The sequence below is a fragment of the Mytilus californianus genome, unplaced genomic scaffold (assembly GCF_021869535.1).
Source record: "Mytilus californianus isolate M0D057914Y unplaced genomic scaffold, xbMytCali1.0.p SCAF_5, whole genome shotgun sequence".
Classification (NCBI taxonomy): domain Eukaryota; kingdom Metazoa; phylum Mollusca; class Bivalvia; order Mytilida; family Mytilidae; genus Mytilus; species Mytilus californianus.
Window position 1 is genome coordinate 69,793,648 of NW_026262701.1, and position 60,948 is coordinate 69,854,595.

Sequence of the window (60,948 nt, forward strand, 5' to 3'; positions counted from 1 at the left end):
TCTGGAATCATGATATTTATTTTGAACTTTTTTTTACATAAAATCAGACCAAAATATTTAGGTTTTGACAATCCGTCTTCATTGTAATTCATTCGGTAACACCTTTAAAGAATTGTAAAATACAAAAATAATTAATATATTGTGGTATATTTTGAATGAAGCTAGATACATAATTTATTTTCATCCCAGAAAACATCATGGTGTCTCTTTTGTAAAATTATGATATCAACTTTGCAGACAGATTTTAGCTGAAAAATCCTGTAAAAGTTACAAAACATTTTCTTTTAAATTAGAACTCCTTTCAAAAGTCAAAAAATCAAATTTTGTTCAGGGAGTTAGACCCTTGGCTAGTTTGAATAAAACATTTGACAAAATCGTTTAAATGCATGATGTAAATCTTCATTACTTGCAGATATATGTTGCATTATACTGACTTACAGAGCAACACAAACTTGTCGATTTTTATCGTTTATATTTCCCTTAATTAAAAAAAAAAGTAGCATTTTTTTTGTGGCTTCTCTTTTATGAACATCTCGGGTTTTTTTCTTCTTTCCTTATGTATCAAGATAATTTTAGGACAATATTTTCATAAAACAGCAATTAAAACTAAAGAAGGTTGATTGAATACACTTAATACGTAAATGTTTCCAGTTGTCCATTAAATGTCTGAAAATGATAAAGGTCAAAGCTCTTGGTGCTTAATTTTAACGCTTGTTTGAGGCACCCTCAACAATTATTGGACAAAAATGGGCGTTGCAAGATTTGGTACAACGTTTTGGAATTTTTGGATTTTTACATTTCTTCAACCTTGTAACTGATTTTGGCCTTCAAACCGTTTTGATCTGAGTGCCATTGGTAAGTTTGGTGTAGACATAACACGTCTCTGGCGTTATAAATTATACGTTTGGTATTTTTCATGATTTTTTGTGTGTGTCTGCGTTGAAGTCATGAATAACATTCCATTAACCCGAAAATGTAAATTCTAATAAAAGCAAAATAGTTTGGAACAGGAATGGGCATGATTACTGACAAATATAATCGATTAATAATCGATCACTTGAAGAATTGTTTTGTAATCGATTATGAATCGAATCGATTACTCTGAATTTTGTATGTAATCGATTGCAATGCATTACTTTATCAAAAATTATTACATTACGTTTCGATAACTGTCAATTACATGCTCCAAAATTATAAAAAAAATAATAAAGAAAGTTATACACACTTATGGTGCTCAACTTATTTATAGTAGTAATTTAGAACTTTCCAAAACAGCATTTAAAGCAATGTTTCAAATGTTATGTTGACAGTTGTTTTTTAGATGCAAGTTCTTCACCAGGATCGGAAATATCCCTGGTTTGGAAGACTTTCTGTTGAAATAATGTAAAGTAAATGATTTCAAATACAAATAAAAGAGAGAAAACAGTCGGAACTGCAAGTACTCCAAAAAGGGGTGCGATTCATGATAACTGGTCCTTACCTCTCATGAGGCACAAACATTGCCAAAAGAAACTGAAGATAACACGAAGCCAATGAAAAACATGTATAAATATAAACTGCAATACACTATGAATATTCATAATTACCTAACTCACTAGGTATAACTGCAGTACAGTTCATTCCGGCAGTGGTGCGTTCTGACGCAACAATGCAATCTGATGTGGTCAACACATAATATCAAAAATATATTTTATGCATGTAATTTTTTTTTATTCACAAAAATGAATCGAACAAATTGTATGTATGTTGTCATCAATGTTAGTTATGAAGTTAAAATTTCAACTCGAGCTGGAATTGCTGTTTTAAAAGCTCACGTATTTTGACAAAGCACAAAACTTCCATTTAAATGATTTAAACATGTATATAAAAATTTCAAATAGCAACGGCAATACTTATTGCAATAGTTTAGTTATATAGCTCAACTGTTTCGGTTCTTATACATCCTTGGCTTTCAATATTTCGGCTTTGAGCTTTCCTGATGAAGGTATATCCAGAAAAGCGGTTCGGACGCATGGAATTTATAACGTGTTGTTTTCATTTTTTTTTTTTGTAATGTGGAAGGTTTAATAATACTGATTATATATATTGCGAATGCAAATTTACAGATCAAACATTGTTGGGCTGATGTTTAGACGAGTTGTATATACAGAATGTACACAGCCATGTATCACCATCACTGCTGGTGATCCGATGGATCAATCTGTTGTAGAGTTGTCACTGGTTCAGACGTACTTATATATATATATGGTTTCTTTTTTCGTTTGCTTTGAATAAAAGAGTATATTTGCTACTTCCGGTTTGGTTAACACACTGTCATTTTCCGTTGTCGTATAATTTGATAGTTAATGCATATTTCAAAAATATATTATTTGTTGCTGTTGAATTACTGAAAAATATCTACTTGAGGTTTACACTGGTTCACTTTCTATTGACATTTTCAAGGTCATTTGCCTCTTAACCTATTAGTAAAAGTCCCCATAAATTTATCAAATACCAGTATTATTCTATAACCAATAAATCATAAATTTATATATAAAAAGGACAAAATTCGTATATAAATAAAGGCAACAGTAGTATACCACAATTAGATATTCATAAATCGATTGAGAAAAAAACAAATCCGGGTTACAAACTAAAACTGAGGGAAACTCATCAAATATAAGAGGAGAACAACGACACAACAGAAACACAACACTAAAATGCAACACACACTAAAACGAACTATAATATAACAATAGCCATTTTCCTGACTTGGTACAGGACATTTTAAGAAAAAATGGTGGGTTGAACCTGGTTTTGTGGCTAGCCAAAATTCCCGCTTTTATGGCAATGTTAAATATAACATTAAAATGACAAGATTACATGACAGGACTACAATACAAATGAATGGGAGAATATACAGGACAGAGACACACACAAATAATAGCTATCAAAAGGTACCAGGCTTATAATTTAATACGCGAGACGCGCGTTTCGTCTACATAAGACCCATCAGTGACGCTCAGATAAAAAAAGTTCGAAAACCAAAACAAGTACAAAGTTGAAGAGCATTGAGGACCAAAAGTTCCAAAAATTTGTGCCAAATACGGCTAAGGTTATATGCCTGGGATAAGAAAATCCTTAGTATTTAGAATAATTCATACTTTTGCAAACAGTAAATTTATAAAAATGACTATATAATAGATATACATGTTAACACCGAAGTGGTGACAAACTACAGAATAAAAACGAATACGAAAAACAACCTGAATCAGCAAATAAAAAAGGGGCACAGCCGAACAACGTATTATATGTTAGCCGAAGAGATCGACGCACAATGTGACGTCACATATAAATTTCTATAAATTTTCAAAAAATAGGATAGAGTTCAAGATTAGATTTGTAATACTGATTTACCATGTATTAATAACAATGAAAATTACAATACTTATTAATATACAATTGTGGTAGTAATTAGATAATTAATTGTATTATCAAGCTATGTCGGTATTTCTTCTAAGTCAAACTGTAAACCAAATACATCGTATAAATTTAGTTGACCCAAACTAAAATTTTATGAATGAACTGGGTGAATAATTATTTTTACCGTAACACACGAATAGAACAGAAAAAAATAAGATTTACAACTACAAACGATAAGACATTTGACAAAATCCGATGAGAATAACAAATATAACATCAAAACTAAATACATGGATTTTGGATAGAAAAATACCGTGACACGTCTTATAGCAATGCGAATTCACACTCAGCAAAACAGTCACAATCGGGAATAAGTCACGTTCGGTACTTAAAAGATCAGACGACGTAATGGCAGACCAAAATCTAACACGTGGTAAAAATGTCCTTTGTTAGTTTGGACAAAGACACAGCGTATGAATCAACAAATTCGTGATGGTGTCAATAAAATTTACGGAGTGTCATTTTCAATTTGTCCTCCTCATAACTTTGTTGGAGCAGTTTCTGCATTAGTAGCACACTCCTGTATATGAGGTCCGTATAGTGTGAACATGCACGAGCATAACGTATCAGCTGAGATATGTAAACACCATACGAAGGGGCAGCGGGTATGTTACTGCTGAGATATGGGAAATTGATAATTGGGAAGTTGAAATCGTCCCCTTTATCATAGATTTTCGTGTGAAGTCGTCCATCTGTGTCAATATTGAGGAAAAGATCAAGGTATGAAGCAGTCCTTCTAGTATCAGTAGTATTCTTAATTTCAAGTTCATTGGGATATATGAGATGTAAGTATTGGCTGAAATATGGGTTATTCAATGAAAGGACATCATCAATATATCTGAAAGTAAAATTAAAGAATTTTGCAAGGTGCTTTTTCTTTTTGTCTTTTAGAAGGTTCTGAATGAATTCTGCTTCATACGAGTACAAAAAAAAAATCGGCCAGTAGGGGTGCACAATTAGTACCCATTGGAATACCGACTGTCTGTTGAAATATCAATCCTCCAAACTCAACAAATATATTGTCGATCAAAAAGTCCAGTATTTTGATAATATCATCTTCAGTATATTTTCTGTTAGATTCAGTTTGGTTCTTCACAAAATATGAATTATTGTAACCCAAAACAAGAAATTTGTATCTATGATTCCCATTTTTATAGAAAAAGCTCTGTTCAATGATATGGTGAAGTCGATTTTTCAACTGAACATGGGGAGTAGTAGTGTAAAGCATAGAAAAATCAAAAGTCTTTATGTTGCTGCAAAATCGACAGATTGTGATCGAAGATTAAGCAGTAGATCTTTCGAATTTTTGAGAATCCACATCTGGTTAACACCACTGGTAGAATATATCTCATCACAATATTTTTGAGGCTCATCTTTAACTGTAGAAAGAATAGTAGTCAGTACTTTAGAAAGATGTTTAGTCAAACATTTTGATGACCCAGCTATGTATCGTTCTTTATATGGAGTTTTGTGAAGTTTTGGTATCCAGTATAATGACGGTGAATTTTCTTCGTTTTCTTTGATGTTGATACCAAAAGAAAGAAGGACATATTTGTGATTTTGTAAAATTTCATCCTTGGTAAATGATGTTAAAGAATATGTAGGATTACCAGTTGTTCTATTTATTCCAAGCTCTGTTGTGAGACATTGCAAATAATGGTTTTACATATGAAGACAATATTATTGGAGGCTTTATCTGCTGGAACAACGACATATTTGTCATGCAAAGAGGATAAAGCATCCACAACCTCCGGATTCTTGAAAGGGTTAGTAACTCTTGTGCTCATAGTACATCGTAGTTTCTGAATGCGCTTCTGAATGCATGATCGAATAGCTTTGATTCATTCAGACAAAGTGTCCAGTTCTGGTTCGTCTGGTTCGCGCTTTACCCATTTTCTTGCATAGTCCTCAACTGCATCCATCAGTAACCTGAAGTTCACATTCATTTAAACTGAATGAATCATATATTTTACAGGATGTCTCAAACCTTTGACCTCAATCTTCCGCCTATGGGATAAGTATTTCATGTCAAAAGACTGTAGGTCTCTATTACTTAAGAGTGAAATAACTCTTATAATGGAACCAGGGTCATTTGAGTCCAAATTGAACAGGTCATCCGTTAAAACTAACGAAGAATTTGTTTATGTTTTATGCAGTTCGACTATGTCGTAACGTAACCATAATATGTGAGTTGGGAGAGGAAAATTTTATATTACAGGATAACATTTGTGTCCTTTTGGTTTATAAGCTCTTCATTGTTTTATTAAGCTTTGGACTTTTCAAACATTTTGGCCTTGAGCTTCACCGAAGAGACAATTATTGTCGAAGTGCGCTTCTGTTGCAGAAAAATTGGTAGTGTTAATTTGTTTACTACCACTGGGGTGATACCTTTGCTGGTGGACTGTTTGTTGACAGCCCAGTAGTCAGTACTTCGGTACTGGCATTAAAATGCGGATTTTGTGTTATTAAAATTTGCTGTTACAAAATTTTGGAAATTATTATAAATTAAGGAATATATCTCCATCATGCAAAGATATGATTTCTTGCCCGACTTCGGGTATACTTTTATGTCCTTTTTGTTTTATAAATGTTCAAATATTTTGGCCTCGAGCATCACTGAAGAGACATTTATTGTCGAAATGCGCATATGGTGCAGAAAAAAATCAGTACCATTAATTGGTACCGTTTATGTTAATAACTATTTGACAGGCTAGATTTGAGATTATGAAGTTTTAACTATTGAGGAAATATATCGATAGTGAAGGAAAACCCCAGAAAATGTTAAAATAGTTGTTTTTAACCAAAAACCAAACTAGCACTTTTCAAAGGTCTAGTCCGTCCAACCGTCCGTTTAACACTCTCTACGTGGTTTTTCTGACCATCTTCTATTTAAATTTTCAAATTTAAACATTTTTATTTTGCTAAACAGAATGTTATTACACATATTGAATTGGTACGATCTTACAATTCTTTAAACCAAAAAAAAAAAATAAATGTCAAAATGTTGAGCTTTGTCATTTTTGTTCATTTATGGATGAGGGTACATAGTTTTTATATCAAAAAAAAATTTTGGCATTTTTGATTACTTTTACGACCTCTGTGTCGATGCCATTGCTGGTAGACATCTCTTTACTAAGGGTATCACCAACACAGAAGTTCAACATTTATGTGTTGACATGAACTGTTATTGATACGGTCATATTTTATACAAGTGGGAATTATTCGAAATTCCAAAGGGTTTTCCACCCCCAGGCATATATTGTCTTAGCCAGATTCGGCACATATGTTTTTTGGAATTGTTGTTTTAAAATACTTAATTATGAACCTGGTATCTTTAATGAGTTTTGACAACAGATATGTTCCAATTGACGTTACCACAATTCCGTCCTCTTTTTCTCGAATGTGACCAAGCGAATTAGACTTATCCCCGATTTTGTACTAACATAAACAACACGATGGGTGCCACATGTGGAGCAGGATCTGCTTACCTTTCTGGAGCGCCTGAAATCTTCCCCGGCTTGTGGTGGGATTCGTGTTGCTCAGTCTTTGGTTTTCTATGTTGTGTTTTGTGTACTGTTGTCTGTCTTTAGGTCGTTTTTCGTATTTTACTTACGATGGCGTTGTCGATTTGTTTTCGAATTATGATTTTAATATCCCTTTAGTATCTTTCGCTTCTCTTTTTTCCTTTCACAGTTATTTTTATCATGCAGAATTTGAATACATATACTAAGGTTTATGCAGATTATCAGATTCTTTTTTTGTTTATTATACTTACCGAAAATGACATATTTCAAGCTAGTATTATGCAGATTGTTTGTACATATACTATGGTTAGGGAGCTACCATTTGATTTTTATGAGGGAAGCTAGGGTGAAACATTTTGTCCTGAATTGTTTTAGCTGTAATCTCTGTCCTTCCTTTTTATTTTTCACTCTATTCGGTCCTCTCTTTTTTTTTATTAGTGTATCCTGACTTTTTTTACATAAATTGTCATCCTGCTTTTTTTATTTTGCCAAGTTCCTCATCCTGCCTTTTTTATTTTGCCAAGATCCTCATCCTGCCTTTTTTTTTTACTCAAAACTCCTGTCCTGCCTTTATTTTAAATTTCAATTTTTTGTTTACCTCCTATTAACTTTGCACAACTTGAGAAATGCAGTTTGAAAGGAACAACACAATACATTGTTATTGAATATTCATAACAATTGCGTGCGTATCAAATTATTCATTCAGTTGTACTTTAACTTAGCTGTTTATTTCATCTATGGATAGCTGCACTGTATTCACTCCTAACTCCCAGGGGATATCGTTTGATAAATGGCATATACCAATTGAACAACAATCATGCTTAACAATTTAGATCCCAAACCAATGCTAGTTATATAGATTGTTTGGGAACATTTGGTTGGTTGATGTAGTCTAACGTTTGATTTTCTCAGGTTTTATGGACCTATCCCATTTTGAATTTACATTGGAGTTTGGTATTTTTGTTAATACTTTTTTACAGTTAACGAATCCATTTGCTGCAGTGCTATAAAAGGGGGCATTAGCTGTCAAACTCATGTTCACCGATTTGACTCAAATTCTCGCATTTCATTTATTGCATACTAAAACGAATATCAAAATTACAAAAAAGTTTAGAATAAATAATTAACAATGCATACATTCGATAATATGTATCAGCATTTCGTGTGTATTTTAGTCTAGACGCCATCTAATTCATCATCGAGATGACCTCCAAAGACTGCCGACGGTCATATAACCCGATATAAGCATAAAAATAAATAGATAGCGAGCACTTGTAATTGGGTTTTTTCTTGGTTTGTTTGATTTCATGTTATTGTTTCAAAAATATGTAAATCATCGTTTTTACCTGTATAATTAGGATTTTTTGTGGATCGAATCAGTCAACGAAATGGTTAACTCTAGTTTCACTTTCAATGTTGACATTCTTTTTCTTTTAATAGCTGAACCCGCCTAGTACATACGTAACCCATCTTCTGCTAAGAGGTTAAATTGAAGGTCACATGATTACCAATTCAATTGGTGTTAAAGTATTCACGTGCAAGTAAATAATACATCAGCAATGTTTTTTAAGTTTGACAAATGGGCCTAACTGACTGCTTATAACGAAATATGATTTCAAAATTCCTTTTTTAATAATACTTGAAACAAAAATAATCGTATTTTAATTCTTTGTCTAAATCATAGCTAATTCCCTTTAACAATGATTATTTTGAAGCAATATTTGATAATAATAAGAAGTGTATTTGAACGTATAGAAGATACTTTCATTTTGATTCTATAATAAACTTTGTAATTTGAATAACATATTCATTCTGCCTATGGTATAGAAATAAATGTCACCCTTAATTGCAAAATTATATTCTTTTTTATTGGTGGTTTAATGAACTAAGACTTAATGATGTTTTATATCTTTAGATATTAAACGTCTTTTCTTATTGAGGAAGTTTCATCTTTAACACTTCATTACGGTATACGTCAGTTTATATATAAATGAACCCGTAGACATAAATAGTGACATTTGTACACATTCATGTTTAAAACGTAATTAATCAAACGTGATTAAGGTTGGAGATGTTTGATACTAATTACATATAAAACTAGAATGCGTCTTGCAGTCAAATTAAGATCCAGTCTTGTATGGATTATGAATAGATAATTATGAATGAAGCAACACATCACAACAGCATGAACGAATAGTTTCTGATCAGACTTTGCGCATCCTGTTGCTTTCTATTTTAAGTGTGATTGTCATTGACTAAACTATTCCTTTATCACACAACCTCAAGGGATCCTTTGAACTTTTATGACGTCATTTGAACTTAAAGCCTCTAACTGACGATTTGTTTTTTACTTGCATTGTCGGGCGAAAATTTCTGTAATATTATGCTATTCTGTAGTTTTAAAAGTTGTGTACTAGCTGAAAATGTTTCTTTCTTGCATATTTTTGAAACCAATCAAACAAGAAGTCATCCCAAGTTTAAATTTTCAATTGTTCTTTTTTCCGTTTTTCATTGTTTATAAAAATAAGCCAGCTATTTTTTTGGACAATCATTCTGCATTGTGAAGAAAAAAATTAAAAGTAATATCTCAATTTCATTGGAAGATATTATCCAGATACAAGCAGTCACTGAAATGTGAATTATTGAATGACAGGACATCTTCAATATTTCTGAAATTTGAATTAATGAACTTAGCAAGTTTTTTTTTCTTTTTGTCTTTGATACTGATTTGTATGAATTCTGATTCGTATAAATACAAAAAAATATCACCCAGTAGGAGTGCACAAAAAGTACCCATTGGAATACAAACTGTCTGCTGAAATATCAATCCACCAAACTCAACAAATATGTTGTTGATTTAAAAAAAAAGGATTTCAGTGTATTTGTTTTTGGAATCACTGCAGTTCTTCACCATGTAAATTTTTTCGTGACCTAAAACTAGAAATTTGTATCTACGATAGCAATTTTTGTAGAAAAAGCTCTGTTTGTATTCAATATTTTAATTGAGCATGGGGAAAAGACATATACAGCGTAGGCAAATTAAAAGTTTTGATATTACTGCAGAATTGTAAACACTATGATTGAAGATTTTGCAGTATATCTTAAGAATATTTAAGAACCCATATCTGAACGCCCCCGTTGGTTGAACATACCCGTTTGAAAACCTAAACCCCAACTGGTTTTCGGACAAATGTCCACTAAATTTTGGCATTTTACTTTTGGACAGATCGTGCTAAGTAGTGAACTGTTTAAAACATTTATATGCATTTATAAAATGATAAAGAAAATCTTTTATTATCTGAACTGTCAATAGAATGAATCTTATATCAACAATTTTATTTAGTCATGTTATAATTCAATATATTATCGGCTTCAAAACACCTTTGACGCCATGATCATAGGTATCAATTTATTAACACTCATCAATGGGCTATATCAATAACGCCATGCTATAAAACGTTACTAAAAAAAGGGTTCCATATTTTAATCATAGTACAAATCGATAGTTCCAATCTATCTACTAGTATATAAACAAGTGATCTGAAATATTTTGCGATTAACTCTTGGAAATATGTATTTTTCATCAGCTTGTAATTGACCATCACCTGCTTCACGGTTCTTATCAGCGAAATGTGCAACTTAAAATCATCAGTCGTTTTTCAAATATTCATTCATATATCACATTTTGCGGATAACTTAGTTTTACCACTTACTCAAATTTTCAACGAAGAAACAAAAGAAAAAAGTGAGTAAAACTATGAAAAGGTAAATATGTATATGAAAAAAAAAGAGAGGCGAAAGATACCAAAGTGACATTCAAACCCATTAGTCGAAAATAAACTGAAAACGTCATGGCTAAAAAATAAAAAGGCCAACAGACAAACAAAGTACAAAAAAACACAACATAGAAAACTTAAGACTGAGCATCATGAACCCCACCAAAAACTTGGGGTGATCTTAGGTGCTCCGGAAGGGTATACAGATTCTGTTCCACATGTGGCACCCGTCGAGTTGCTCATGTAAGTACTTACCCGGTGATAAGTCTTATTCGGTAGGTCAAATTCTGGACAAACGGAACTGGATTGTAGTTACGACAATTGGAACAAATGCTTCGTCATCTGAGAAACAGATATTCCATAACGGTCAACCAACTTATGATGGCGTCCGTAAAATTTACGAAGGGATGATTTCAGCTTCACCACTTGGAACTCTTGGTTTAATAGTTTACTTGTGAGCAGCAACCCTCTATCAAGGAAATCATGATAGGAAATACAAGTCCTGGAATATCGTATCAACTGGGAGATACACACTCCATATGTAGGCGCTGCTGGAATGATGATACATAGAAATGAAAAGTTCAAAATTGGGAAGCTGAAATCATCTCTTTTGTCTTAAACAAGTGTATTTCAAACATTAGTCGGCTTATTATTAACTACATTTATTACAAAAAGAATATTTACTGGCGCATGGCGGGCGGAAGCGTTTAATTTGAAAAATTAATTTGTTATAGGGGTTGACACGAAACACAATTAGGCCTGTATCGCTGAACTGATGTTTTTGTTGCAAAATTCTTAACTTTACACCTTTGCTTTGTGTGGGACACCTGAGAATATTTCCGGAACGTTCAATTTATATAATCCGGAAATTTAGCTCCGTAAGATTTTAAGGAGTTCTCTATTTATTTTCTCAAGAAATTGGGTCATTGTATCTGGACATTTTATCATTTCTTTTGGATATTTTGCATAAAAATTATAAAAGCCCCATCAATAAACCTTTTAAGAATAGACTGGATAAGCACTGGGAATACAAAGAAATCTATTATTCTGACTATCGAGCTGAATTAACCGGAAACAGCAACAGAAATAATAGAGATCAAAATATAATATATAAGTCTGGTGAAGAGGAACCGTGAAGATCCTGTCCCGGAAAACAACATTAAGTAACATTAAGTAAGTAAAGAAAAGGTAAGAATAACTTTGTATGCAAATATATCTAGCTGTCAGTGAAATTGGGTTTTAGTGGACCAGTGGAATGAGTGCGAGACAACTCAGCCTAGAGACAACTCGGACCGTCTACAAAAAAAGACAACTCGGACCGTCTATGAAGACAACTAGGACCGCCAATAAGTCAACTCGGACAGTCTATAATGCCAAATCAGACAACATACAAAAATTCGAGTTTTGACTATATAAATGATTATAAATGATTTAATGAAAAAGACTTATTCTGAAAAGAAGTCATACTATCTCTATTAAAGTTTGAAAGCTGTATGAGTAAATAACGTTTGCAATATTTTGGTGGATTCTTTTTTTTTCTTGGCTTGATATATGTTAAAAAATTTTATTCTCTATTATTTTAAAGTACTGTGTTAATAGTCCAAGCATACTCCAATTTAAAAATAAAAATATAACTATAATATATACATCATGTACATGTACACTAAGTAAAATTACATACTAAGGAAACGTTATCGTGAGAAAGAGGGGTTGGGATCTCAACATACAAATTTGGGTACAGTCGTCCGGCTGGGGTTTCAAAAACAACCCCAGGCCATTCGTATATTGAATTACGTGAAAATCCTAACCCATTCATATATTTAATAGGAAAATCACAACCCATTTATATATGTAAGCCTCAAATCTATGTCCAGCCTCAAATCTATGTCCTTTCCGCAAATCTATGTCCTTTTTAAATTTTGCGTCATAGACGTTCCAAATTTATGTCCTTTATTGTCTCAAATCTATGTCTTTTATTGTCTCAAATCTATGTCCTGTATTGTTTCAAATCTATGTCCTTTATTGACTAAAATCTATTGCCATTTTTGTCTCAAATCTATGTCCTTTATCGAAATGGGGTGATGTAAGACATAGCAAGACGTCATCAAGTATAATGAAACATTGAACAAAACGTTTGTAAATCGGTATGTGTTTATAGCTTACGATACAGAATAGCTTTAATTCATTGTTGAAGGCCTTACATGTAAATTTAGTTGCTGTTATACAGATGTCATTTTGTCTCAGTTTGTTTATTAACTGATATTTCGTATTTGTTATCAAGACGTAAAGAGTAAAGTGAAGTAACGATTATTACTACAGAAACAATTAAACACGGGATCAAGAAAAGCAAACAATTTGAAAATGTTGTAGTTTTACAATAAGATGTAAATCATACAATAAATACAGACGAATGTAAATTTTTTAAGCACACACATCATGCACATGGAGAACACATCCCAACTTAACACTGAATTATGGGAAATGACTGTATAAAAACAAAAATCCTATAAGGCCATACTTATTGGCAAAACAAACTGGAAAAAGATTTAAGAAAAGGACACAGATTTGAGGCCGTATCTTTTTTAACGGACATAGATTTGCGAATCACATCACGATTGAAAACAAATTTGAAAATAGGACACAGATTTGAGGCCGTATCTTTTTTAACGGACATAGATTATCGAATAACGTCACGATGGGACACAGATTTGAGAAACGGACACAGATTTGAGGCCGTACACAGATCTGAGGTTTACATATATATTTTCAAGCTATTGTGACATCTTATTTAGACGTTAACCACATGGAATCATTTATATGATTAGATGAAAAGATAAAAACTCAGATTTTACAGACATCTTAACATGAACATTTATGATCCATTGATATGTTCATTCATACCCATTGATATATTACCTCCGACCTCCGTGAATTCGCATGCCATTGATACATTTGACATTCCAAAAGTGTGACCTATACCAGCGGCGTGTCTGTGTATACCTTTATATAGGAAGAGACCCCTTGTAAATAGAACAAAATATGATTACTTTATGAAGTGAAGAGATATTGTATACTGATGAGACAACAATCCATTGAAAGACATAAGGACAAAGATAGAAAAAATGCAGGTCATCTTAGGGCCTTAAAAAAATGAACAAAACCTAACTATAAATGACTCCTAATCACAAAATATGAAAGAAATAAACAGACTGCGACTCTTTTCACAAAATTGATCGTTAGTTATACTGAAATAAGAATGACTTACGAGTATTTTTACTCTTAAGATTTTTTGTGAAAAGAGCCGCTGGTTTATATTGAAGACCTAAAAAAAAAACAATTATGACAGACGGCAACCACATGAATATATGCTCCTGGCTTGAGAAAGGTATATATACACAATATACAACCCGCCAGGGGTTGCCTTAAAGGTAGAAAATATGTTAACGGATATCTGGGATTTTTATGAAATGCTGCATCTCTTTTAGGGCATACACGTGAAAATATAAACGAATACTGAGAACATTTATATGCAGCATTTGTACCCCACCCCCCAAAAAAAAAACCCGGAAAAATCGTAATAAAAGTAAAATAACTGCCAATTTTGTGCCAAAATAAGAATTCTATGGTAGCGCCCCTCCTCACATCAATTTCTGGATTCGTGCCTGGTGCAAACGCAGGTTAATATAAAATAAATCAATAATTTGACACATCGAAGATTCTCTAGTTCATTGCTATTGACTTACAACTGGTAACGGCATTTTTTGAGGGAGTTATAAGGGCTAGGGGAATTGTAAGGGCTAACTTTGTAACTTATTCGTGAGTAGATGTCCAAAAGTTTCTGTCACATACATTTTTTTCTGTTGTTTCACAATACGTCATTTCTCTGTATCTTTGCACAAATAATCAACTCTAAAATGTTAATCAATAGTTTTCATGTCCATTTCATGACATACTACCAGTATTTCCCAGTTTTGTGACAGCTTTCTTGTTGAAAGCTGGTATTCGATATTAAATAGCTTTGTAAACATAACAACTTTACTGCCGTTGCCGACCTAATTGCTTTAGAAATGTGTCGTCGTAATTGAAATGTTGTATTGAGCTTTTGCTTCCACCTGCTATTTAGGATTTTGAAGTTAATTACCAGGATGTTTTCTCCAAATATTAAATTAATTCTTCTGTAAACGTCTGATTTTATTTACAAATAAGTCATCACGATAAACATTGCTTTTACTAGTCTATTATGATGCAGTCATTGAAGAGCTATAGACTTGTTTATTGTGTCCGTGTTTGTAGTTAAAATATTACCTAGGAAGAGTTGAGATTGTTTTTTCTTTGATTTTCCTTGCATTTTCACATTTTTATTTGCACTTAATGGCTTTTCTTCAATCACGTTCGGTCTATAAAATTGAGAATGGAAATCGGGAATATGTGAAAGAGACAACAACCCGACCAAAGAGCAGACAACAGCCGAAGGCCACCAATCGGTCTTCAACGCAGCGAGAAAATCCCGCACCCGGAGGTAGTCCTCAGCTGGCCCCTAAATAAAATTGTGTACTAGTTCAGTGTAAATGGACGTCACACTAAACTCCAAAACATATAAATGAACTAAAATTAAAAAACATACAAGATTAACGAAGGCCAGAGGCAGATACTTGTATCCTTTCAATAAATTTATCCTTAAAGGTTATCCATAAATTACCACTGTAATAAGATCTTCAAATATTGTTTTATCGGTACTAACATTGACTTTAAATCAATAAATTAAAACATAACTAAATATATATTGCCATGCAATTATTAACACTTATAGTTCTACATCCTGTCCGTACTAATACTTTAGCATTGCACAAGGTTATGTATTCCTAGACTGTGTAATAAGACTTCTGTAAATCAAATGGATGTGCAATGATGAATATTTTGTCTTGGATACATGACTTTTTAGTAGTAGTTATTGGCTTTTAAATAGCGAGTACTCTCAGATTGTTACTGTGTGTCTTTAGTGTTTTTGTGATCTAATGAGTCAAGCTATTTTCAACTGATGTTTAAAGTTTGTACTTAAGTTATGAAGTTAAAACAATGTCCCAGGTAAAGGAGTAGTTTGTGTAAAATTGAGAATGGAAATGGAAATGTGTCAAAGAGACAAAAACCCGACCAAAGAGCAGACAAAAGCACAAGGCCACCAAAGGGTCTTCAACACAGCGAGAAAATCCCGCTACCGGAGGCGGGCTTCAGCTGGTCCCTAAACAAAAATGTGTACTAATTCAGTGAAAATGGACGTCACACTAAACTCCGAAACATATGAATGAACTAAAATTTAAAAAAAAAAATACAAGACTAACAAAGGCCAGAGGATCCTGACTTGGGACAGGCGCAAAAATGCGGTGGAGTTAAACATATTTTGTGAGATCTCAACCCTCCCCTTTACCTCTAGTCAATGTAGAATAAACAAACACACAGCAATACGCACAGTAAAACTCAGTTTAAAAAAAGTCCGAGTCCGATGTCAGAATAGGTAAAAGAAGAAACTAAGCAAAAGGAAAATGATACAAAAATGAACAAAGGACTACTAGCAAGTACTGACATGCCAGCTCCTGACCTCAATTAAACTGATTGAAAGATTACGTCTTCAATATGAAAATCAAGCACAATCACTCCCGTTAGGGGTTTAGTATCATACCATCATAAAATATATGAGAAGAACATAACCAGTTTCATGCCAACAACTGGTTTTAGAATAAATGTGTTTATTTCCGATGCAACGACCCTATCAGTGAATCAATATTAATTCCAAAATATGCCATCTTTAATGACCTGACAACAGTATTCTTAACTATATCCCTTTTGAATAAGTCTATTTAGAGGTTTGGTTAGCTTTTGCGTGTCTGCTCTTGTTTAACCCCCTCACATTCTGTATGCCTGTCCAAAGAAAGTAACATGTAATTCAGTGGTTGTTTCTGTATATCATATTTGTTTTTCAATTGTTATTTTGTGCATAAATCAGGCCGTTTGTTTTCTAGTTTGAATAGATTTAACATTTTCTCATGTCGGAGACTTTTATATTTGCTTTGTGGTCATTGTTGAAGATCGTAAGGTGACATATAGTTGCTAACACTTACGTTTAGTCTCTGGTGGATAGTAGTGGCATTGCGAATCAGACCACGTCTCTTTATTTATATAAATAAACTGCTTTAATAAAAGAATACTTCTCTTATGTGCAACTCTGCCTTTTCTCTTTTGGTATGTTTATTGAAACTTTATTACAACATATCCCAATTATTGGCTCCTGTCATACAAAAACAATTATCTTTATTTGCCCAGTAGTTGTCTTAATATTAATGTATTTTTCTCTAATTTAGAATGGGCCTAACAGGGAAATTATGACATTATTTGTAAGATTTCTTTGCCTGTTGTATTCTATAAAATATTGACCTCACCCCGCACATGTGTTCTAATCTTGATCTTGAAGTGATCTTGAAGTGAATAGAGGGATTTTAGAAAGAGTATTGATAACAGCACTGTTTTTTCAGATTTGGATTTTGTTAGTTAATTTGATAGTTCATTAAGAAAAACGCAGCCACAAACCACTGCTAAATACAGGAGTATAATTTACAAAATTACACACAATACACCATAGTTCTTAATTTAAATTACCACCGTTTCTACCTTTTGGATAAAAAGATTTTTAAGACAACACATTTTTATTACTAAATTTTCGCACACCGTACAACTTTTGTGTGTTTGGATATTAGATAAAGAACGAAGGCATACAATTTCCATAGATATTCTACATTCGCATAGAAAATGATAAACATCTCAGGCCTCTTTAACAAATCGGACAATTACGATAATTCCTTGGCATATTTCTCTACCTGACCTTTCGATGGGAATCTGAAGGTCATTTTCACTAACTAACATACATTTCCCAAGTTTAAATTTGAAAAGTAAAGGTTTCAAGCAGAATTCTGTTTAAAAATGTGAATACAATTTCATCCTGGAAGGGTTGTTCGTGTAAAAAAATAATGACTATTTTATCAAAGTGGTCTATTTTGCATAATTTTTGTAAGATAATTAGCAACTTTGATATATTTTTATTATTGATATTAGTTCTCTTATTAATAGATATTTTAATTAATTTCACATCTCTAAAGAAAACATCTAGCAGCGAACTATATGTTTTATAGAAAGATACCAATATGGCTATAAACCACTCGTGTAAAGAAAAACTTACTTTACAAATTTAGAAATTATCAAGAAATCAAAGTTTTGACTCCATCAGGCAAAGTTGATCTTGATGGATTTGGTAATTATTTTTAGGTCCTTTTTGGTCATATAGCTCTTCAAGTATTTCTGTTCTTTTACATCATTGGCTTTCAAATATTTGGTTTTGAGCGTTCCGGTGAAGGATCCAGAAAAGCGCTTTGGACGCATGAAATTTATAAAGTGTTGTTTTCCGTTTTTAATTCAATCACTTGAGATCAAAGAATTTTTAAAAGCTAAGTGACGTTATATTGATGTAAAATCTTTAAAAAATGCGATCTTTGGTCTTTAGAATAAAATAAAATAAATCATAATCCTTATGTATTAAAACTGTAGTTAAAAGTAATTTTTGTGTGTATGGAAAAGTCGACCTTTTGTTGCCTTTTCTCATTAAAGTGTCTCAGTGCTATTCCCTTATTGATTGATCTTGATTTTTTATCAGAAAATTAAACCAGATTAAAACATAACATTCATATATATATATGAATGTTATGTTTAAATCTGGTTTAATTTTAATCGTTAATGTAAAAATTGTTGACACTGACGAAGGTTTTTTGTTAAGCCGAAATATTTGTCAACACGATTTTATAACATCATCTTCGTATATTACCATCTGATATTAGTACCGTTTTGCAAATCTTTAGACTTATATAAATATAATGTAGCCTAGGTGGTCAAGTGGTCTAAGGCGCTGTTGCCACGCTGTTGCCACGATGTCACAGAAGCAAGGGTTTGAATCCCGCTGAGGGAAGAACAAAAATTTGCTATTAAACGCAAATTTGAAGATCCAACATTATTGGGTTAAATTTGAGACGAGTTATGTATATATATATTGTCTAAAAATAGCAACAATCAACATTCAAACTATCTAGGCGGGAATTTTTCAGTTTGAAGATAAACTGATGCAGTTACTAAATTAAATTATATAAATGCCTAAGAATGTAACTTTAACAGGCTAATGAGTGATCTAAAAATAGTTGTTTTGCATCTCTCTCATTCAGTCCATCAGGTTCAAGAGCTACGTACTCTTGAACCTGAAAGACTGAATGAGAGAGATGAAAAACAGTTTTATCAAAAATATATATATTAAGGACATGTACGATAAGCGGCAAAAATTTCTTCACAGCATCCGATTTTTACCTAGATGGCTGCACGCACCTGATGAAGCTAATTTGTTTAGCAAAATATTGCGTGAATATATAAAATATAACAACTATTTTCATAACACTCATTAGCGTGTTTAAGTTACATTCTTAGGCATTTATATATATATATATATAAATACATCAAAGAATTGAACCGTTAATACAATGTTAATCTCAGTTGATGAAGTGGTTTAAATTATATGGAGATTGCCACGCTTATTGTTGCAAATGAAACTTAAAAAAATGCGACCTTTGGTCTTAAAATTCGCAATAAATTGTCGAGGGTGCGGTTTTCTTTTATTGATATCAAATTTCTATCAGGAAAATAAACCTATTCATATATATATATATATATTTATATACATTAATATTCATATATGTATATTGATGTATACACAGCAGTAGAATATCGCATAAAACGCCACGTGGATTTGTTTATCTTTTTGTCTTTTTTTGCATTTTACCAAGGGGTAGTCGAATTTTCTCGATTTATGAGTTTTTAATGTCCCCTTTGTATCAACCGACTCTTTGTTAATTGTAGGTTCTCCTACGTATTTTTTATTAGTCCACTGCTTGAGAAAATAAAAGGGGGAGGGTTTACTACTCAAAGCATATGTTAAACCTCGCCAAATGTTTATGTTCTTGTCAGATACGTCATCAGTCATATTTTATTTTTCTTCAGAGAACAAGTCTTTGATTGCAGATGACAATTTCTGTTTGATTTCTTCACCATTTTCAAGACTCTGTATGATTAGAGTTTAAGATATTGTATTAACAGTTGTATATTATTGAAAACCATAAAAATCTGTTTTTTCGGTTTGTTGTGTTGTTGTCTCATTGATACTCAATTATAACGATAGATCGTATTAAGAAACCGGTATATGACATAATAAGATCAATTTCGGCTTCAAACAACTGTTTTATTACCCCGCTACAATAGTCGAGGTGAATTATGTTTTATGGTCTGTCAGCCCGTCTGGTAGTGCTTTCATCGATTAGTCTGTTAGTTGGTTCGTACGTTAGTGAGTCCCATGTCAGATTTAAGATTTTAGTTGTGGTAGTTTACATGGAAGGTAGGGTCACATTAACTTTAAACTTATTACACATGTTCATTATGCTATGAACTTTTGAATTATATGCCAAATTTCATCCCGGTTACACCGATCAATGAATATAGAAATGTGCTGTGCGTTGTTTTATGTAGTTTATAAAGGAAACTAAAACTATATTAATTGTGATGTGAAATTTCAAAATTATATGACAAATTACGATTTTGACCCTAATTTCACAGTTCACTGAACAAAGACATAGGATAGAGCGAGCCGGGCATGATGTTCTATGTTTTATAACTTATGGTTTCACAGTATTCTGGTTTCACAGTATAATGGTTTCACAGTATTTGAAAACGTATAACATGTTTGTTTTAGTCCCAATAAATTGTTTTTTAATCAATTGTTATTATCAAAGTTACTTGTTATTTTTTGCAGGTGATCCGGTTTGTAAAATGATTATGTTTATCCCGCTCCTGACCATATCATCGTCAATTTCCACCATGGTGGCCATTGCTATAGACAGATTTAGGGAGATAATTAAAAACCGGAAACTGCTACCAAAACATGCAATATACATCATAACGCTGCTATGGATTTGGAGCGTAACTGTAAGTTCTCCCCAACTGTACGAGTATAGCGTTTACCAGAAGTATGAAGATAAGTACAATATTACATCATGCGGATCACATGACATCATTGAACATTTTGAAACGGTGTATGCTGCCATTGTTATTGTACTGTCATATGCCGTTCCTTTGATTCTCATTACGATTAGCTATGTCAAAATAATGATATTTGTTTGGAAGGCTGGTAAAACTGTGGCTGGAAAGGAAAGTCAAGTTCTGAAGAAGAGAATGAAAATTGTTAGACTTCTCATCACAATAACAGTTGTGTTTGCTTTGTTCTGGTCACCATATTTTGTCCTGTTTGGCATAGAGGTATGGATACTTAATAAATAGATCAATTTTTGTTTTTATTTGAAATAGATTGAAAAAGAAAACATTTGAAACTGGATTGGGTTGAATCTTTTCGAACTACTCCGCAAGTTTTATGTTAAGTTTCCTATGCAATAAATGTTATTCTGCAATGACAGAACAACCGAAAGATAAATTGGCACAACTTGAAATTCCAATGAGACTTTATATATGTATATATTTCTGCACAGTTACACATCATACACTGTGAGCCCTCTAACTTTATTGCTTATTTACCAATTTTGAAGATAGTAGATTTTTGAGTCGATCTTTAGTGGAACAAAATTATAAGAATGATTCAAAATAAGAAAAGTAAACACGGTATTGACACAAACTATTGAAATTTTAAAGAGGACGAAACATATCAAAGGGATATTCAAGATCGTAAGTCGAAAACAAAATGACAATGCCATGGCAAAAAACCGAAAAACGACGAAAAGACAAACAACCATTCACGTAACACAAAATAGAAAAACTAAAAACTGAGCAACCCCACAACAACTGGGGTGATCTCACGTGCTTCCATTCAACCATTACTTTTTTTTTAATTGAATCCGTCGAAATATTCCTAAATAATTAAGGGTATAACAATTTATTACGTTTTCCTTATTTTGTCCTTAATTGCTGCATAACACATTTATAAGTGAAAAAATCGTAGTTTTATAAAACAATGAAGAATTAAGGGATTAATTCTAAAAAATGATAAAATTTTGCCAAATCAATGTAAGAAACAAAAACTGAGGGAATCACATCGATTCAAAAGGAGCGAGACCGGATATAGAATGGAATCATATTCATTTGAAATTTCAGTGCAGAATACACAATTCATATAATGGATCAAATGTATATCTTCTAACATTATAAATAAATTTATCGATAATCATTACCTTCTACCTATTTAAGACGTAAGAAAGTAGCTGGTTTCAAACCTTCCATCTGTTTTAGAACAATATCACGAAAAGTAAACATTTGAATTTTCTTAATTTAAAACAAAATAATTTCATTTTATCCATTTAGTAATTAATTTCTACTAAATGTTTAAAAGCCGGAAGGAATGATTATTTGGTTTGTTAAAAGAACCGGTAAATGTATGGGCTACTTTCGTGATAAAATTATTTTGTAAAGAAAAAAATCGAATAAAGTAAAAGGAAATGGAAATGTGTCTTTAAACTTTTTATAGGATATCTGCAATCTAAAAAATGAGTACAGGATAAGTACAAACTATCGTTCAAGGCTGTCATTCGGTAAATTGAGAAAAATGATCGTGAAAGAATAAGTAACGGGGGTCAAGTATTTCATATTAAATGAATTATAATGACAAATATTGGAAAGGTAAAAAATGATTTAACGTTATGATCAGTATCCGAGAAAAATCAAGGTTTGAAAGTACACTGTTTTTACAAAACTACAAAAGGCAGATTGCTCATCGAAATTAAAAAGAAATTAAAAATGGAAACAAACATGTTTTTTTTTCATATTTTGAATGAATAAACGACTTTTCTCTTTAAAAAACCGTTCTATATCTCTGTTTAAAATGCTTGTTACAATAATTTTGTTTTAGTTTAATCAGAAACTTTGCAAAAATGGGAACATTTGTAAAAATTTGATATTTCGGATCGTGAAAGATCGGGTACCGCTATTTGATGATCGTGAAAAGGATCGTGAAAGATCAGTTACCGCTTATTCTTGCAAAAATCCTCGAAAATGATCAATTCATTCTTTAAACACATAATGCTTTATATTTGTAATTGTATAGCAAACAATTGGATTTGCATAACTTTACCTTTGTTTGTAAGTAGGGCCAATCAATGCCATTGGGTCTGATTATTTGAAAAAACCACACCGACTAGTTGCCCTATAACAATATGATATAAAAATAAGATGTGATATGATTCTCAATGAGACAACTCTCCACCAGGGACCATTTGACATAGACGTTAACAACTATAGGTCACCGTACGGCCTTGAACAATGAGCAAAACCTATACCGCAGAGTCAGCTATAAAAGGTCCTGAAATGACAAATGTAAAACAATTCAAACGAGAAAACTATCGCCCTGATTAATGTATAAAACAATGAACGAAAAAAAAACATTATCTTATACAGCAAAAAAACTACAACCTCTGAATTACAGGCTCCTAACTTTGAAAGGTACATTCAGAATGTGGCTGGTGTAAACTAGTTTGCTGGCGCCAAACCCTCCCCCTTACCTGGGACAGTAGTGTCACAGTACACCATAACAATAAACTATAAAAATTAGTAGAAAAGGGCTTAACTCATCAGATCGATATAAAGCAGAAAAAAACATTTAACAAAAACACAGACCGGACGTGGCAAGGTATTTATACATCCCCACAACATAAAAGACACTAAGTACAGATCTGAGAGTACTCGCAGTTACTAACAACTAGTTCAAAGCCAATAACAGCTAATAAAAAATTCATGCATCTAAGACTAAAGCCCCCTGTCCGTCCTGCATAAGTTTTATGTCGTATGAAAAGCTAAGATTGTCTCATTTGGTTTCCATTAATTTTTATACACATTCATATCTATAAAACATATATATCCTTGTTGATTTTTGTAAAAATTGGAAAAATTATTGTCTGAAAAAACACAGGAAAAAAAGTCATAATCCTGTAAAATATAAATACAAGGGTTTTCAAAATGAAAACAACACTTTAAAAACCTTATGTGTCCGAATCGCATCTAGGGACCCACTTTCATAAGGAACGCAAAAAGACAAAAACATGAAAGCTGGATGCACATATACCGAAACACGCCAAGAGTCATCGACCAAATAAAACTTTCAAATAAACTTTTTTGAGAAAAAGGACGAGACGCTCTTTCACACACACTGACTTATCAATTTTTTTGCTCAGACACTGATGACGTTTTACAAATTCTGAGTAGCAGCTGCAAGCTCCTGAATATAGTACGAGTTGAGAAATGTATGTTCTATACGCGGACGAAGCTGGTAAATTGCTGCTAAAGTGAGGAAAATGTATAACGTCAAAGTTTAAATAATCTCGTTTGTTATAGACTCTGGTATTGACCACTGTAGTCAATTTCGGGGTATATGTCTAAAATGAGGCTCAGAAAGCTGTATATGTGGTGTCTGTAATTTTAGTTCAAGACTACTAATAGGACCCAATCAGAAAAGTTTGTATTGCTAATGGAAGGAACATCTTCAAAATATCTGTATCATAATTAAATGGTATAGCTTCTTTGATATAACCCTTACAAAAAAAAAAGAAGTACACATTAAGATATTTCCAGGGGGAAGACCACATTACCCCTCTCGCTTCACTCATTCGTGGATGATTTTAGCATTATAAATACAAAGATATTTACTTTTCGACAATTTACCCTTCTGGAGGTCTTTTTATCTTGAATCACTAGTTAGCATTGCCTCTTAAATAAAAACAGGTCTAAATATGGGTCTATATGTATATATATATTTATATATCAGCTATAGTTAGAGGAGGGGGTAAAGCGTCTGCGCAATGCTAGGCGGTGTTGTCGTAGAAGTATGAAGTGAAAAGTATAGGTTCCAGCGCCGGTCGGGGAGGAAGTAAAGAATCAGATCTACTCTAACATTGTTAGGTTGATTTTCTAGGCACTTTATATATATATATATATATGCTTATCGCCAAAAAAATGAAAGCATTAATTTATATTCTTAGTGAGTAATTACACGCTTCAACCAATTACAAGTATATCACTTGGTAAAAGAAATGTTAATTTGTGATCAATAAGTCTGGTCACGCCTTGTCTTTCACGGTCAAAATAATGCGTTGCCTGATCTTTCACGATACATTTTGATTAAAAACCGACAGAATGATACTGGTTCAAAAATGATATGGACTTTTTCAAAGAATAACATACATTTTTTACTGGACTATCTGACACACTAAATATTAAGTTTCAAATATATCATGCTATATTGGAATGTGACCATTATAGATACAAATCGTGATTTTTTCTTAATGTTTCTCACAGGATTGTGTGTCGCCTTTTGTGTTTTCTAAAAAAGTACTGCATTTTTTCCTTAACGTAGTGCACAGTTTTATTAGGGAAGTTGAATCATTTTTACAGACATATTTCTTTTTTCAGTTTATTTTTTACCTTTTGAAAATACAGCAGGTTTTTCACAGATTTCAAGTAGAATTACTCTTAATTGCATTAACGATCCGATACCAGATCTTTCACGATCGGATCGCAATGCTTGCAACCGCAAGTTATTCTTTCACGATTATTTTTCTCGATATACCGAATGACACCCGTGTCACTGTTTTCTTTTTAGGCTGAAGAGTTTGGATTCTGTTTAAATACAAGATTTAAAGTCTTGTACCCATAAATGATCATCAGATCTTTATAGACGGCAATTTTCATACAGTAGTTTCCAAAAAGTCACTACCGAAAGCAGTCATTGACGTACCTTATATCATGATTTGATAGGAGATAATCCACTACCTAGGAGGAAGTTCTGTTTCAAAGAAAGGTCACCATTGAACTAAATAGATAATATTGATATGACAAATATCTTCAGAAAATTGTAATAGAGTTAAAGTAGTTCAATCCACCATTTTCTACTGTAGTCAGGAATATGACAGTTGTTATCCATTCGTTTGATGTGTTTGTTTTTTTGATTTTGCCATTTGATTGGGGACTTTCCTTTTTGAATTTTCCTCGGAGTTCAGTATTTTTGTGATTTTACTTTTTATAGTAGAATATACTTGTATATAAAGTGTTCCTTAATGATTAGGAAAATATCCTTCTTTTGCAAACGGAATTCTATATGAACTTGTACATCTACTTCTGAACTCTCAACCGCAATAAGCCTGCATTTCATGTATACATTTCTTCTGAAAATACAGGAAACACAGCGACAGCTAATGGGTTTGACCATAGATGTATAAACCCATATATAAAGCTCGTCAAAAGTTCCCTACTGTTCTCTATTGTTAGATAAAAAGAACCATGACCAAATTGACTGTCTTTGATGTTTCATGTGTGTTGTCCTCAATCAAGTAACTCTAGCTACATCTCTTATCTGTTGATCTGTATTTAGATATCATAGATTTTCTTATTTGTCTTCACGAGTTATGTCCCTTCTGTTGTGAGAGTATGTCTATTTTTAGCGCAATGGACAGACAAATAAAATGGTGATTTGATTTGATTTGATTTTTTGGTGTTTTCACGCCACTTTTAAGCACCGCTTTTGGGCTAAATAAAATGGTGAAAAAAATGAATGAAATCGGTCAGAAATTGCGCATTTTACAAGGGAAATATTGAACTAAATTCAAAAATGTTTTTTTAAGGCTTGTATCTTTATATTTTATAAAAACTATGTTCCTATTAGTTCCTGAAAATGGGAATAGCACGTTGTTGAACTTCTAAAATACACCTTCTCTTTGATATGCTTCATTAAGGTGTCGAACTATGTCGAATTTGGGAAAAAATTATTAAGAAAGTACATACTTCTCTTTATTTCAATCAGTTTTTCTATATTTTTAAGAGAAATTGTCTTTTTAAATCATTTTTATATTTTTACGAATACGTTAGTTACTAAACCATAGATGTATATGTATTTTATACATCTATGGCTAAATTATAAAATTTTATTCATGATGTTTATTAAATTAGTTTAAGTAAAGAGTTTTAGTGTATTACCAAAACATTCCATGTAAAGCATGGTAAATAAATATTATGGAGCATATATTCAACTTTTTCCATGTTTTCTATTAATTATATTTTCAATAGACTTGTTTATAATAGTTAACATACATTGTTTAAATAAAGTTAAATTGTGATTAAAGATATAAAATCTAAAAATGTAAATATGTAAATATGATGTAAACATTAGTCCTGGCTAAAAAAAAAAAGATATCCGCATTTATTAATTTCTTTTCGAGAATAATTTGTAATATTGTTTTACCTACAAGAACATTATTTTTTCATAACCAAGTCATTCTAAAATATATATTTTGATTTTATTTCTTTCTGATTTTTAGCATGTTTAACTGCTAAGTAGCTTTTGATTGCCAATTTTCTATTGTCTAGATTGTCAATCGGCATCTCAATGACCAACTGGTTCAATTGTGAAAGCCGTTACAAAGCACATAGAACCTTTGAAGTCAGTGTTGAGCTTCATTTATGGGTTTATACATCTATGGTTTGACAAAGAAATGTAACAAGTCAGCTTTCAATTGCTTGAAGATAAACATAGTTACGATACGTACATAATTTTGTTATTTGTCGATACTTATTTGTCAAAGTTATACCAGAAAGATATTCATACAGAGAATATCAAATGGCTTTATCAATATCACATCCGTATCAACCCGAGACACACATATAATCATAAGAGCTCTGCTCGAGGGATTATATTAGTTGAGTGTAACGTTGATACGTTGTGTGATATTGAAAAATCCATATCATATACACTTTATTATATACCTCAAGTAGATATTTTTTTATTTGACATGACGTTATACAGATTTGGGGTTTGATAAAGCCTTTGCAACAGTAACTGATATCGATGATGTGATGTCATACAGATTAAAGGTGTGATAAAGCCTTTCAACGGTGACTGATATCGATATCATCACGGATGGCTGATACGGCACGATTGCCGTTTGCCGTATTACACATACAATTTATCTGTATTTACTACTAAATTATAATAAATTGAATTATTTAACTGAATGATGAGAAGAAATTTTGCAGGTTGGAGATTATACCGAAAACTTCACAAAAAAATTAATGTGAGACACTTATTAACCTCGCCCACTAGCAATCTACATGATTTGCAAAGGGGAACCAATATATAATTTTTATGAAACAACAATATGGGAGTAGCACAATCGCCTTATAGGTACATATTCTCAGAAAGGTTCAATAAAGTCTGAAACGAGGTTGGCGTGGAGTTGGTTGCGGATACCAAATCGTAGTCCGAGATAGAGCAATGATTTGGACGGAAATAATAATGAACGGACGGGCAAATAGACAAATGACCCCCCGCCCCCCATCACTGTATCCCTGCTGATTCAGAAAACGGGATTTTTGTTTCTTGTTTAGCTTTAATGTTAAAGAAGTAAAATAAAACACACAAACACCGCCTTACGGCGACCTATAGTTGCTAATATATACGTCTCTAGTGTGTAGTTGTCTAATTGTCAATCATACAAATATATAGACAAGCAATTCTGAAAAACAAAGTCTCAGAAAATACAAATATAAACTAGAAATTGTAATAGATTAGAATGAATGTTGATTATATGCCGGACAGATGACATTTATCGGGAAAAAAAGATAATCTAACAGATGATGACAATACTCAGTGGCATAACAAAAAACGACGCACAATGAAGAAGCATAACTTAGGATATATCAGTCATAAGTAGACTGGTAACACATCTGTTTTGGATAATGGAACATTTTAAACATTGAGTTATTGTTTTTTGTAAATTAAGGTCTTTCCTGGTAAACTTACACAATAAAATGTAACACGTGCTATGGTCCATTACTATTTCATTAATATACGTATGTTGATAAGTAAATTTTTTTCATTTTAGTATAAGTTGTGCTACATAAGCCTTTATTTGGTACTTGGATTTAATTTAAGCATATAAAAGAGTCAGTGTCATTGATTTAATAATCCAATTAATTGTAATGCAAAATGACCTTCTGATGCACAACATATATTGTCATTTCTTTATTTAGAAATTGTTTTATTAATCTAACTGAATCTTAACATTGTAAGGTAGGCCTTTTATAGCTGACTATGTGGTATGGGTTTTTCTCGCTGTTTAAGGCCGCACGGTGACCTATGATTGTTAACTTCTATGTCAGTTGGTCTTTGTTGGAGAGTTATCTCATTGGCAATTATACCACATCTTCTCATTTTTATAGATGAAGCAATTTCAGCAACATAACACTGTCATTTTATTTTACAGGAAATATTGGGTTTGGATGATACACTTCATACTGCATCTGGTACACACGTGACCAAGAATGTCTTTGTCGTACTGAGTACAGTGTCAAATCCAGTCATTTATTTTGCATCCGATGTTAAGTTTCGGAAAGATCTACTAGGATTATTGACGGGAAAACCATGTGGACAAATACACGCGAAGCGAGTATATCCAGAGATGACCATAGATACAAGAAGCAAGACAAGTACCGCAAATAAAAATCTGGAATTAATTCAAACGGATAATGTTTGAAATCATTAAAAAATCATTTTGTGACTAAACCGATCACAATCATCCTTTTCTTGATACCGTTTCGTTCAGTTTGTGCTTGTAAGATAAGCTACAAAAAGAAACTAAAAGTAATGAAGATTTTTTATGTTATACCCGCAATATGAACAAAAGGGGATCATTTGTTTATAAAAACATTTATGCTCAATATTGTGAATTGTTTTATTGGTGGTAAGAATTATATACAGTCAGGAACCTGATGTTCAGTGGTTGTCGTTTGTTGATGTGGTTCATAAGTGTTTCTCGTTTCTCGTTTTTTATATAGATTAGACCGTTGGTTTTCTTGTTTGAATGGTTTTACACTAGTCATTTTTGGGGCCCTTTATAGCTTGCTGTTCGGTGTGAGCCAAGGCTCCATGTGGAAGTCCGTACTTTGACCTATATAATGGTTTACTTTTACAAATTGTGACTTGGATGGAGAGTTGTCTCATTGGCACTCATACCACATCTTCTTATATCTATTATAAGAATACTTCATTGGTCAAGTAAAATCACAACTGATTGCTTTCTTTCAGTTAGGACCAATTCTGTTTATATTTATTTTTGTTGTGGATTATATTGATCTTTACAATATTTTTCCTTTTTCAAGTTTCAAGAATTGTTTTGATATAACATGATACTTTTAGATGACAGTTATATGGGATATTTTGAAAAATCTAAGGTCATACTGTAAATTAAATGTACAGGTGTTTCTTTGCCATTTTTTTTAGGGGGGGGGGGAGGCGTTTTTTTTTTGTGTTTCATATTAAGCTCTCCAATGAACGAGGGTCAGTGTCAGCTATGTATATTGCCATCACTTTTAGTGTCCGTTTGATGATTTTTTTTTAAACCTTTTCCTTTGAAACCACATGGCCAATCTGGATCAAACATTTCCATAATCATATTTACGGTATTTAGTTAAAAAAGAGATATATTGTGTTTGTCCACCAGGCAAAAGTGTCGCTCATGTGGCTTTGGATAGAAAATAGGTGTCAAATCATTTTTTTTTCTTTAGCGATTAAAAAAGTCCCCTAAAACTATTTATTTTGTTATCTCGAAATCATCATTCAATTTGTTACATCACTTATGATTAAAAAAAAAGCGCTCAGGACGCATGCAATTTATAAAGTGTTGTTTTCATTTTGTATGCCTTTACTGACTATTGTACCCGATTATTGCATTTTTTGGATACATGCATTATCTTGAAAACTATATTTACTAACGAGATACTGTAAACAGATAAAATGACAAGCAAGATATATAAATGACTCGTCATGATGGAATTCGTCAATCTAATCTCCATATGAATTATTCATTTCAAATGACACTTTTAACCAATTTGTTTACGCTTTTTGGTAAAAATAAAAAAAATAATGGACGCCAAGGAAAATTCGAAACGGAAAATCCCATATCAAATGGAAAAATCAAAAGCTCAAACACCTCAAACGAATGGAAAACAACTGTCATATTCCTGACTTGATACATGCATTTCCTTATGACTGTGGCAAATGGTGGATTAAACCTGGTTTTATAGCTAGCTAAACCTCTCACTTGTATGACAGTCGCATAGATTTGCATTATATTGACAACAATGTGTGAGCAAAACAAACAGACATAATAGGTAAAAATGTCAAAAATTGGGGAACAGCAGTCAATTTAGTGTTATAATCTTAATCACTATAAAACAAACAATTATACATGTATTGGTAAATCTACCGATTGTGTCCCATTCCCGATTGTGACATTTTGACTGATTGTGGATTTGCATGGAGGATGAAGTGAGCAGAAGACGCTTGCCGAGTCGACGCATTCGGTTTAGCACCTTTTGTAGTTCATGCAATTCTAAAGCTTTTGTTTTTTTTCCCTTTATTTCTTATTTTCTTAATGAATTTATGACTCTAGAACATCTTTACACTACAGTTGGCTATTTGGCAATGATCACGAAAAAATAGCGACAAATTATGCCATGCAAAAATGATGAGCACAATATATAAGATTTAAGAGTACGCAAGCATGACCGAAAATATCGAATGTTAATTCAACCGTCCTCTTGTACTAAAAAATGAATTTCATTCTACAATGGCCGTCTTGATCTGAGCACAATTCTACTTATCCTGTCTTAAAAAGGCATATGCTTTGATAAGTCTAGTGTCTGGTATTACTATAAATTTTCACTTCTTCGAACTATGAACATCAAAATTATTTATTTTGTAAAAATATTTCCTTTCTCCTTTTAAACTGTATAGCTAACAACAAAATTATTTTCATTTACCTGTGAAAAATATTATTGTAAATGGCGGATTTTTGTTTAAGGTTATTGTTGTTTTTCTGAAATTGTTTAACATTTCACAGCGGTATAATACTGTTACTTTAATTATTCATCCCTTATTTTATTGATTTTGTATTTACATTGTATCAAAGATCAAATTTATTCGTTCAGTGTATGTTCACTTGTGTTAATATGTCTTTTGATTGAGTTAAGCCATTTCAATTGATATTTTATAGTGTGTCTTTCTATGTTGTGATGTTACACTATTGTTTCAGATAAGGGTGAAGGTTTGGTACCATTAAAACGTTTAAACCCGCTGCAATTGTTTGCACCTTTCCTAAGTCAGGAATCTGATGTTCAGTAGTTGTCGTTTGTTGATGTGGTTCATAAATGTTTCTCGTTTCTCGTTTTTTATATAGATTAGACCGTTGGTTTTCCCGTTTCAATGGTTTTACACTAGTAATTTTTGGGGCCCTGTACAGCTTGCTGTGCGGTGTGAGCCAAGGCTCCGTGTTGATGACCGTACTTTGGAACTATAATGGTTTACTTTTATAAATAATGACTTGGATGGAGAGTTGTCTCATTGGCACTCCATCCAAGTCAAAATTTATAAAAGTAAACCATTATAGGTCACAGTACGATCTTCAACACGGAGCCTTGGCTCACACCGAACAGTAAGCTATAAAGGGCCCCAAAAAATTACTAGTGTAAAACCATTCAAACGGGAAAACCAACGGTCTAATCTATATAAAAAACGAGAAACGAGAAACACTTATGAACCACATCAACAAACGACAACTACTGAACATCAGATTCCTGACTTAGGACAGGTGCAAACAAATGCAGCGGGTTTAAACGTTTTAATGGTACCAAACCTTCACCTTTCTGAAACAATAGTGTAACATCACAACATAGAAAGACACACTATAAAATATCAACTGAAATAGCTTAACTCAATCAAAGGACATATTAACACCATTGAACATACACTGAACAAATAAATTTGACCTATGACACAATGTAAATACAAAATAAATATCTATATAATTATATTATCATTTAAGCTTCTTTTCAGATTTTATTCTTGCGCTCAACAAAATTCAGACAGATAATTTATAATAATCCACACTTACAATTAAGTTGTAAAAAGATCTTTTAATATTGTTTTTTTATCGGTACTTCATTGATTGTGTTATTTATGACCTAATATATAACTTCATATGTGTTCTTATAATGTAATGAACACTGACAATCCTGTATCCAGTATCTTGTCGATACTTATTACGGCATTGCATACTGTTATGTTTTTCAGACCGTTAATAAGAACTTTACACTAAATCTGTCTGGAGTACAAAATTATAGCCTAGCTGGTATCTTTAATGAGTTTTATTTTACAACCACTGGGTCGATGTCACTGCTGGTATAGGTTTCCTTCCTGAGGTTAACGCAAGCCCAGTAGTTCGCAACTCTGTGTTGACATGAATTATCATTGATAATGGTTACATTAATAAATTAACCGTTTACAAAACGTTTTCGAAATACTAAGCATGTTCTACCACAGGAATAGAATATCTTAGCTGTATTTGACAAAACCTTTCGGAATTTTTGAACCGCAATGCTCTTCAACTTCGTAATGTATTTGGCCTTTTAACTATTTTATTCGAGCGTCACTGGTGAGTCCTTTGTAGACGAAACGAGCGTCTGGCGTACACAATTATACCTTGGTATCTTTCACGAGTTTTGTTTTACTTGATCCTCTTTTTTTTTGCAAGTTAAATTTCAAAATAATTAAACAAATAAATGAGGAAGTATAATAAGAGCATTTTTAACCCCTTAAATGCAAAAAGATTGAATTTCAAGACTGAAAATTATGTTAATTTCATTGATAAAAGAACAAGTAAATATAGTCTGGACACATGTAGAAAGGTAACTTGTGATGGCACTATGACGTTATAAACGAGTTGAAATATTTCGCCAAAATAGACAATTTTATACATAGGTTTTAGACAAAATAGAAATGAGGAAAGACTTTTCCAAAAAAAATGTGTTACACACATTGACAGGTTTATGAAACACATCTTGTAGCAGAATATCTCTTTGGGAAATCTCTTTGCTCATACATTGTGTATTTGATTATTTAATGACATGATCTCAAAATAAGGCTTCTTCGACTATTTTTGCAGTTTTGCACTAAATCCAAAAGATGTGAAACCTAACTGCAAATATGTAAGACAAAATTCAAACTGTGAATACTGATATCAATTAGAATAATGTTTTATGAACATTAAAATGACGGTTATTTTGTAGATATATAATTTTAGATTTTTTATTTTAAGGGGCGAAAAAAAGATAGTCTGATCACGTTGTATTTGTGTTAAATATACCTTTTAATTTGGACATAGGCATCACAAAAAAAGAGTTGTTTATTAAACTGTCTACTTTGGTTTATTTTTCTTCCTCTTCTGATTTTTTAGTTAGCAAACCACATTTAATTACATAACTGTCAAAGAGACCATTTCTAAACGCACTTCTTTAGCTCGGGTTAAATTTTGCTACCTGAGGGGAGGGGTCAAAAGATGACCATATATCCTTAATCCAGTGAACTCTTTGTGTTTTAGGTAGAAAAACGTCTTCAACACCATTCCAACCTAATATTATCAATGTCATGTTTAGGCTTTGTGAGCAAAATGATTTCCTTAAAGCCGCCAATATTTTTTGAAGGATTTTCAATAGACTTTCAAAACTGAAAATAACAGTCAAATAGAATAAAGAATTGAAACGAGGAATGTGTCAAAGAGACAACAACCCGATCAAAGAGCAGAAAACAACACAAGGCCACCAGCTGGCCCCTAAACAACAATGTATACTAGTTCAGCGAAATGGACGCCACACTAAACTCCGAAACATACAAATGAACCAAATTAAAAAAAACACACACAAGACTAACGAAGGCTAGAATTTCCTGACTTGGGCAAAATGCGGCGGGGTTAAACATAATTTGTGAGATGTCAACCCTTCCCCTATACCTCTAACCAATGTAGAATAAACAAACACATAGCAATACGAAATCTATTTTAATCAGCATGCGATAGAGTAGCCCACAATGTTCAAAGGGAGACAATTATGTTGCGTTGTGAAAATGTAACTTTTCAAATAAATTTGATTAATATCTTTATTTACCTATAGATATTCTACATATTCAAAAAACAAAGAGCCTGAAACAAAAATGAATAAAAACGTTATTTCTGTATAAGGAACAGAGAAAACAAGAGTGTTTAATATTAGAATATGAAATGTATTACACATTTGTAGTAAAACTTTGAATGAACTAGATTCAGATGTCAAATTTGTTACGGAAATGTTCCGCAAATTACTGTACCTACTTTTTATCATTTCTCAAATTGTAAGACATTCCTCACAATACTAAGACTAATCCATAAATGAAAGGATAACTGAAATCACTATAAAGGAATTTCTTTATTAAAACCAACCAAGAAGTCATTTGAGCATTGACCATTTTACAATATTCTAAGTTTGTAACAATATGATTATCCCTTTCTTCGTGATAAAGTACGAGCGTTATACTCAGCCTTATAGTTAGAATATAGCAAAGTGATCTCGACCAATGAAATTGAAGGATTTGATGTTTCACATTCGTAAAGAATGAATGTATTGGTCGATTAATGATGCTTTACGCCGTATCTGCACAAAAGACTATATCGCATCGCAGGTGGGAGTAAATAATGTTCTTAGTAAGGCATTATCATTTAGGTTAAGACTATATATTATATGTACTTACAATTCAAAACAACGAATTTCTATAAATGTGTTACAACTGCTCCGATGCGCAATAATCAGCTTGGAATAATGATGGAAACTGACTAAGAATTAAATTTGAAACGAAAAAAAAAATCTAAATAAGGTTGACGTATACTGGTGCAGTAAAATTAGGAGCATTGATGTTATTATGTGAATATGTATATATAACTTTAAAACTACAATAAAAATAAACGATATCAAAGAAATGCAAAAAAGAGACTTTTTAAACTTAATTATAGTCTATTTCATTAGCTTGTACTCTTACCAAAACTCGCATTACTGGATCCGCATTTGGTAAGAATGGTAATTACTAATACCGATATTCTGATACAGTTAAACTGGAAGTTAAACTAACTTTTTAACCTCACATTAAATGCTTTTTATTTGAACATTTGAATTTTAGTTAATTGCGTACTATTTGATGGAAATATATATAGCTGCATGACATAAAATATTAATTTAGTTGTAACTTAGATTTTGAACTTGCTAACGCTCGTTCTAAATCATGAAAAAAGGGATTATCCATCCCATATATATATATATGTATAAGTGAGCTCAAATAATCATCAGAATGATGTGTAAATCAAAATATTGTCCTATGACACATTGTTCCCCAGGACAGAATTTCATGATTATTTATGTCGGACATTTCGCATATACATGCGTTTTAGTTCGTGAAGTCACCACTTCTCACCAATGCTCCAGAGAACTGGTTGTACCGCTCCGTTGCCCATAACTTCATTCCGGCAGTTCCCTGTACCCATACTTCGTCTCTTTTTACGAGCTTGAGGTAAACTGTCTGAGATGCTACTTCGTGCCTACTATCACCTGCTGTGTAAAGCCTGACTACCTGCTTGCCATTATGATAAAGGTTTGCGTGAATAGCGTTGTTATGGTGTCCCATTAAGCTGAACGAGATGCAATAAATACCGGTTATTGGAGCATGGAATATACCGGTAGTAGAACTGTATGCTTTACCAACATTTGTCACAATATTGTCATACTTTATTGGGTTATTTGTCAATGCATTTCCATTCGATGATATTGCCGTAAAAGCCACAAATTCATCTGGATTTATGTCTGCAAAAGTAAAATCTAGATTTAGTCAACAAGACTAAAGAGTAATCATCAAAGGTACAATGATTATATTTTTGAACGCAAGACGCATGATTCGTCTACACAACAGTTAAAAAAAACAAGTAGTTGTTACACCAGATTTATTTGTAAAGATATATATCTACTTCTTGCATTTTTCTAGAGACAAGGATTTACTATTAGCAAAAGAAATAATTACAAACCAATGTAAAATAAAATCGTTACATGGATGCTTTTTTTAAAACTATTTTTGGTAGTCACAAATACATCTGGTCTTCATCCTGGGCGATGTAGATCTTGATATATAATAGAGTCAATTGTAAATTAAATTGTTTAAACCGTTGGCTAAAATCTAGATGTCTGTTGTGGTTTTGATTTGTTGTTGAGTTGTTGTTCCATTACCCCTACACCTTCTTTTATTCCTATTTATTAAATCTCTGTTCAATAGAAATTCTTATATGATTTGCATATTTAGTAATTATTTACAAATACTTGAATGTGATTAGTCCGTTAAAATATTTTTCCTTGGTTTACACTTCGATCGATAGACAATTTTGCCAAAACTACTATCATAGCTGTTGAAAGTAATATGATGATGTCACTGTTATATATGAGGGTAGGAATGCCCTTTATCGTCAAGCGTCAAACGTCCGTTTTTCGCTACCGTTAGCGTCAAATGAGCTTTATTTTTTTTATCGTCATTCGTCAAATCTCATTTTGTAGCTACCGTTAGCGTCAAATAGAGTAAAATGTTTATCGTTAACGTTATTTTCACAAATATTTTATCGTCATTTGTCATGTGGGGTACCCCATTTGTACCCTCATATATTCATGCGCGATACACATGAATTGAATCCTGGGGATCTAAGAATACAATATTTACATATATACAAACAATACAAGCTTAAAAAAGCTTGAAGAAAAATAACAAACGCTTGCGGATGAGAATTATTTTGCTGACTCACAAACTTTTCATAAAAGTCCTCTTCGGTTCAGTTCAGGGGTTAATCGGTCCCAGTTTACGTATCAATAACATGTAGAAAAACATGATTTGTCCTATTGAAATGTGCGACAAATCATTTATAGTTCAAAATAAGTTTGAACTATTATTTTTTCAAATTGCAATTGTGTGGAATATGGTTCAGGTTAAAGAAAACTTACCCATGTTGCAGTTCAAATAAATTTCATACTTCTCATGATTTTTCTAATTACACTTGGACAGTGACACGTATAGTATGTTCTCTTGACGACCTGATACCTTTGCTAATGTTCAAACATACCAGCATGAGACAACAACAAAAAGTACGATACCAAATGACAATTAAAAAATCATAAATAGAAGAAATGTCACAGCTAAAGAGAAAAACGTTGAAAATGCAAACACCAGTATACAAAACAATACATATGAAACTTAAGACTGAGCAGTACGAAACCAAACAAAAAAACTGGTGGTGATTTCAGGTGCGGTTTTGGAAGTGGAAATACCGAGTTGTATACATGTTTAGTAATATTTTATGATTAACATCTATGAAAATAGATTTGTAAATAACTTCAATATTAAAAATTCATAATTTTATTTACTGATTATTTTGAGTTTAATAGCAATGGCAATTTTTTAGCCTTATCGTGTTTACCATATACGTTAATTTTTCAAAGTAAACAAATATCAACCGTTATGTTTAGAAAGATCAACTGTTTGTTGTCAAATATTTGCAGATTATTTGATCGTTTCCACAAAGACTTAAATTATGCTTATACTTCGATAAATGACAATTCACTGTTTTATAATTTAAAAAAATGACTTAGACTATGTACATGTAACTTGCCATCTGCATAAAAACACTCAAATTACAATGAAAATAACACTTTATAAATTTGGGATATCCAAAGCAGGTTTTGTGGGTTTTCTTCATCAAAAAGCGCTCAAGCCCCAAAATTTGAAAGGCAAAGATGTATAAATACTTCAATATGTGAGGAACTAGAGGACCAAAAAAATAACCAAATTAAAACTAAGATCAACTTTGCTTTTGGGACAATTGCTATTACCAAGGACGTATATTAAACAAGGATTCGTGTCTCTCGGTATCTCGTTAAAATATCGCAAATCGTGAGATTTGGATTTACTCACTACTACAATTATGCGCGCTTCAAATAAATATTTCCGGCTAGTTACGATAATGTAAACAACTAGAACTCCTACAGTCTCGATCTCATGACAGAAATTCTCTGTTTTGTTTTTAACTTTTGTTAATTATCTTCGATGTTCAAAAACAAAAGAAACAAATATAAAAAAATATTTTCTATCAAATATGTCTTACAGGGCCGTTAAAATCGTATAAATTTCAACGTTTTAACATTTTTATTATTGAATAGTAAATGTCTTCTAGAAACAATGATTGATTTGATTAACCCTTATTTAGTTGAGCATTTAACTTTGCATTCCTAATTCCTGTGATGATTTATAATTAATTATAATAAAGAATAAAGTAGTCCTGATTGTATGTTGTTCATTTAATGAGCTTGTGCGGTATCCTTTCTACTTTTTAACCGATTGTAAGTTGTTTATTTAATGAGCTTGTGTGGTTTCCTTTGTACTATTCAATTTAGAAAAGCTATGACCCAAACTACACTAAACGAGTCATTGTCTACTTTCAAAATGACCAAAGCTGATTTGAGAAAATTAATCTTGAGAAATATACACGAGTATGTAATAAAAAGAACGAGTTGCAATATCTGCTATTTACTTTTCGATTTGAACTCTATTAACATGTCAGATTTCTTATCTTGGGACACTGATCTTGATCTAGAACTATTGCTAGGGGAATATACAGAATATGACCCAAGTGATAGTGACAGTAGTATAGATTTCGCTGTGCCTAGTCCTAAAAAGAAAAAAACTGCCAACCCAACGGCAAAGGCGTCAGACATTTTGTATCAATGTCCAGTTAAGTGACAAGCCACTGAAAACCATCTCAGGCTTTAGAGGGCATACCTCAAAACAGCATGGTCAACAAATTCGGGCCAGTGACTTTCGTGTTACAAAAGGTGTTTCAGCAACACAATCATCAACATCTACTAGTTGTGAATCTTCACAGGTGTCAAAAGATACTTTTAGTAAAACTTTTTATACAGCACTGCCAACATCACTATGCAATATTGCAAATGACCCATTTGTTGTTAATCCACACGAGATTAAAGATTTATGTCATCAACTAGAAAACAATACCTCTGCTAAGGAATGTTTACATCAGGTTATTTACACCATTTTTGAAGAGTCAAACTCTAAACTGACACAAAGCAATGATAGAGAAAACATTTTTCGAAAACTTCATAAGGTTCGTTCGGATGTGTCCTTAAGACAGAAGTTTTTAGACCATTTTCCAACATGTTCAGAGAATGTACTTTCAATATTTTTGCAATTGATTTTTGAAGACATTATTGGTGAAATTATGGCACAGATGACCAAGGTGCAAAAAGACAACTCCGAAAAAGAGCAATCACACCTTAGTAGTAATGATCAGTCTATTCTCTTCTATATAGCAGGATATATTGTGTATTCGCTGCGTAAAAGATTTTCTAGGTATAGTGCGCATAAACTTGGTGTAATTTCAAACTTTACCATGACATCAGACAGTCAAAATTTTGTTACCCAATATAGCAAATGGTACAATATACAAGATCGTGGTGGTCTCCAAAAGCCATGTGACACTTTGTTTCTGCTAGTACGTGAGATGGAACTTATTGTACGCAAGTCTACTAGCTCAGTCTTAAGTGCAAATTCACTCTTAACTGAACCCTTGATGGAAAATATTATGGAAGGTTTCATGATCAAATACTATTGTAACATTCTAATGGCAAATGAAGAGGGTTCAATTGTTTCAGCTGTAACAGAAGACATTATCCGTTTATTTCTAAGGATACATGGTTTTGCTGTTACCCGACTTGAGCGTAATAAGACAAGCATATCATCCAAGTCTACCAAAAAGTCATCCTCAAGTTTGAGACAGGCCTTGAAAGACATAACCAAAAACTAATTAGCAGTAGTTAAAAATAAACTGTAAACAACTGTAGACTGAAGTGCTTTTACATGTATCAGGGAATTTTCTGGATTTTTATTTAAAGTCGTCTCCCCTGATCATTATATTTCAGTGTATTGATGTTCTTGTTATTTAAAGAATCTTCTCAAAGTACATTTCAGTGCTGCTATAAACTGTGTATCCTTGAATTGTTGATTTTGTGCTCATATCTACCTGATTATTTATATTAAAAGAATTAAAGTATTTATGTGTTTTTTTTTTATATACAGCTAAGACCATGACTATCAATTGTTGAATTGAGCTATAAGGTATTTCATCATTGGTAAACAATATACTTGTGTATTCGGTATAGAATGAGTATAGATAATGCTTTAGTTGTTGTTGTTGAGAACAGTTGGTCAAATTTGATTTTGTTAATTGTTTGGCAAGTTTGGTCTTTTACAGTAACCTATATACAGTATTGGTTTTGCTCATTGTTGACAGCTATACAGTAACCTTCGAATTCAGTTGTGAACATTTACATCATTTAGTCCGGTAAATAAAGAGTTGTATTCTTGGCAATTACATCACATCTCCTGTTTTTACTTGTAGCAGGTTTAAGACTGTTTTGTGAAAAATATGATTTATATTGTTCATATTCATCCTCCAGAGTCCTGCATGTACATGTACATGTGTCAGAAATATATACTAGAAACTTGTCATTGTTGTCACATAAAAGGCAGAAGTTGAAACTCAAAATAAAGCAATTTAGATTTAAATCTATTTATCTCAAACACGCAACATATATTACATATACTAGTATACACAACACAAATTACACACACAAAATCAGTAAATCAAGACATATTTAATAGATATATGTCCAAAGTATATGTACAAATAAAATCATATTATTATTATCCTCGCTAGTACTAATTACATTTTTTGTGTGAACATTTTTTCATTTTGATTAGCTGCTAAAAATAATCCTAAAAATAGCTGTTAAACGACTAAATAAACATTTCCATTTTAATATGAATCAATTTGTTTTTTACAACCAATTTTACTATAAAAAAATTATTTCTATGAAAAACATGTTTTATAAAAATTGTGTCCAGAAGTAGAACTTTATACAATATGTACACTATTTAAGATAAGATAAGATTTATTTTATTAAAGTGTGTAACTTTGAATTGTCCATTGTATCTATATATATATATATATATATACACAAGTCTAAATTGAAAACTACGTTCAAACCTATGATTGCTTTGGATAAAAAACCGCTATTTTTATACGTGTGCATGTAAAACAAATTTCGTTTTAGAAGGGTCTAAATACAGCACAAACAACATTTTCCAGAAGACCAAAAAAGTGAAAAAGTATATTTTAACAAAACGCATTTGACTAACAGGTCGAACAACTGATGTTCTTAAACCCTGCTGACTGCCACTGGCGATTGCCAAATAAATTGATAACAAAATGGATCTTAATATTAATTAAATACTAAACAGAAAACAATTAATATATATATACACATAAATTCATAAGAACCTACATGTATATTTAGGGACAAAAGTAAAGTTTTCCTATATTGGCACACTTCATATACATGTATATATCATAAATAATGAAATATTAGTAAACAAGAATTTAAAAGATCCACATCCAGAATATTGTATTTACTTTGAACTTTCATGTACTTTTAGCAATTCTTCATGAATACTGGTAAAATATGGGGAAACATTAAAATCTAAATTAAAACTATTCATAACTTTTTGAAGTTTGAAAAGAATTGCAATCATGACAATGTTACTAATGTACAACTAAAGCTTATCTCTTGGGTAACTTTGAATCGTCAATTACAAAACGGTTTTCGTCATTCTCTCGGTGGATATTCCCTCTCTTCGGAGCTAAAGCAACTGCTCCTACTGCACGCATTTGGTTCATCATGTGTCGAACCTCATACACTGTTGGGTTACTGTTGTCACCAACTCTATGACGGTAATGTCCAAACTCCTGTTCAAGAGGATCCTAATTAAAAGAGTGAGTGAGAACAAACTTAGCACCACTGTTTAATAAAAATTTCACACTTGCAACAATCGAATGCACACTTATTTTCAGTCCAGTAATAGTCTGATGACTAAGCAGCATCCCCTTCCGGTCTTTCAAAGTGAAATTTCCTACACGATTCATGACGGCTTGCTCCCATTCACTGAAGTAGTTCAGGAAATCCTCTTTTAACCACCTCAGTCTTTCATCATTTGAAGAATTGTAGGGATTCAAATCCGGATTTCGTTTGTTACGACCTTCGTACAGGCTTCGCACATTCAAACAGTCAAAAAACCGGTTCATAACCCTTATAAAGTTCACTGTCTCTGTGACATTGTCTCCATATATCATTTCCAATGCATTAGCTACAGTTGAACTCAAGACCTGTGCAGCAAAATTCACCTTCATGCACCCAAATGTTGACATGTCGATATGTTTTCTTGTTAATTTGGGACATGGGCTGTATAATGACAGTTCGCAATGCTGTTCGAATAAATTAAGCAAATGAAGCCAAGAAATGTCTTTACCGTCTTTCCACATTTTTCGAGTATTTTTATGAGAGAATGAATTGCAAAAACAGTTGCGTGTGGTTTTAATAAGATGGGGTACGTCCGAAATAAAATATATAACTCTGTTGTCAGATGAGTACGGGTTATCTGCATAGTGTACAAAGTCATTGTCCTCTCCGTGAAGTTTAAAAAATCTCCTGTTTGATGACGCACCGTCGCAAGTAATGAATAAAACCCTTAGGTCAACAAGGCTGGTCTCTAGAATGCGTACTGCCTTCCAAATAATGGGGTACAAAAAATCTGCTGTTATGCTAGTTGTTGGAAAACCGGCCAATGGGAACCGTAGGTCGCAAGTTACACCCCTCACCATTACAACAAGCATGTACTTGGCTATGTCTGAGTGTTCAGTTCCTTTAATACTCTTGTCAAGTTCCATCATCTGGTTACCAACTTTGTCTAAATTACAGTATCCTATTAATTCACCACTGTATTTGTCATATACCAATTCTGATTTAACCTGAATTTCATCAAAGAGTATTCCAACGTACTTTCGCCATGGCTCATCATTGTTATACATGCCCTTCTTTTCTGCCTCAGATTTCAATATATTTAAAACATCTGGTTGATAACCATTACCTGAAGAAAAAAAAATCTTTCAGTAAACCTACATTATAAACAGTCTTTAGTAATAAAAGGAAAAGTATATGTGACCTACATTTTAACGTATCAAGAGCAGTCTGCACCGTTAGCCACTAGTCGATGCCCCAGACTGGTAAATATTGATTTGGACTAGTGAAATTTTTCAAAATTTTGTATAGTCATAAATTGACAAGTTTTGATACTTAGTTTCCAGACTAGTAGATGTTGAAGTTTTTGGCACAGACTGCAAGAGAGGTAAAAATGGTAAATATCAAAACAAGACAGCAACCTAACAAATAGATTGACAAAAAAAAACAATACAAATCCTTCAACAACAGACAAATGTTCATACAATGCGCCACAACTCATCAGTATTTAATTTCATTTCTAACGGCATTCATAAAAACGCTATAGGATAATCATGATATATATATAATGTCAAAAATAATTGAATTGATTTATTTCTGTAGGTGAAATTGCAATTAAATTCAATCAGGTTTTGCTCAAATAAAAATAACCCAACAACAATACATACAATTTAACCTAGCCTAATTATAAGGGTGTCTTTTAAATGAAGTCTTGGAACTTGTACAAAAATGTACATGTGTACAAAAATGTACATGTATGTGTTAACTGAAATTCAAATGTATAAACATTTTGACATTGAATGACCTATAATGACTATAATGTATTTTGTGCTGTTTAGGGGGCTCACAAACATGTTTAACCCCATCACATTGTGCATGTGCCTGTCACACGTTAGGAGACTACATTCTAGTTCAATTGTTGTCTTTGGTCATACGTGTTCCTGTCTTACATCTTTGGTTAAAAGAATGATAAAGTACAAAAACAAAATGTAGGCTGTTAACTTTCTTCAGTCTTAATATTTGGGCCTTTAATTTCAAGCCCACTACATGTACATGTATCATGACTATATTGTTTGGGTTTTTCTCATTGATGAAGGCCATAACGTTACCTGTAATGGCTTGTATACATGTATTCAATAAAGCAATTTATAACTCATTATCATAATCATGATACATGTATATAATAACCATTTCTTTTCATTTTTAAGGGGATGCATTATTATCTATAGCTATTTTTTTATATATATATTTTAGGACTAAATTCTTAATTTGACTTTTTCTTCCATTTATTATCTGTTCGATTGACCCTATACATTGTAGAGGCAGAACCCCCAACATATCTGTACATGTCTAATAAATATATGCGTAACTGACTTACCACATTTAGTGTAGTGAGAGTAATCAAACAAAGTCCTGGCACTTGGTAAAGTGATAAACCCAGAGTCTCTCAAAGCATCATATGCAGCACTGGACTTCTGTCGAAGATACAAGCACCATCTAATTATCATGGGATGCCATCTCATTCCTTTAGCTGATTTCACGTTAACACTTTTAAATTGTTCACTCCAAAAAAGTCTTTGAAAGCAATTGGAATCTGGGAAGGCTTTCTCCATTTCGGTTGAACATAAAGCCATAGCATCTCTCATCTCAATGGACTGACATGCACTTAGAGTCACACCACTTCCTGATAAATCCTGTTGAAACTGTCTTTGAGTTTGGGCAATCTGGTTTTGCAAACTGGTGATGACATTTCTCTGCTGTGAAATTTTACCAATGAGCTCATCTCGTGACATGTTGCAATGCTTATAGTTCCTTGAAATGTAATTTGGAGTGCTGCCATCAGAAAACCTTTTTTTTTCTTCAAGTCTGTGTTTTCTGCTTATAAGAATGCGTCGTAGACGAGTACACGGTGAGCATCTGTTTCCTTGCACTAGTAACAAACAACTGACATTGCGAACTGTTGAAGAGTAATTAACAGTCCCTTTAACTGCACCAAAATCTTGTTCTTTAAAACCTCGACAACTCTGTGCATCTGTGGCATGCTCTATGGAGCTCCCAAATGGAGTAATATCTAGAAACTCTTGCTCGTGGTTTCCACTACAAACAGTATAACTCCTTAATTTAGATAATAGTCTCTCAATGCTTGTTATGTTGTCATACACACTTGGCAATCCTAACCAGATGTCATGTTCTCTACTTAGTTTGATGCCGTGAACATATACCTTAGCTGAAAAATCTCTGTTGATTATGATATTTAATTTAACATACACACTTTTCGATGACGGATAATGTTCTATAATTTGCAAGTTGTCACTGGCAGCAGAATTATACACATACGGAGAAGTTAGACTAGTACAAACAGTCTTTTTCAATGCCTCGTAACGGTCTTCTGAAACTACATGTATTACACACTCTTCTTGGCATTCAAGTTCAATATGTTGATCAATAACCACATCTATTTCTTCATCTAAACAAAGTTCTGCCACTGTCTGGTTATCAGACAAATATGAATGATCCAAAGAGACTGAATCCACACTGGTGCATATAAGCTCTTCTGTTTCAGATGGCAAAAGATCTTCATCATGTGCAAGGTCTGGCGGAATTGCATGTATTTCAGTTTGCCCTTTGTCTAATTTTAATTTGCCAGTTCCACGTCTTTTCCTGTGATATGGCACATTCTGCCTTTTCTTCCTTTTAGGCATTCTATAAAATAATGAAGACAGAAATTAATTAACAGCTGGAAAACCCCTTTTTTTTAATGAATAAAACCACCACAACTCGGAAACGTCGAATCTAAAATTTATAAAAAACAAAAGGGAGCTCACGTCAATAGATATAAACAATTCACCAAAGTGTAATCTAAATTGGTTAAAGCGTTTTTTGAGTCAATGTCCGACATGTTGACAACAGACAACGTTATACCAAAAATTAATACGGGCATATAAAAACTATTTGTATTATTTAAATTATAATTTTTGCAAGCATGACATTTTAACATGACAATGAATGTTAAGATTTATTGATAATTTCACTTTAATCATTTGATTAAAGCAAACAATTAGTTACCACTAACAATGACCAAAACATGTACATGTGAACCTGGAATAATATTTCATATCAAATCATATTTTATAACAAATTCAGTGTGTCACACAGTGTGTTAACTTTGACATGTATGCCAAATGCTTGTTTCAAAATGATTTTAGCAAGTGCTGGTACAAAAAAATGTACATTGATACTTGGGAATTGAAGTTGAACTGATATTGTGATCACCTGCTTCTGAAGTGTCTGAGTATTGCATATGAATGTTAAGTCTGTAGATGTTGTTTTAAACATTGATATTTCCAGCTCCTGTAATTATCACTTTATTACATTGTATGTTGACCTTGACACTTCAGAGAAGCTGCATGCTAAAACCTATTATGCAACCCCGACCGCACTGATAATTGTTTCTTATCATGATTTTTTTTTTACATTTTTGATATATCAGGGATTTTCAATTTGGTACATTCATCATAAATTATTAATTAATAATATTACTATTTATATTTGGTCGTGCAACTTGAACATCATGCGCTTAAACATGTACATTTCACTTCACAATGTTTTATACAAACATAATTTTTTCAATCCCTAATTAATGACCACTGTAACTTTTATTAATTAAGTATGTTTTATAGATTAGACTGTTGGTTTTCCCGTTTGAATGGTTTTACACTAGTAACTTTTGGGGCCCTTTATAATAAAGCTTGCTGTTCCGTGTGAGCCAAGGCTCCGTGTTGAAGGCCGTACCTTGACCTATAATGGTTTACTTTTATAAATTGTTACTTGGATTGAGAGTTGTCTCATTGGCACTCATACAACATCTTCCTATATCTATTTGATAAATAATCTTGGCTTTAGCATATATTTAAAAAGATTATATAAAACCATACCTGAATATTTAATACTTCTTAGTCAATGGCAAGGCAATCAGTTTAGTAAAATTGGTCAATGAAAACACCTTAGAACCTGTAAAAAACAAATGGAAACATTGAGGAGTACATAAAATACAAAGGGTTTAATTTCATGATTAAAAATTACCATGGAAAAAAATCCAACTTAATTTACATAATCAATTAAAATGTATCATTTCAATCTTGTTTTGAATAAATTTGATAGTAAGAATGGTTTAGTTAGCTTTCAATTAATACATGTTGAAATTGATTTATCAAAATGATTTTAGAATATTATCCTCGTCTTGTTTGTTGCTCTAATACCAGAGCCATGAAACCAGACTTTGTATTGAGTATCTGAAATTTGCATGAATCATGCCTTCAATTCGTGGCTATGCACATGACCCGATTTCAGGTTTTTCATGTTGAGACTGTGCAATTTCCCCCTAATTTTTTTTAGAAGACAGCTTTTTATTATATTAAAATTACATTATAAACTTTAAAAATTCTGATTCCATTGACATTTGTTTAATACTAAAAAATAGCTTTGCGTAGACAACTGAGACAGAACAGTGGCGGATCTAGACAGGGGGTTCCGGGGGTTGGAATCCCCTTTTTTTGGACGATCAATATATTTGAATGGGGAACATATAGTTGGAACCCCCCTTTATCCTGGGTTGGAAACCCACCCTTTTTTAAAATGGCTGGATACGCCCCTGACAACTGAGACAGAAGTATAAGACAAATCATAAAATATGTATGCTTTTCTGCCATATAGGAGGCTTAATTTTGCTCAGCATGCTCAAAAACATGTAAGGAACAGAAGACCTTTAAAGTAATTTTTGTTTACTCTTCCGATATTGACTCTTCAGCTGCAAATTAACTGTATTGCCTTGGTTCAGTCATTTTGAGAAAGAAAAAATGAAAATTAATTTAAGCAAAGAAAGGTTCAATATCTAATTAACTCTCCAATATAGGAAGCTCATTTTTTCTCTGCAAGTGTAAATATATCTATTGAATGGAAAAAAAATACTTTAATGCATTTTTCTGCAACGTGCATTAACCATATACCTGCAAACTAGCAGCTCTGCTCTGATAGGTAGATATAATGAAACAAAATAGAGCTGTTAAAAATTAGTTAATTTTGAAGCTCAATATCTAATCAAATTCTCAACATAGGAAGCTTAAATTTTATATGCAAGTGTAAAAATGTCTAAGAAATGGAAAACAATAATGCAATATGTGATTGTGTAGCATATCAACAATATAGCTGCAAAATAGCATCTCTGCTCTGATTGGTAAACATTTTGACCAAAAAAATGGAGGGGGAGAAATAACTTCAATATTTGACTAACCTCTCAACAAAAGAAGTTGGAACTTGCTATGCAAACGTAAAAATATAAAAGGAAAAGAACTCGTTTAATTTAGAGCGTCTTTTAAACCAAAAACGAAAATTTAGCTGCAAAAATACAAGGCCATTCTCCATGTAAGTCGCCATTTTGTTTACCGAAAAGGGCTGTTTTATATGTTATATTACACGTGAAATACACACCAAAAGACACTCTGTTTTCATATGCAAACGTAAATGGTATCTAAAACTTGTAATCAAATACTTTTGTAGAAGTAAATGCAATAAAATTTAATGATTTCAACGCAACATGACAGGGTCATGCAACTCGAACCCAGCATCATGGGCAGCATCTGGCATCCATACTGTTGATCACTTATTATGATGTTTATAAGTGTCTTATGATGTTTTTGTAGTGAAATATCATTAAATACCATAAAATAACTTCTACTTAATCAGTTTTTAATTATTCATATAATGTTTTTATACTTACAAATTGATGTAGAAATCTCGAAGCGGCACTTCCCGCTGAAGCTTTCTGCAAGATCTCGTGATTTCTCGTAGCACGCGGTATTTCTCGGATGCTATCAAGGCGGTATAGGGACTTTCCTATCCTTCTAATATACGTCCTTGTTTGTTAGTTATACGTCCTTGCTATTACAAAGTGAAAATTTCAAACATTACCGTCACATTTCAAAACGTGACTTGAAAATCGATATGATTTTAAGCTAAAGAAAAGGGTTTTTTACAAAATAATCGGGTTACACTAATGTCCTGACAATGTCCTGACAATGTCCTGACAAAGTCCTGACGGATATGAAAATGCTAATTACGTTTTCATTATTTAAAGGATTTACTTTAAATTTGGAACCAAGCAAGATGACAACATTAATTTATTAAATAAAAGAAAAAAAATTAAAAAAAATATTTTTAAGAGTTAGAAAACTTGACCTGACCAACTTCGACTTTGAAATCACTAATGTCCTGACCGATATGAAACGGCTTAATACTTTTTTATTATTCACAGGATAGACTTCAAATTCGATATCAAGGAAGATTAAAACATTTAATCCAAAAATATAAGAAAAAATGCAAAAAAAATAATTTTTAGAGTTAGAAAACTTGACCTGACCAACTACGACTTTGCCGCGATTAATGTCCGGACCGATATAAAACTGCTAATTTCCTTTTTTTCTTTGGAAGGATTGACTTCAAATTTGACACCAGACAAGAAAGTAATATTGATTTAATACTTATTTGAAAAGAATTGGGAAAAAAATACTTTAAGGGTAAAAAAACTTGACCTGACCAACATCGACTTTGTCGTGACTAATGTCCTGACCGATATAAAAGTGCTAATACTTGTAACATTGTTGGTATGATTGAGTTCTTATTTGAAACCAAGTCAAATTATAACGTTTTCTTTTTAATACTTTTTATAAAGTAATTGGAAAACAATATTTCATACGAAATATAAACTTGACCTAACCACCTTCAATTTATTAAACTTAATACACAAACAAAAACGTTTTTAGTTCTTACCTTATATTGTCATTGAATTTATATTTATCTTATCCATAAAACACAACATCCAAAGCAAATAAATTTTGTTAAATGAAAAGATAGGGGAAATATGAGTACAAGTTGCTGACTGTGAGTATTGTTTACCCCTCATCACAACTCTACTTCATTTGATTTGATTAATAAGTGTGACTAATGAAACTAATTATTGAATTATTAAACCCAATTAAATAATTATAAAAGTGAAATGTAATTAGTTACCTACATTAATGATTTTAATAACTAAGTAAATGGAAAGGTTTTTTCTTCTTGATGTAACAATTAAATAAAAAAAAACTGTATAAAAGTAAACGCAAAGGAAGGTGATATGAACCATTAAAATAAAATCACACCTATATTAATTACTATAATCACAAATTGGAATGTTTTCTTTCCTATCTGATTATTTATTTTTTGTTTATCTAGTTATTGAGTGATTATACATGTCATATAATGGCAGGAAATGAGATTCGTATTGTTTAAAAACGATGTATATACAAGCATATAAATTACAATTATGTTAGAATCACAAAGAAATAAAATAAATTAATACACACAATTTTCACTAACAGAAAAAAAGAAGACATTCAATTAAATTGAGTTCAATAAAGATAAATGGAAAAGAACAATTTAGTCACGATTACCTACCACAATGAAAAACGTTCATATCTAATATATAGGAGTTAACACAATACAATACAACACAACACAACACAACACAACACAACACAACACAATACAATACAATACAATACAATACAATACAATACAATACAATACAATACAATACAATACAATACAATACAATACAATACAATACAATACAATACAATACAATACAATACAATACAATACAATACAATACAATACAATACAATACAATACAATACAATACAATACAATACAATACAATACAATACAATACAATACAATACAATACAATGTTCAAGCATCGCGATGTTCATCACAGTACCAATCTTCTGAAACTCCTGAACATGTCTGATGAACCCACTTAGTACAGCTGATCCGTCCTCTTTTCGCTTCACATCCAATCATGTTCTCAAAAACATCTGGTTTACCACACTGACAACTACACTCAATTCTTCTGGCAAAAATCCTAACAAAGTCTGTACTTGATGTTGTATTTTGAGGAAATGGTGTAAAATGTCCTTTTTCCAAACACGATATTAAATGTGGTCGCATGTATTTCTCAATAAACTTCGTACGTCTTTGAGTGCTAGTAACTGTAGTTTGGTATTGAGTAGCCGAGCTCTCTGGTTGAGTTCCGTTAGGAAGTTGGTGCGCAGAAGTGCCCCTGGGAATTGGTTGTCGGCTCTAGGTAGGACTCCAGATATGATGATGTCTGCTGTTGGGTTGCTGTGCCAAATGTCTGATGTCAGTTGTTGGTATTTCCTGAGTAGAGTCTTTACTGATGAACCACGGGAGAGGTCGTTGGCGCCAACGTGAAGTACCACGGTGTTGTAGTTGTCGATGGTTGGTTGGTTGTAGTTCGTTGAACATCTGGTCAATACGAAAACCTGAATAAGAAAGCACATTAGTTTCAGATAAAGATAAATATTGATTAAAATACTTGGCCTGGGAATGGCCAGCAATCAGCACTGGAAATGAAGACATGATTAGAATCAAGTAATATGTAACAAAAGCACAAAAAATATATTTACAATTTTCTACAATTAATTACACTAAACAAAAGCAAGGAGATTTATATACAAAGAAAAATAGCACTAAAGCAATATATCAATTCGAATAAAAAGCACTGAGGTTGTATGTATTAGAGCACTATGAAAACTTTTGAAAGAGACTAAAAATATGTATTATATTTATAACTGTAAGTAACTAATGTTCACTTTTAAAAAGCAATCACCAAAGCTTGTAGAAGCCCATAAATACCAATGTATTGTTTATCATAAATTATCAGTCTTAATAATAGCTGGTCACAGTTCACGTTCATAATTAATTAATTGGATTAACAAGTAGGTGATTAATCTAATCATAACAAGCCCCTAATCAGATAAACAATTAGAGCAATAACAGAAAGTTAACATGCATAAACAATACTCACATTCAGCAACTGGTTCTAATATTTCTCTTTCGTTTCATTTCAACAGTATCTTTCTGCGTTCAATGTTGTAATATCATTGTGATCGGATATTTTCAATTTCAATAATTTAAGGTAAGAGGTTAACATTTTCTTTCAGTTAGAAAATTGATCAGGACAAGTTCGACAATGTCAGGTCAATATATTTTTACCCTTGCAATACTTGTTCACATTTTTTTCTTTTTGTCATTTAAATATTTAATAAAATATTGATATTTATCAAACTTAAAGACATTTATTTAAGAAATATACATAGTCTTTCTATTTTTTAAACGAACATGTCTTTTTTTGGTGAATAGCCTATGTTGGTCAGGTCAAGTTTTTTGGTCTTTTGAATATTTGCTTTCTTTTCATTTCTTTTTATTTCTTTGTTAAATGTCGAAATCTTCCTTGCTACTAAATTTGAAGTTAATCCTTCCAAAGATAAAAAAGAAATTAGCAGTTTTATATCGGTCCGGACATTAGTCGCGGCAAAATCGTATTGGTCAGGTCAAGTTTTCTAACTCTAAAAATTATTTTTTTTTCATTTTTTTCTTATATTTTTGGATTAAATGTTTTAATCTTCCTTGATATCGAATTTGAAGTCTATCCTGTGAATAATAAAAAAGTATTTAGCCGTTTCATATCGGTCAGGACATTAGTGATTTCAAAGTCGAAGTTGGTCAGGTCAAGTTTTCTAACTCTTAAAAATATTTTTTTTAATATTTTTTCTTTTATTTATTAGATTAATGTTGTCATCTTGCTTGGTTCCAAATTTAAAGTAAATCCTTTATATAATGAAAACGTAATTAGCATTTTCATATCCGTCAGGACTTTGTCAGGACATTGTCAGGACATTGTCAGGACATTAGTGTAACCCAAAATAATCGGCTAAATCGTTGTGTAGTGGTAGTCATTTATCATTATCCGTTTAAGCAAGAATGAAAAGATTGTAACTGCTGGGTTAGGTATGTATATATAAAAAATGTGTACTTCTTAACATGTTTAGAAGTCAACATAAAGGTTGACAAAAACAGAAACAGATAGTCAAGTGGCAGTGAGCGTTCTACATAATTTGCTTTTTTTTTTTAAATTCACAGTAAAACTACACTATGTTAAAATACATATACATGTGGCCCATAAATAGTCTAGTGGCACTTCCATTCAACTAGAGGCTCTAAAGATCCTGTGTCGCTCACCTAGATCTATGTGCATATTCAACAAAGGACACTCTCCAACATTGTAGACGAGAATAGAATTCATGACAAAAATCTCTTTTTTTGTTGATCTTTATTGCTGATCCTTTTGTCTGTTTAGTTTCTTTCTATCTTCTTTAGTTTTTTGCTCAAAACACAAAAGAGGGTAAAAAAAATCCTCATTTAAGGGCAATCACTCCTATAAAGAATGACATAAAATTGAGAATGGAAATGGGGAATGTGTCAAAGAGACAACAGCCCGACCAAAGAGCAGAAAACAGCCGAAGGCCACTAATGGGCCTTCAACACAGCGAAAAAATCCCGCACCCGGAGGTCACTGATCACAGTCTACAAACTATATCGGTAAAATTTGACTTGTTTGTAGATCTTGCTTTGCTGATCATTTTTGTTATTTAAAGTTCTATTTATCTATAATACTTTTTATCATATAAAGCAAAACGCAAAACAAAATGGTAAAACTCGGCATTAAAGGGCAATAACTCCAATAAGGAGTCGTCAGACGATTTCCTCCATTTGTCTGAATTGAAGATCTTGTCTTGCTGGTCTCTTTTGCTTATTCAAGTTTCTATCTATCTATTATAATGTTTAAGATATAAGGCCAAAACGCAAAAACTTCATTGCCAAGAATTAGTCCGGTTTAAGGGAAGTAATCCCATCTTATCGATAAATTCATTCCAAGTACTGATAACTCGAGTATCAGTTGTTATCTATGCCATCCCAGCGTGTGTGGTTAATAGCGATGTCTGGCAATTAGCACCTTGTACTTTTTGTCTCTTATCATAATAAATTCATAACAAATTTGCTTTCAGTTTTGATACGTTTACTAAATGTTACAATTTTCTTCTATTTTAAATTTTAGATTCATTTCTTTTTAAACCTTTTTCATGAAGGAGTGAGTGTGTTTTTTTTTTGTGCATAAGTGTGTCTTTGTTCTAATATCACTAAATATTTCGTTTGTAATATCAAGGAGGTTATATGATATCATATAAACTCCTTGGTAATATTTATAAGTCTGTTTTTTCTCATAACTTGAATCTTTGATTAAGGTCTGGTTACTAGTATTTAAAAGAAAAACTAAGGATATAGGGTATCCATCCATGACACAAAATCAGTACATGCACAGCAAAACAATACACAATAAGCAAAGGAACGGCGCTTGAATTGCTGTTCTTCATCTCAAATTTAAGTTTGTTTTATAGTTATAGCGCTTAATTCTATGTCTTACCCAATAAATCATGCTGTCTCCCCGGGGCAATAGACAGCAAAATAGGCACTTCACAAGCATTGTATAGTTGTGTTTTGAGTTATGATTAAAAGATGATGCGTGCGTCAATGTGACTGCAACCCAACGCCAAAAATAACCAAAAGACATCTAGAGGGCAACATACAGTCAACACTAGTCTTATACAATATTCCCGTCTCTATTTAGTCCCAAGTCAATAAAAATTGCAAAATAAATTAACAAAAACAATCAATAAACCAAATCTACCGCTAAATATAAATAACGAAAAACATAAAAGTACAATATTTAATACAGTTTTCAAACTTTCAATAACTTTTAAGCCTCTGCACTTATTGAATATGCAAAATCTACTTAGATGTATGATTTTTTATTAGTTATTATTGGCTTGGAACTAGCTGTCAGTAACTGCGAGTACTTTCAGATCTGTCCTCATTGTCTTTTTTGTCGTATACATACCCTGCCACGTCCGGTCTGTGTTTTTATTATTTTTTTTCTTTCAGCTTTGTATCGGTTTGATGAATTAAGTCCTTTTCAACTGAGTTGTATAGTTCTTATGTTGTTCTGTCACACCACTGTCTCAGGTTAGGGGGGGCATTCTGTATGTGCCTGTCCCAAGTCAGGAGCCAGTAATTCAGTGGTTGTCGTGTTTCTGTATATCATATGTGTTTTTCGTTCATTGTTTTGTACATAAATCAGGCACTTAGTTTTTCTCGTTTGAATTCTAAGTTTTACATTTGTTATTTCGGGGCCTGTTATAGCTGACTATGCGGTATGGGTTTTGCTAATTGTTGAAGGCTGTACGCTGACCTATAGTTGTTAACGTCTTTGTCACTTGGTCTCTGGTGGAGAGTTGTCTAATTGGCTATCATACCACATCTTCTTTTTTTTATATTGAAAGGATTGTGGGAAACAATAGAAGTCCGGACAATACGGTTCCACCAATTCTGTAGATCATAAATTAGAAGCCTATAGTGCCGGTCATAAGCCATGAAAGCCATGATCTTCCGTTAATTGATTAGAAATGATAAATCATCTTTTATATTCTTATTTTTGATGGTGCAGCAGTCTGCTGGGTCTTTCTTATAAAAAGAGACTGAAGATACCAAGGGGACATTCAAAACTCATAAGTCGGAGAAAGTTATGAAAACTGACAACGCCTTTATTGGCTAACAAGGTGTAAATTAGTTGAAATATTAAAGAAAATTTACATACAAAACGTTACATCAGATAGAGAGAAAAAAAAGGGGGGGTCTATGCCAATATCGCCAATAAGAGAATTGTTTTGTGGACAAAATAATTTCACAATTTGTATTTAAATAAATAATTTTTATAATGGACAACACACGCTTATTGAATAAACGAGTTATGTTTCCACACCAAACAGTCTTTATTATGCATAATAGAGAAATAAAAATAAACTCACATTGATGCACAATTAATGATTTGGTGCTTAGAAAATTTAATTATAACAAAAGGTGTCAACATTGTATCGATCTACTACTGGTTGGTAAAATTTGTCATCAAAGAGCAATAACTCTAATAAGGAGTCAACTAACGATTTCGTCAATGCAGACTTATTTGTAGAACTTGTCTTGTTGATCATTTTTTGCAATTTAAAGTTTCTCTTTATCTTTTATAGTTTTCAAGATAATAGGCAAAAATAAAATTTATCATTTAAGGGATATAACTCCTATAAGAAGTCCCATGACAGTTTTGACTTAAATGATCAATTGGTAGAACTCAACATTCTGAACATTTTTTGCCCTAGTCAGATTTTCTCTTTTTATAACGGTTTTCAAAATAATAGACACAACTTGCATTTTACCCCTATGTTATATTTTTAGCCATGTCGGCCATTTGGTTGGCAGGTGGGGTCATCGGACACATTTTTGAACTAGATACCCTAATGATGATTCTGGCCAAGTATTATAAAATTTGGTCAGTAGTTTCAGAGGAGAAGATTTTTGTAAAAGTTAACGGACGACGGACAACCGACGACAGACGCTTAAGTGATGGGAAAAGCTCACTTGGCCATTTGGTCCAGCTGAGCTAAAAATCAACTATCTATAATATATCATTTGTATAAAAAGATAGTAATGGCATGTTTGATTTTTTTTTCAATTTCACAGTAAAACTAAAGCTATGTTAATTTCTCAAAATACAGATTTAGTTGGTGCATATCCTTCATACATTATTAAAGTGCTTAACCTGATGAACGGATTAAATTCCTTACGAATGTTTTAATAAAATTATCGTTATCATCACTTTATTTTTATGTAACATTATAATAATATTTTTCAAAGTATATTTACTACTCCCGGTCCATACAAATTGCTTGAGTTTCCTTTCATACAGTTTCATAGAACATACTTTTTCTGTGTAATAAATTCCAGCATGGAAGACCACACTCAGATATCATTGTACTCTAATCAAGGCATTCAGAACAATTATTTCATTTCTTATATTGAGTGATAGAATCTGTGTTTTTTAAATATTTTAAATGAAAACCACGAATTTTAAAAGTAAGATATATAAAAATCATTATGTAAACAAGTTACCTACAATTTTTAAATTTTGAACAGAAAACGGTATTCCAAAAAAGCCGGTGGCACTTAATTATTGTTGCTAATTTCTTGATATAACACAATGAAAGCTTACCATTGTGTTCATCCATGCATAGTAACTTAGTACACAGAAAAACTATGTACTATGAAAATTAGAAGTGAAATTAAAGCAATTTGATTGGAAGAACAGTTGTAAATATATGTTCTAAGGCAAAGTTTTTAAATTGCTTTTAAAAAAGACGTCGTTCAACTTAATTGAATTTTTATTGTAGCTTTGATCCTTTTACGTACGGTTATGATTTGAACTAAACAGATTATGAGTACAATACATCTTCTTTTTCGGTGAGATTGGGAGGGGGATTTTTGTTGTTATTGAGCACGGGACATATTGTCGTGGAAAAGAGACATATCCATACTACATTCTGTTGTCGTCGTCGGCGGCGTAAACATTTATAGGTTCAGCCTGTACTTCAAGTTTTTTAAACATCAATAACTTTTTCAAACTTTCATGGAATTGGATGAAACTTAAACAAAAGCTTTTCATGGATTAAAATGCAGTATCAAGAGCAAAATCTTGAAAATTTTTAATCTATTTTTCCGTATTTTACTTTTGAAAGGACTAAGTTTTTTGGCAGTTAACATTTAAAGCAGTCTGTGGTTAAAGTTTTTTATGGCATCAATCACTTTGTCAAAACTTCATAGAATTTTATGAAACTTTGCCAGAAGCTTTCTTTATGATTAAGAGATAATGTTTGATGCAAAATTTTGAAAATTGTTTTTTTTTTCTCAAAATTTTACTGATCAATTGACATCTTTTGCAGGTATATGGGCAATAGCTGCCAAATTTATGCCCGCCGAATTTATTCAAACTCTCAAATTTTATTTAATATATGCTTAAACGTAATTAAGAACTACATAAGTTCAATAGACCATGCACAGTGTCTGGGATCGTTATAAAGTATCAACATTTCGTGTGTATTCCTAACTGGACGCCATGTAATTAACTACCGACATTCGAATTTTACTTAAGGATCTTGTTTTTGACTTTTTGTCAAATATTCGGAATCCTCTAGTTTTATCCATGTAGTGCCAATAAAAATTTTGCTCGCTAACCCCTACTTTTCTTTTCATAATTTTATAACATATAGTTTAAAAAGCCATTTTTGAAAATCTTATAAAATCCTTGTTATTTTTTAATAGTTTTTGAAAGAAAAAATGTGCCAATGTTTAATGTATGAAAAGTCTAGCGAGAATCATTTCCCGCCAAATTTTCAATTGATTATATCTCAAAAACAATGACACGGACCTTCCATTTTTTTCTGCTTTTTAAGTTCCTTTGTTTATATACTATCAAATTATTACAGTCTTTCAAAACGCTTGTTATTTGGAAACAGAGGAGCGAACATCCTTAAAAATGAACTCAATTTTTGGCTTGACTAGTCAACTTGATACTTTTTCTCTGGCAGCTGCAAAAGTATGAGAGACATTGGGTTTCGGGAAAAGCTTCACCATATAACTAATTAATTGTTCGATTTTAAATTTCTAGAAAAAATGTTTCAGAAAGGACGTAAAAAAAGTTTGCTTCTATCGAAATTAGTATATATATATGTATATAACATGTATTGAAAAAATCGAGTGTTTAGATTAAGTTGAAAAAAAATACCAAGAAATAAAAACATGACACCGCAAAAATAAATGATTGGTGATTAATATATAGTCTTGTTAACTGACCGTGCATTTAACCCACAAATAAACTCTACCTTGTGATTCACAGCAACAGGTTGTTTTTTGCACTCCACACACATCTGCATTTACGACAGCAACGACGATCAACAGAAATATTTGCACAGATATCATGGTGTTAAAAAGTACAAGAAGTATCCGCTAGCAACTCAATAGAAATTGCAGAAACAATGAAGCATGTTTATATATATACATATATATATAATGTCTGTAAATGTCCTTGATCTTTAATTTACCACGCAAAAATAAACTTTAAGGATTAAATCAACGGTTTCCTAAAACATTCACTTTTTGTAATTACAGCTGTGAACTGCAAAACGAACTTATTATAAAAACACTTTGAAGTTAATTGGAGTTAATATATTAATCTAAATGGAAAGATTTCACCCATTTGCCGCCAGTTCGTATCTCTCTTTTTATTTCTTCCATTATATATTCCTCAATTGATATCCTAGTGGATAATTTCTCATTTGCAGCTGCGTATACTTAAGCGCGTAGTGGAACAATACTATATATAACGAATTGAATCCGATTTATAATATTTCTACGCGGAAAAAAGAATAAAACTAGTGAATTTTTCATTTTTTAGAATAGATCAGAATATGGTAGTTATTTTGGATATTCTAGCCTATCAGCTAAATTTTTAAAACCATTGCTGGTTGTTCTTGTTAATCTATTTTCCCCCAAATGAGTGGCATGCCACTGTGACGAAGTCATTTATACATTGCAATAAGGAGATATCAAACTAAATACAAGAAGTTTAACGGTTTAAACGAAACATAGAATTAAAAAAAACTAGCGGACAGTAACTAAACGAGACAAATTAAAAGGAACCAAGTGCAATCTATAAAAAAAAACATACAAAAACTAACACACACACACACACACACATACAAAATTCGGCTCGGTTGACAATAGTTTTCTCGGGGTAACAATCTGCTATATCACCATCTCAGTTGTAATTTGTATAGTAATGCAATTAGATAAATATGGATTCTACCACTGCATCGAATATGATACGATATTTCTACACACGAGACAGTTATTTTTTTTCAAATGTTAAACGCAAGGCTTGTCGACCGTTTGAAACATTTAAATTTAACTGTCCAGATTGGAAAAATATCGTGTGCACGAGATACTGTGGTGGAAAGTGTTTCTCTAATGTTTTCGGCGATATGCAGGAAGTTGTTTACCAATCTTTTCCAATAAATTGCAGAGATATGTGGTCTTTCTTTTTGACGTCATCCGAATTTGTCGCCTTTTGCAGTGACGTCAAGATAGCAAATTCAAAGGAAAGCAAAACATTTGACGTCAAAATTGAATATTGACTTACGAAGAACTGAGGTCAAACAAATCATATGATGATTATAAAAAATATATGCAACCGGTCAAGGAAAGTAGTAATCGACTAAAGATTAGAACAGACTGAATATAACCCTTACTGATAGTCATGAGACCATTACGCTTGGCAAATTTTGTGTTCAAACGTTGCTTGGTGTCTTTAATTGATAATGTATATCGGTTTACTGGTAATTACAGCT

General features: G+C 32.2%; 1 protein-coding gene across 1 annotated transcript; it reads right to left on the reverse strand.

The window, feature by feature from the left end:
* Positions 1-34,757: 34,757 nt before the first annotated feature.
* LOC127701360 (complement C1q tumor necrosis factor-related protein 3-like) lies at positions 34,758-59,590 on the reverse strand. Its single transcript, XM_052205255.1, has 2 exons — positions 59,425-59,590; positions 34,758-36,601 (listed from the first exon to the last, which is right to left on the reverse strand). Exons 1-2 carry the CDS (start codon positions 59,519-59,521, stop codon positions 36,189-36,191), a joined length of 510 nt encoding a protein of 169 aa, XP_052061215.1. The 5' UTR covers positions 59,522-59,590; the 3' UTR covers positions 34,758-36,188.
* Positions 59,591-60,948: the final 1,358 nt, after the last annotated feature.

Bases quoted from the DNA above. Each gene is read 5' to 3' on its own strand.
- LOC127701360 (XM_052205255.1), bottom strand. From the start codon at position 59,521: ATGATATCTGTGCAAATATTTCTGTTGATCGTCGTTGCTGTCGTAAAT. The intron at 36,602-59,424 runs GTAGAGTTTATT...TTACTTTTGCAG, and splicing joins CTGTTGCTGTGAATCACAAG to ACATAAATCCAGATGAATTT.